This window comes from Dromaius novaehollandiae, chromosome 3 (assembly GCF_036370855.1).
Source record: "Dromaius novaehollandiae isolate bDroNov1 chromosome 3, bDroNov1.hap1, whole genome shotgun sequence".
Taxonomy (NCBI): Eukaryota; Metazoa; Chordata; class Aves; order Casuariiformes; family Dromaiidae; genus Dromaius; species Dromaius novaehollandiae.
The window spans coordinates 18,690,950-18,763,038 of record NC_088100.1 but is presented as its reverse complement, the minus strand read 5'-3'; positions in this window follow the sequence as shown (position 1 = coordinate 18,763,038).

Sequence of the window (72,089 nt, the reverse complement as noted above, 5' to 3'; positions counted from 1 at the left end):
ACAAGCCTCCAAGAGCAGGATTTCTAAGTAAATAATAAATAAAGCCCTTCAGACACCAAGGATAACCGGAGTTGCGGTGTTCTGGAATACAAGCACCTGGAGTAGGTTGCCCAAAGAGGCGGTACAGTCACCATCCTCAGGGGATGTCCAGACCTCACTGGACAAGGCCTGAGCAACCTGTTCCACTTTTGAAGCCAGTCTTCTGTCCCTGCATCTGCCATGGGAATGCAGATAGATGAGCAAACCATGCAGTAAGCACCAGAACACATGAAGCCCACAGCTCTGCGATCTTCTGCCATACGGCTGGATCCTTTGATGACAAATGAGAAGAAATAATGTTGGTCTGCTGTTTGGAGATTCACAGAATCTCTCTTGCTGTCGTGTTTTTCTCCATAGTGGCTTCTACAACATGGTGTCAGCTTATACTGCAGCCTTTCTTACATTAGAAGCACTAAGAGAGCTCCTTTACATCACCCTGCAGACTATTTTTGTGATACATAGGCTCTTAATATCTTTCAGGCTGCTACTCCACAGACAAATTTGGCTAGATCTGGTGCAGCAGTTAAAAAATGATTAGGGCAATACGGTAAGAAGAATAATCATACACACAAATGTAAGCATAGAGTATAACTGCCAAAGTGTTTCTTTAAGGGGAAAAATGCATTAATATAGTTTACTTTGTTGTTATTATTCCCCAGGATGTTTCTCTGGCTGCTTTGCTAAAGCTCATTAGTCAGGGACAGCAATGCTTCTTTTGTTCTGAGCCTTGACTCAGCCTGAAGGTGTTGCAGATGCATGATCCTCCTTCACTATGAGTCTGATGATTTCACTTGCCTACCTAATCCTCCATAGACCTAGGAATGAAGGACAAAACCCAGCTCTGATTTGCTACACAGTGCTGCTAAATTTAGTCTCTGCGTATTTACCACAATGAAGCAGAGGGATTTTTTTCCATTGTCCCCAATCACACTTCATATGTTGTGTGGATGTGGGCTTGTGTCTATAGATGGCACAGAATAATCCTGGGTGTTGAAAGCCTACAAAAATACTTAGAAAACCTTCCCCTGAGTGTGGAACAGTTTAAATTAAGTACTATAAGCATTTAATTACACAGTTTTAGATTATTTTAATGTAGTGCTTCTATTTGCAATGGTCCTCAAACTTTGTTCATCTACTTCAACTGGAAGTAAGAGGGACACCTTACCTCTGCAATGAGGCTTTTATGTCCAGCATTTTCAGGATAACCAGCTTTGGAGACTAAGTTTGGGAGCAAAGTGGCAAACTGACGTCTGTGAATGGGCTTCTGGTGCAGAAAAGCCATGAAGATTTTGTTAAATGGACCTTGAGGCTGTTCAGCAGCCTCCTCTGGGAAGTCTATAAAGGCCCTAAGCCATCCAACACAGTCAAAATGCAACTCATGAAGCAGCATGGCACATGTGCCTTGCAGCAGACAGGGATCCAGAGATTTTGCTGCTTATAGTTCAGTTTTGCCACTGCATAAGCAGGCAGGTCCCATAACCTCTCATTGTCTCCATCTAGATTGTCCCCTGCATACCTGTCTTTAATAAACAAAAACATTATCTGAGTACTTAGTTCTGTTGTGCAAGGGTGCAAGAATTTTTCCCATCAACAGTCAGATAAGCAAACTGGAGTTTTCTATGTCTGGACTAGTCAGACTAGCGCATAAGATGGATGTTTAGAACACTAAGTTAAAAAGAAAAAAAAGGACTTTAGGTAGTGTTATTTTTAACCAGTCAAGTTGCAATCTAACTTGAAAAGTGGCTTTAGAAAATCATTTCAACAGTTATGCCCATTGCAAATTACAAACAGTTCTGTGTTGGGTGGAATTATGTTTTTCTTTTCTGGATGTGTGTTCTAAATTATTTTCAAGTGTGATTAGCCCTGTATGGAATTCAAGTCTTCTTGCACAATCTAGTTTGTATAAGTTTGCTTTCGAAAGAATTGGAAACTGTTTCTGTTGTGCATTTTCTAAGCCCATATTTTCACCTGAGTTCTATATGTACTTTGAATATCTGAACTTTTCAGATTTCAAATGTTATGTCTCAAACATCACTTTTGGCTTTGGTTCTGAGCTGGGCCCAAAATATTAAGACTGCATTTTCATTGTGATGAGGTTAAAAGCTCATGCAGACAAGCCTGAGTGGATTTCACCTTATCTAAATTCAGGCACTAATCCCTTAGTCCCACTTTATAAACTTTGGAGAGAAATAGTAACTTTTAGAACCTGACTCATGTGACCAGTTTTAGATGTCTACCTTGGGAGGAGACAAATCACATCCAGGAATTGACCATTTTTCTTCTTCGGCTATAGTGGGAGACCACGTTATTAGGGTGGTAAAAGCCTCCTAGATCAGGAGCTTCATGGAAAGTTTTCAAAATCAGGGGATGATGAACCCCTATGTGGTAAGTACATTTCACAGCACTTCAGTGTTGCCAGAGTCAAAGACTAGACCCCCCCCAAACCTTGCTTAAATCATACACTAATTTGTACATGATTATCAGTCTCTATTTATTTTTCTTTATCTATGTATAAACAACCTCAGAGAGATCTGTTCTCCATTTACGTGGACCTCACAGGGAAGCCTGAGCTGTGTACCATGATTTTGATATAAGTCAAAACTGCAGTGAGATGTTTGAACAATCATGGAGTACTCTAGTAATTTGGGAGTCAGAAGTTATTAATTAGCTAAAATTAGAAACTAACCTTTATTTAACGACAGGATACATTGAGAAGAATGAATATTGCATTCTCATCTGACAATAAAGCTTGTGAAAATTATACTTGCAATCATCATTTTTAGCTGCCGCTACTGCAGAATCCCTCAAAATGCAGAGACTTAACTCCAAGGACATGGAAACTACCTGGCCTTTGCTCTTTACTCAGTAGACTTGTAAGGCAGTGACATCCCTAGCAACTGTCTAGCCAGCAAACAGCTTGTTTTTTAGTGTGTGCTCCAGAAAGCATGAGTAGAATTTCCATCAGATCTCATTAAAAGAAGATGATGTTTTTCTATTCCTTTTTTTTTTTTCCTGTATGAAATGTTTTGCATGGGGCTTATTTCCTTTGTTCCAAGTCAGTCCTGAATGACATGTTCTTGGTATCAAGCAGCCACAAACAACCTACCACAGGCTGGCAGAACATCGACTAAACTGGGCACTGTGGTTCTTAATTGTAGCAGAAATGCTAATTTTCACTGGAATGGAGAGCTATATCCATCTGGGGTGGGGGGAAAGGCTATATTCAGATACTGCTTTGCATTTAATTCTTGACTGAATGAAGGCTGCAAGAGAAGACCCTGAACTAAGTTGACAATCAAGCAAGACTTATGTACTGGGTACTCCTGAAGACTTCTCTGTCTTCGCAGTAATCATCACTGCCTTCCAAGCCTTTGAATCAAGTCAGTGCTACTTGGAGAGCATTTTCCTAAGAAAGTTTTTCCATTCTTATTTGCCTCTGTGGTCTCAATGCAGCTTTTAGAAATTAATGCAGAAGATGCATTGATGGCAATGGAAGTTCCAGAAGATAATGCCATGTATTACACAGACTTTGGTACTGGGGATCAGTGATCCTACACTACTAATCTGAATATTGTCACTAATTCCTATGTCAGAACAACAGATACACATCACAACAATTGACTAAGACTATATGAGAAAAGTGGCAGCAAGCACTGAACAACACATTGGCACATATCTTCCAGTCATCTTTTTGGAGAATTGTTTTACTTACCAGATGTATGAAAGAAGTCCAAGCACCTTTCTTGACACCTCTTGTCTCCACGTATGGAGCATCAAACAGAAGAACAAAGACACTGTTACCCACCTTTTTGAAAAAGGGGTGGGAGTGATCTAAACACTTCCACTAGGTAGAGGACAGAGACATTCTGCTATGTTTTTTGTATGAGACCTGATGAATAATCTAAGGATGCTGGATGGGAAAAGGGAAGTAACCAAATTTACCAGACCTCAATTATTCTGAGGACTAATGCTTCAGCTTTGACTGTCTTTCTGTGTTTTATATCTGTGCTGCCTCTAGTCAGCACTGTTTGTAGTCACAGATGATGCTGGAAGATTTCTGCCACTTGAACTGCTCTAGCATGTTTTAATACAATTCCATAAATGGCTGTTGCCATTTATTCTGAATATTGCTTTAAATGACTACCTGTTTTTTACATACAGTGATGGGAGACCTAGGTTCTTTTTAGTATAGTCTGTCCAGAAGCAGTGATTGGCATGCTGACTGTACCAGTAATCCCATTCTCCCAGAAGCATGCTCCTGAACTGCCACTTCTGCGCTTCTGAAAACCTGGTTCCAGTTAGCAAAACAGTGAGACTATGTAGTCAGATGAATAGAATCTGTATGTTTAATCCATGGTTAATCAGGAGTAGGAAAGAGGTAGGGGTCCAGTATACTGAGTATAAGCAGTGTCATGTGAGCTGAAAACTTGCAGGGCAGATTCATAGGAGGGGTAATGACAAAAGTGCAAGCAAAGAGTTAGGAGACAGGCATCCAGCAGAGTACAAGAGCACACTGTATTTATTTAAAAAGAAAATAAACAGCAGGGTAATTAAAATAAAAAAATGCAAATAGAAACAAAGAGAGAAAAAGTACCAAATGCAAATACAGCAGGTATAAAATGCTTGTGTGAAAAGCCATATATACTGTATTTTATAAAATATCTGTGTAAAAGTCTATTATTCCTGAATTTGCTAAACTATTTGGGTAGAAACATGCATATCGGAGTTGGTTTGCATCCACTATGCAAATTTGTTCAAACTAGGACTGCCAGCATGACACTTGAATTGCAGCAGCACTGCTGCCCAGGTGAACACAAATATATTTGCTTCACTCGACACTCCAGTCAGGATCACCGAAGAAGCTGCACTTTGGATCTAGATACAGAGCAAATTCAAGAAGCAGTGCAACACAATGAAACCACATGATATTGTAATTTTAGCATCTTGACACATAATCCTTAATAAAAGTTGTGTGGATATAAAGGAAGATAAGGCAGTTTCAAAGACATCCGTGGGAAACTTCTAAGTCACAGGGGATAAAACTGAATGAAATGAATTTGGAAATAGAGAAGAATTTGACCTTGGCAGAAGGTGGACTGAAATCAGGGACTGGCATCCCTTTGAGAATATTGTGCCAGTCAATATTTTTCTTTCACAAATTAGAGGTTAATCCTGCTGGTAGGAATTTAACATGAGCCAGAGGCCCTGCTTCTCAGCAATGTGCCACAGATGAGAGGTACAAACCCATCGGGAGTTTCCATCAGGAGCCAAGGCAGGGAACTGCTGCTTCTTGTAGGGCAATTGGGCCTTTAGATACTAGCTTATGCTGCCAGGCTGATAGGGTCCTGATGTCTTCCCAACAAAAATCTGGCTGCATGCCACCTTTGCTAATTTGCTGACTCTGATTTTTCCATCCTTCCTTTCTAAAGAGATTTTGTATTAAATATTATCAGTAAATGCTGAGGCCACTAGAGAAATGGTCTCAAAAGGCAATTAAAAACGTTTTTTTACAGCAAACTGCGATCAACTGTTTTATTATTCAGCATCTTCTCTTTTCTTTTGCTTTCTTTCTACCCAACAGGCAAATCCTTAAGTCTCTTGGAGAAACATCTGATGTAAAAAACAAAACAAAACAAAACAAAGCAAAGGAACCTGCATCAAAACAGTAGCCAGTGGCTCTAGGAGTGGTCCAATAGCAAGCAAAAAAATCTTGGGGTAACACAGCAAATTCCCATCCTACATCAGACTTGGGATTGGGATACAGGTAGCAACAGTGAAGACACATCTAAAACAGACAGATTTGCAAGGCAGTATTGCCTCTTCAAAATCTTTTTCTCTCTCCCAATCTTATGCACACACATACACTCTGAATATTCATATTTTGTGTGCTTCATTTCTTCCGCTCTGCAGACAGAGTTATTCATTTATTCTTTTTACAGAGCAGTGGTGAGGAGCTCCAGGGAGAACCTTCTCTCAAGGACACTCAGTTTCTTCCATGATTCTTGCATTTGCTCATCTCACCAAAATTAGGTGTCTATGAATTAGATAGCTAAGGCAGCAAAGGCTCCCACTAGTCAGTGGAAGGAAATAGGTCCCCTTCAAAGGGGACTTATCTCACCCTAAGTTAGTGCCTAAGAAGAATGAGATGAACTGCTCTTTCAGTCCACTGATTAAGGAGGAGCCTGAAATTGGTTTCTCAGTTCTAAGTCAGTGTGACTCCAGGCTTCCCTCCACAAGTCATTTGGGAATAACTTTTAGATGCTTAAATTGTGTGAGATATTTGGTTTTTTTTCCTGTTTTCTTTCACACGTTTGTTTTTGTGGGACTGGGGAAAAGAATATGTTCCTGACTGTTTACTATACAGGTTGGTTCTCATTCTGATTTCTGAGCTGACAAGAGGCACTTGCTGTTTTCAAGTGTTATTTCTGAAAGAAAAAAAAAAAAAAAAAAAAGTGGGCTAACCTCTTTTTTTTTTGGTAAATGAAAACAGAGAGTCCTTCACACTCTCTGTATTTCAGCAGGTGAATTCCTAAGGAAAACACCCAATACTGGTGAAAGTGGAAACAATGAAGTTGATACAGGCATACACAGAAATTTGATTGACAGGAAAAATGGCAAATGTTTAAGCATTTGTGTCTTATGTTCTGATCTCTAAATAGAAACAGTCATTTGAGCTCTCTGTGGAGCAAATTTGCCTTGCCTAAACTCACCTAAAACACACAGGACCACCTTTGCTATTCTTCTACTTATTGTTGTGTATATCCACCAGACATGCAGATGTACTTTTTTCCAGCCAACAGTTCAGAATTTCATATATCCATATGTAGCCCTATATAAAAAGGTCCATTTAGGACATTCACAGCTTAAATCATTATCAGTTTAGGTAATATTCCTTCTTTCCATTCTCTTCTAGATTCTGTGTCTCTCTTCCAGCATAACCACAGAACACTGATGTCAGAAGCCATATGTCTTCACTTTGAATATTTATAAGTAGTCTATAGTCCCCTTTGTTTTATTGTTTCTGGCAGATCTTTGTTTTTAGAGCAATTCATCACTTTAAAAGTAGACGGATGCATTACATTCAAACATCGTGATCAAGAATGAGTGCTTTGATGCTTTCTTATTCAAAAATGTACTCAATAATCATTCTTTATGTGGTGTCTGTTTGCAGAACTTGCTTGTCACTAGCATTTATCTGTTTCTGAGCATTTTGATAGGCCAAGATGGTATTTTATTAATGAATAGGGAGTTCAAAGAAAATAGGTTCTAAACTCATACTGTTACCATTAACATAGTTTTGGCAAGCCTTACTTCTCTAAAGTATTTTGGCTAAATTAAAGGTTCATGCTTATATCTTCAATTCATTTTTGTTTGAAAGTATAATCCCCTAAATCTAATATTATTTCTGGAGTAGTAAGGCCTAGGAAAAAACACCTCTTCCTTTTTTGCTTTGTACTCTAAATGCCTTTCTAATCCAAAGTTGTGAGGTTCTGGGGAAGAGGATGGAAATAAAAAAAGGCTTCTTCTTGAGTGACTTTAGTATTTTAGGGGTTCTGCAATTTGTAGCCTACCAGGAGAGAAGTGTGTGTGGCATTTGAGGATGGTTATTGCAACCCTTCGCACCAGAAGCTGAGTCCAGCAAATAAGAACTTGTTTTGAGGAGAGAATACCCCAGTTCCTGGCTGTCTGGATGGCTGTAGCCTTTTGACCCTGCTGCAGAGTGAGACTACACTGGCTATGTGACAAAAGCAAGGGATTTTCTTCATCACTCTTCAACTTGGACAGTTCTTCTAAGGACTGGCCAGGTGTTGAGTGCCTCCTCCTGCAAAATGTTCAGTCTCCAGCCAATTACTCACATCTGTAGATATTCAGCTTTTGAAAACATAAACTGCAATATTTTACCTTATGAACCAAAATTTGAAGTCACTTGAAATTAAGCACTTGCACTGGCTAAACCAATGATATCTGAAAATTAGCTTGGGAGGGCTCTGTGCTCCTTTACTCTCACTGTTTCCCACTATAGCATGCTCTTCTGCCTATCTGAGTGTCGCGGCCCGAAAGGAGTTGTTCAGGACGACCTCCCTCCTTTTGGGACAAATGACCAAGTTCGTGATGCCCTTGGACTGAATTAAGGTGAAATGACACCAGCCAATCAGTTTTAAGATTTATTTGAATACTGCAACTAGCTAGGCAAGTCCCGTGCCACACGTTTCAAACAGATCTTACCAACATTCAACAAAAGAGAGGGAAAAAGAGAGAAAAAGGGGAAAAGAGAGAGAGAAAGAGATATCACCACTCGTAGATCCAGTGGCGTCCCGTTGGTCCTCTTCCTTTGGGAGTCTCGGGGGTGGGGAGGGGGGGGTCCCGTCTGGTGGCAGGTGGGTCCTCTTCACCCTGGGTGTAAGTTTTGGCAATGCGCGTGCAGTAATTACAACTCGAGCAGGGTCCGACCCTAGGTTCCCGCTGAAAAGCTTGGAGCCAAATCAAGGCAAATAAAATAAACAAATTGTAATGGCACGTGTGCAGTGGTTACAGCTCGAGTTGGATGCCTCCGAAGAGGGACCCCGAACAAAGAGATCCCTGGGCAATTATAGCTTTTTCAAATTAAGTTCCCCCCCCACACACACATGGTAGTTCAGACCAATAGTAATTTGGGGGTCTGGGGTCTCCTGCTCCTTATTGGGTCTCATCGTTGTTCCCAGGCAGGCTGTTTTTGTCCCTTATCTTTACTGTTGCAGTTTCTTCCACAGGTGTGTCTCCATTCCTCGGGTCCCGCCATCATCTCTCAAGGTCCTGACAAAGAGATGGTAACTCCAGGAATTAGCACTGTTTCAGATGCAAATTGCTGGTAACTCCCTTATCGTTCCCACCTGCACCAGCTCTGGGGCTCTTTCTCACTGTACTAGGGAGTGTGGCCTAAGGCTTCAGAAAATTTAGCTACTCATGCTAAGCAAGTTTTATAGAAGTTGTGCTAAAAACGGCAAAAATTAACAGTCCAGGTCCCAAAGTCTCTGCCCGATCGTGGTCTCGTTCAGTGCAGGCTCGGTGTGTCCTGGGTGGTCGCAGGGAGACCATTTTGGGGGTCACAGCAGCTCAGTCCTGTTACCGCCGGGGACAGATGGCTTGTTCAGGGTTATGGTTTGCTTGCACCTTATGTACCAAGAAATGTTTAAGGCAAAAGTTCACTCATCTGTCCGCCACACTGAGGTGCTTCCTTTCCCTCAGAGAGAGACACTGCTCAGGTTACAAGGTATCTTACACATTCTGCCTGTAATTGATGGGTAAATAATGTGATTAAACTGCAGCAAGGGTGACTGTGGTTAGAAATGAAGATTTGCTAATGACTAACATAGTGGAGAGCCACACAGACTAAGGACATTGGGGTTTCCCAGTGTTAGAAGAACTGATTGGACAAACATTTGTCAGGAACGGCATTTTGGTGATGGACTGGGAGACCTCTTGAAATCTCTCCTGACTCTGCTCTACAGTGACTCAGAAAGTCCATGATGAGACCTCCTCACGTTGCAGTTGCAATAGCACCTGCTTCAAACCTTCAGGAAAATTCAGAGGTGCATTCAAACTGCCTATTGCAGACACCTAGGTGAGTCTTCATGCCTCCTACAGTGTTTTATAATTCACCAAAGCTACTGAACCCTAACTCTGGTAGCAAAGTGGCTGAACTAGGCATGTGCAGGAAAGACTGCATCAGTCACAGCAACTGCCATACATTATTTGTGTAGTCACATCATTATTAACTGGCTGTGTGTGAACAAAAGAGACATAATTTTGCTTAATAAGTGGAAGAAGAGGCTATTGCTTGCCCCTTTAATAGCACACAATAAAGACATTCAGAATGAAAGGACAGATTGCCCTTCTGCAGCCTCCCCTCCACAACTATCTTCATTGAATGCCCTGAGGGACAGCAGAGGCAGAATGGATGGACAGAGCCTGACTGAAAAAGGCTGGGAGGACCTGCTTCTTCTTTTCATTTTATGTGTGATGGGATCTGTTTTACAGAGGCTTTGAGATGAAATATCTAGAACTGAAGTAGTATCAGCAAAAGCTTGGTAGTGAAGTGAGCTCAAGAAACAGACACTGAGAAAAGGGTATTTAGGCAAAACAAAAAAAAAAAAAAGGAAAAAAAAAGTGTGACTCAATAAGGCTGGTAAGCGGAAGCCTTCAAATGCTTATGTCAAACCTACAACAGAACCACATTTACTTGGCCAGAGAGTAAGATCTGATGCAGACACATGCAATAACCTTATTCCCTTTGTGGTCACCAAACAGCAAGATGGTTTGACACACCAGCTGTGCCAGGTTGACTGGATTTAAAGCAGAGTGGGATACTTCTCTGGTTAGATCCAAGACTTGCTGTCTCTGCAGATATCAGGTGCTGTGCTTAAGGAAAGCTTTCTATGAAGGGAAAGAAGTAGCAGACAGTGTTATTTGCCAAGTCAGATTTATTTGGGAAGTCAATAGACTAAGTCTCTACTCTCTTTGTCTTGTTATTGTTTTAGTGGAATGAAATCATCTCGCAAAAGCCTCCCATACTATGGTGTTTCTGGATTCCAGAGGCCCTTTCTAAACCTACACATTCACCCTGCACAAAAATAAATTATTCCTGCTCCTACTTTGTGTAGATCAAAGTGGGGGTAACATTCACAAGGACATATTGGCAATTTAGTGTTCTCCAGGTGTGCACTGTATTATTCCTTAGTCCCTTTGGGCTAGCTATGAGCTGGATAGTTATAATGCAGAACAATACATGCACTGAGGACCAGTAGTCAGGCCCAGTAGTGCTCATGCAAACCCTACATAGATTGACCTCACACAATATTGCACATGTTTGGTGGACCAGCGGGACCTAAACTCTCCCCTACTCCCAAAGCAATGGAACAAAATCCTATTAATATGTTTTCCTATGAGGTGAAAAGCAAAAAGACAGCTGCACTTTCATTTTTTTCCTGCATATTTCTAATGTAAGATAGCAGCAGAATTCACATATGGAGGAGTGGCAGGAAAAGATGCGAATCAAACTTCCATCTCACAGGGGAAAGGAGAGGAGATGTTATTCTTCAGGTTGTCACAAACACAATACAGGATTTTGGGTTCCACCATTCTCACCTGTATTTTATTGAATGGAATGAAAAAAGAAAACTCAATAGTTGCAAAGAAATAATACAGAGTAAAACACAGTAAAAAGTCTGCCTGGTCATATTCCACGATAATGTTTCATATGTGATTGTATATGTTATTGCTGTATCTTGTGAAAGAAAAAAGAGAGAGAAACAAATAGAGGTAGGAAACAGAAAGGAGCCATGGGAAACAGATGAATGATGACATGCAAAGAATGGCATGAAAAACTGAAGAAATAATACACAAAGCCAGGAAATTGTCATTTTGCAGCAATGACATCTATCTGTGATTGTCTCCAGCACTATTTCACCACATCCATCAATGAATGAAGGACGCACAGATGTCACCATGAGAAATTCACAATTTGAGTCAAATTCCACAACAAGCAATGGAAAGACTTTGAAAGACTCCAGTGGACTTTCGATTGGGCTCTTTCCGTATCCTGGCTCATTTTGGCTCAGGCCCTGAAACTACTGTTGTTTTTTATTATAATAACACTTTCCACTTCTATAGTGACTTCCATCCAAAGAGCTTAGTGAAAGTTCAGAATATTTCCTCTTATGAGTTCTATTAATATCCAGCAAGATAAAGACCTTTCTGTTTGAAATACAGGTCTTCTTCACATGTCAGAGCTAGCTAAAGAATTGGAATGAACTTTGAATCAGAAATTTTAGCATTTTGAAATGCATTTTCATTCCAATTTAGAACACTGCATTTCTTATGAAATGGAAATTATAAAATGAAACAACCTATGAGTTATTCAGATTTAGAATTTTCAAGTCAGAGATCACTCTTCAATTTTACATTTTACTTATTAATTTCTTTATAGTTATGAGTCATCACATATCAGTAATCAGTCTAAAATACAAACTATTACTGCTTCTTTTGCATCACAATGTGACAGAAGAATGCTTGAAAAATCCAATTATTTTAGGGCTGTTTAACATTGCTGGGGGCAACTGCTCTGTAGTAACAAATAAAGCATCTTCTCAATTTTTTTGATCAGTGTCTCCTATTTGTGTTACAATGAAATTGTTTGATCCTTTAAGACAGAAATAAAAACAGTAGAGTCAAAAATATCTCCCCTGAGCACAAAAGGAGTATGGAAGTTGCTCTGCTACATGTTTAAGGAATGAACAAAGTGTTTGTGCAGAGAAATATGACAGTGGACTCTTCTGGGAAATCTGCCCTAGATTATAAATAAGTAAAAATTTTATTTTGAATAGGCAACTCATGACTTGTAGACAATGAAGATAAAATACCTCTGCAGAAATACAGACACCAGTGTGCACATAGGCAGGTGTGTCTGTGTATGTATGTGCAGGTTGCCCTTCCCTCCACTGGAATGGATTTCTAAATCCCAAAAGACGAGACCACTAAAAGCAAACAATAGTACTGCTATTTTAGCAACAAGAAGAGGGAAAAAGGCAGCTCCTGCAGGAGCAGCTTGATTCAAGAAAAGGCTTTTATCTCCCCTTCCATCCTGATGTCATAGGCAGGCATCATGATGAGAATTTCTGTTCCAGTGCAACAGTACATTCCATTTTTTAAGGCCAAAACGGATTCTGATGAGGCAGTCCTGATTCATTAAAAATAGCCTTGTGCTGAAGTGGAAGAGGGCTTGTTCCAAAGCCCGCTGCAGTCAATAGGAGTTGACTTCAATTGCCTTTGGATTTAGGCCATAGTAATGACAGAGGCATCATGAGGTCATAGTTTAACAACTTTGTTCTAAAGGACAAAGTCTAAAATGTTCCACGCCTCATGAGTTCCTTAGTTAGCTGCAGCAGGCTTGAATGGACAGTTTGCATTATAAATTGAATCCACTATCCATTTATTGAGAGGATGCTACTGAGTGCTCAAGTTAGAAAAGCTTGTGGTTGCAGTGGTTAAGGCTGCCTTTAGAACAGTGAGAGCTCTCAGGGAGCTGTGAAGCTTTCTCCATAAATTACAACAGCGCATCTCAACTCCCTTCTTCAGCTGCCACCACAGATGGCCTGGATGGGCTCGGTAACTGCATGCCACTGTAGCTATGATCGGAGAGATCATCCTCACAGCTTACATCAGGAGTTTAGCATTCAGCCTTCTGCAGCAGCTTCGTACATGAATGCTTTTTTCTTATTTTACTTATTAAAATAAATAAGTAAACATGATAAATCTATTGAACGCTATTTTCTCCATACATCTCATATGTAGATCCCTTCCTCTTTGTATCTCCCCTGCCTCCTGGCACTGCTACGGTCCTTTGTACCAGCAAGGCAGAGACAGCATATCACATGCCTTCACACACAAGCGGAGCTCACATTAGTGTGCTATGGAGTCCTGGGCAGAGGCTAAGGTGTTGCTTTGCTCTCCTACAGCTGTGTTACAGCTTGTGAGTGGGCTTCAAGACTGTCTGAATGGGAATGGTTTCCTGACTCCAAGGACAGGGTTTAGCTGAGAAAAATAGGAGCCTTACTCCCTAGGGGGGGAGCCACAACCATGTTGTGTAGTAATGCCACAAAGCTGGAGCGGAGCAATGCCAAGGCACAAGCTGCTTTCAGGTGACCACCCCTGCAAGGGCAGCTCAGACGTTTGGAAGGCTGGTGACAGGGTTGGCATAAGGCTTGTCAAGTTCAAGAATGGGACCTCCTCTGGAAAGAAATTAAGTCTGCTTTTGATCAAATCTGGACCAACTCACAGTTGCACGTATAAATCGTGTAAAACCTGTGTCTTCTCCCTGAGCTTTTGCTTCAAGTTTTGGTTAATTCAAATCTCAGACTCAAAACATAGGTTCAAACATAAAAAAACCCCTATGATGCAGCATTACAAATGAAACCATTAACAGCAAATGGATCCCAGCTGCCCCTCTGAAAGAAAATACTATTTGCCTGTGCAAAACAGTCTCGTACAACTAGCAGTACAGTTCTGTGGAGTTGCGGCTTAGATGGTCTGGCTCATCATAAGCATCATTATCGGAAATATCTTAAATAAAGCTTTAGAAAAGCAAAAGATTTTGAGGTATATGTAGCATTTTATAATGAGAGACGCAAAATAAGAACAGGTTTATTCCTGGGAAAGGGTATCATGAGACTTTAGTATGTTCAGAAATTTATGAGCTCAGTTTCCCAGCAAAAACAAACTATCTGTCTTAGGCTTGTGCATTTCCCAGCATAATTATTTGCTATCTGTCAGACTCTATGGATATCGTCTTCTATCTGGTTCCTGTAGTTCAAGCTCTGGTATCTCTGATGAGTTCTACCGCTAAAGATGCTGCAGATTCACATCCTTAGTCAAAACTTATGTCAGTAAGTATTTTACATCAGTATTATTAAAAAGGTAGCTGGAATATTAATATTAGCTAAATAAATCATGCAATTTTTATATTCTGTACATGAAGTGATTCTTTTTCATGTACAGTAAAGTTTTTGTCCATTCTCACTGAATAAACAGTATTTTTAGTCTATTATCTCCCATCATTATTGTAATTTTACTCAATAAAACTAAATGCTTTATTTGTTCAGCAGGGTGACAGTGTATTTCCTTAACAACACAACATCATTGTGTGCTTTAGGAAACAGCTGCACAAGCCAGTAAAGTGATGACACATACTTGGAATTTTCTCCATCTCTCAACCACATTTTGATGAATATCCCATGAAATGAATAAAAGCTATCTGCTGTAAATGTCAGGCAGGTGCTATGCAGCTGCACACCAAACACGGAAAGTCTATTTCATGAGAATCTAACTATCTGCTGTATCTATCTCTTCATCTCTCCATCTCTGCACTGTGTCTACCCATCTATGTCTTTTCCGTCCAATCTGTCTAAATCTCATCTCTAAATCTATTTCAGTCTAATCATCCTTTTGCTTCTATATAAACCCAAGTTTTACCTCCTGCTTCATGGTTGTTGTTCAAACCCTTTTACTAAGGGCCTTAAATATAGCTTATTTTGTAGATTTGATGTTGATTGGAATGACTTATTAAGGAATATTCAAGAAAGCCCATATCACATTTAGGTACCATTTAATTAAAAGTGCTCATCAAAGTGGGGCTGACTTCTGACCCTAAAGACGTGTAGAATTCTTGTGATGTAAAGAATTTTTAAAAGGAGGTTTGCTTTCACATTGCACTGGGTAGGGGCAAAGAGGCATTTTAATACCATCTTCACTACAGTTTACTGTCAAAGTATGTGTGCTTAGCTCAGCTAGCTGCCAAACAATATGTGTTTGCTTCATTGAACATTGTTGCTATGTATGGCAATCTCAAGGCTTTCTCAAGAACTGATAGGACTAGAAGATTAGTGGTGAGCTGTTGCTGCTGTGGCTGTCCTTCGCACTCACTGGTGATCAGATCTGTGTGAGAGGACTCAGCATCTGTAAACATATTTCTTTCTCTCCAGTGTCTGTGGAATATGGATGGTACTGACACTTTCTAAAATGTGCTTAAAATGAGACCCAAGTCCCAAATGAGATTCAAGTCTCATGTACTTATCTACTTTAACACATGTATATTTATGCATATATGGACACCAATGTACATAAATATGCATATATTCTCTATAATCTAATACACAGTACATATGTTTATGTACGTGTGTACATTGAGGAGAACCACCAATACTGAACATAAATCCACAGAGTCAGCCTGCGTCCATGTGGATGCAAAACTGAGAGGAGTGGTTGATGCACCAGATGGTTGTGCCGGAGAAATGGACTGACAGCAATCTCAGGAAGTTCAGCGAAAGGAAGTGTAAAGTTCTGCACCTGGGGAGGAATAACCCCATGAACCACTACAGGATGGGGGCTGGCCAGCTGGAAAGCAGCTTTATGTAGAGCGTCCTGGGTATCCTGGTGGACAAATTGACCATGAACTCAGCAATGAGTTCACTTTAAAGAAGGCCAACAGTATCCTGGGCTGCATTAGGAAGAGCATAGCCAGCAGGTTGAGGGAGGTGATCCTTCCTCTCTACCCAGGCCTGGTAAGACCACACCTGGAGTGCTGGGTTCCCCAGTGCAAGAGAGACATGGAGCTACTGGGGCGAGTCCAGCAAAGGGCCACAAAGACAATGAAGGGACTGGAGCATCTGTTGTACAAGGAGAAGGTGAGGGAGCTGGGACTGTTCGGCCTGGAGAAGAGAAGGCCCCAGGGGAATCTCATCAGTGTGTATAAATACCTGGTGGAGGGAAGTGAAGAAGATGGGGCCAGCCTCTTCTCAGTGGTGCCGAGTAACAGGACAAGAGGCAATGGGCACAAACTGAATCACAGGAAATTCCATTTAAACATAAGAAAAAAAAAAAAAAAACCAACCCTTTCTTACTGTGAGGGTTGTCAAACAGTTGGCCCAGAGAGGTTGCAGACCCACATCCTTGGAGGCATTGAAAACCTGACTGGACCCAGCACTGAGCAACCTGCTCTAGTTGACTCTGCTTTAAGCAGGGGATAATTAGACTAGGTGATCTCCAGAGGCCCCTTCCAACCTCAGCTATTCTATGATTCTGTGGCTGGAGGTGCTCAGCACTGTTACTCGCTCAGCATTTTGACCTAATACGTGCTCAAGCATACTAACTACTAGATACCTAGATCAGCTGTCTGCCTTCAAGGCACTGGACAGTCTTCTAGAATCACTGAAGTTGCCTGAGAGACCCGGAGGCATGGAGCAGCTTCCAGGCTGGACAGGGCTCTCTCTGAAGTGCCCCAGTAGTACTTACCTTCTTCAGGTTTTGGTATAGACAATTTTATTAAGTTGTGTTATACAGACTGTATTATCCCAATGCTTTCCCTGCAATATTATTGACATAGTGCAAGAAATGTGGTCTGTATTCCAGACCTGCATGTATTACTAAGCAGTATTAGTTTATCCAGTCAAACAAACTAATCCATAGTCTTTTCCTGTTGCAATGGTCCATGAGTAATAAAAAATCTGGGCAAATTTTAAGCTTAACTAGCATACTTTGGTTTTACTGGCATTGTTTACTTACACTGAACAGTTTTGCCATGGAGAACAGTAGCTGAGGTCTGCTTTTCCATGTTTCCAAAGGAAGAGCCAACATTTAACTGAATCACAGTTCAGTTCTTGTACATACCACACTCAAAAAGCAAGACATTCCCAGCTGAAATGAATAATAAAGGAATGGGTCATTTTCTCTCTGAGATGGTAAAAGTTGGATGAATATAGCAGTCTGTCATTGACTGCCTTTTCCTAGACTAAGCCTCACGTAATTTTAAAAGACAGAGAGAAAATCTTTTTTTCCCCTGAAAATATTCCTAAAATCAATTTCTTTAAAATTCCAATGCACATAATAAAACATCTACATAATAAAAAAAATCCTCTTTTTGCTCTATCTTTAATCTGTCAGGTTTTCTTTTTAATTAGTTCATAAATTTTAAATTTTTCATTAAGTAGAATTTGTAATAAATGCTCCCCAAAAAGGCATACATGTTTCACATTAAATTAGAAAGAAGCATTCTGCTACCTACCTGGACTGCTGAAGACTTATTTTTATTTGAATGTTCCCTCCACATCTACTATGTAAATGTAAATGAATCAGGGCAGTTAGGTGTCAGCAATAATTTTATATAATAATAGATTCTTAAGACACATAAAATATGTCCTTGGTGTTTTTTATGTTGATTATTTTTTTAATTCCTTTTACTTGGAGTACATAAATAAAATCAGTGAAACCCTCTCTGGACTACAAATTCTTCCCATATGTGCATGATAAAACTTAAAATGGCCCTTACCCATAGGATTAAAATACATATGCAAGAGGCAAGGCAGTTCCACAGAAATTAGAACTGAAATTTATTTTTTTATTTATTTGTTATTATAAAACCAGGGGAGGACCTCTGTATTTATTTGATTTTCACCTAAGCAAAATATCAACCTTTTTTTTAAAAAAAATCAGGGAAGCAGTATAATTTCTTTTTGTCTACAGCATATAAACTGTAGCTAAACATTGCATTTTCAGGAGCTTGTTATATAAATTTATCAGTTGGGTTTATGAGTTAAAAATCAACTAAACACAGACCTTAAGGAAAATGCTTTCTTGTTATATGTCTCCTCTTCTCTCCTCTCCTTTCCTCCTTACTGCTCCTGCTCCTCCTGCTCCTTCTCTTTCTTCTCCTTCTTGTGTTTTGTACATACTTAAAACTTAGTGTAGCCATCTACTTTTATTCTACCAGATGAAAAGGATTTTTTACCTATGTGCAAAGATTTCAAGCAGGAGTCTGTGTGTGTAAAACTTTCAGTCATTTCCTGATGGCAAAAGAATGTCCTACCTGACAGATGAGGAAAAGATGTAGTTATTTATGCCTTTTTCACTTCCCAAATGGCCTCATTTCATATGATATTCCAGAATATGAATCTGTCCACAACTTGTCTTCCAAGCTCTACACTGTTTTCAAAACCAAGATAGGCTAAACTAAACCCAGGATATCTAAAAATAACTCTTAAATGCATCTCAAAGATAGTTCAGCTTCTTTGGACTAACTATATGCTTTACAGTAATGTGAAGTCTTATCTGCAAGTGAGATTAAAATTTCTGAAGGAGCAGTAATAATGTCCATCATAGATCTTACAACCTTCCAGAGCAGACTGTAATCCCAATATCATGACTAATTCTCATATTCTTTCCTCCACATTTCTGTTTCTCCAAATGGATATCATTTCCAGCAACTGACAGGACTGAAACAACAAAAAGAGATCAAAATTGCTCTGTATTTTTGTTCCCTAGAGAGGAGAGAAAATAAAATCCAGTAAAGTTTATGGAATCACAGAAAGCATGTTGGAAAAAACTGAAAAGCCATCTCATCCCCGTAACAGTGACGCAAAAATTTGTCTAGCTACCTACATACTTACTACATATAATATTTATAACTGTTTCTACAACCTGCCCTAAAAACTTTTAGGATACTGTAGTTATCACTGGTAAGCCAGTCTAGCACTTCCCTTTCCTTACAGTAAGAAAACTATACAAAACTCCACTGCTGCAATTTAAACTCACAATTCTTGCTCTATCTCCAGTGTGTATGGAAGAAGAAACCCCCCCAAAATAGCACCAAACATTTCTTTCCACTTTTCAATAAACTTTTATGCAGTCAAAAACTGTTTTTAAGTCTCTTCTCAATTTCTTTTATTTGAGTAAACAAATACAATGATTTCATTTTTTCTGGCTAGGTCTTTATCTTCAAATTTAAGATCAGGCTTGCTGCTGACCTCTAGATCCTCCCCAAATGTGCCCTGTCTTTCCTATGTGTGTGTAGAACTGAACTCTAGCTGAAGTCACATTTTCTTCAGAGTGGAAGGTATTCCCTCATTTGGCTTTCATACAATATGCCTGCTTATTATTACCAATGTGATGTTATTTTTCTTGCAGTGTATGATAGCCTTTGCTTATGTTTAGTGTGTATTCTACTACAGCTTCAAGATCTTTTTCGGTGTAATTTCTCCAGACAGTTGTTTTCCTGTTGTATTTGTATTTCAGCTTTATTTATTTCTTACAGAGCAGTGTTTTGCACACATCCTTGTTGAATTAAATGCTAACATTTCATGTTATTCATTCAACTTCTCAACATCATTCTTGACATCAAGAATGCATTGAATTTATCAAGATCATTTTAAGTTCAAATGCTATCATCTAATATACTTGCAGTTCCAGATTGGTGCAACCTCATATTTCATAAATATATTTCTCTTCTGTTTCCCAAATTACTTAATGTGGATACTGGAGCACACCAGATCCACCACAAAATCTTGTAGACTCAGTCTTCATGCATCTTCCTGGCTTGAGATTGCATGATAATGGGATTAATTTCTCAACTATCTGCATGCACATTGCAGAAGTTTTATTTAAACCACACCTTCCTAACCTGCTTCTGACACTGGAATGTAAAACAAAATCAAAAACTTAAAAAACAAAGGTATATCATACCCATTTCTTCTTTCTTATTTCCTATTCAGTTTTCTTCTGTCAAAGGGCATCCAATTGAATTGGCAGGGTTTTTTCTTTACAAATCCATGTGACAAATACTTATAATCTTTTTTATTTACTCCAGTGTCATTCTGGAGTTGAAGTCAAGCTCCACTGGTGCATAGATGACTGGGATCTCCTTTTTCTCTTCTCTTCTCTTCTCTTCTCTTCTCTTCTTTCCTTTCCTTTCCTTTCCTTTCCTTTCCTTTCCTTTCCTTTCCTTTCCTTTCCTTTCCTTTCCTTTCCTTTCCTTTCCTTTCCTTTCCTTTCCTTTCCTTTCCTTTCCTTTCCTTTCCTTTCCTTTCCTTTCCTTTCCTTTCCTTTCCTTTCCTTTCCTTTCCTTTCCTTTCCTTTCCTTTCCTTTCTTTTTTCCTTTCTTTTCTTTTTTCTTTTCTTTTCTTTTCTTTTCTTTTCTTTTCTTTTCTTTCTTTTCTTTTCTTTTCTTTTCTTTTCTTTTTCTTTTCTTTGTTACACTCTATTTTCTCTTTTCAGTCTTTTGGGACTCAGCTATCCTCCATAATCACTAGATTTTCTAATATTGCCCTAGACGATGTCCTAAGTACTCTGAGGAAAATTTAAACAAGGTATCAAATGATTTGAAAACATTTAATTTATTCAGGTAGCCTCTGAGTTGCCCTTTTTCTATGCCAGCTGACTTAATACCTCTTTGACGTTAATGTTGATTGTGTTAGCTATCTAATCACAGATGGTGAAGACTAAAGCCAAAAAAACATAAAACATTTCAGATTTGTTGGCAACATCTGTCATTAGCTTTCCCTCTCCACTGAGCAGAAGACTAGATCTTACTACTCAGAAAATTACAGAATGCTTACTTGTTACTCCTTCTCTTATTACAATTTTGCTTGCTGTATTTCATTTTGTGCTTTGATCTTTCTGACACTGCCCCTCCATGTATGTCCTATTTATTCTTGTCATTAACAAATGGACGAGTTTGTACTTCATGCTTATTTCTTTCTTAAGAGTAGAGCATTGAAGAGCTCACCAAGCTTGGCCTCTCACTGTTAAATTCATATATTAATTACTAAAGAAAATTTGAGGTGGAGTTTATAACTAAGATGAATTTTCATTTTAACTAAAAGGAAACTAAGATGGAAAGAAGGAAAAAGTTTGCGAGAGAGTGAAAGGCGTCTCTTCTGCTCTGTTTTGCAAAAGTGCTGGATACAGCATGGGCTCCTTCAAACTAGAGTATTAAAATCAATCTCTTTAATGGCCACTCTTCCTCATACTTATTCTACTGTTCATCTTTCTTGTGCCTTTATTTAAGAAACTGCCAACTCCCTTGGACTCTCTTTCGTATAAGTGACACCTATAGGTCTCACCTGTCAGTTCTCTGAGTGATGAAAGTCTGCTTTCTTGTAAGTCACTGTCCTTTCTCCACTGCTCTCCTCTCCTCCATTTCAAAGATGCATCAGTTTTATCACTCCACTGATCATCTCCTTTAAGTTGCCTGTCCCTTCCCATTTTCAGTCATTTCATCGTTTTTCGGTCAAAATCATATGCAGAAAAGATTTGATTTCCACTTGGCACATTTTAAAAACTTGTACAGTAGAATCTGACTTGTACAGTCAGATTTCATCTGACTTTAAACATCTTACCCACCTTGTTATCTAGATTTCATCCAAAGTTAACGTGGGGAGACAGACCCCTCCAGAGGCAATTCTTCCTATCCTATAATAGTAGTCTAAGACAGGTGGAAGAGACAGATTATAATGTGAGCCTACATGACTAGGTTAAATTGGATGACTAACTGTGAAGTGTCTAAAATTAAAGAAAACATACCCAGCTTTGCATTTTCTGCATCCTGCTGTATTTCTTTCCTGAAGATGCCCTTTTCTCCTTCTATTATTACCTTGGAGACTTTGAACAGGTCTGTCTCCCACCAGATTCCAGATCTCAGAGTGAACATGTGCTTCCTGCATCATATAAGGCAAAATACTTTACACATATCTACAACTGATTCAGTCATTTCCTTCTTGTCCCTCTTATGGCCCTATTGTGAATACCTCCTCCCCCCTTCAGGAAACTCAAGTCCTCTAAGCTGCACCATCTGTATAGCCATATATTTATCTCCAGGATGTGTCTGTCCCTGTTCAGGCTTTTACCCTCACTGACAGCATTGATAAGAGCACCAGCTGAGGCTCTCATTCTTTCATCGTTGTTCCAGGAGCCTGGCTGTTACAACTTTCTCTAGCTTGTTCCTAGAGCAATAGCATTAGCTCCTACGTGAATGAGCTGCATGGAGGAGGTGTCAGATGGCTGAATGAGCCTTGGCAAACTTGTACAATAGCTCTGATTTGGGCAACACCTCTTCATAAATGTTAGGTCATATCAACAAATAGATGTTTCTGTTACTGACAGAAGTGAGTCACCAACCACTACCACCTTTCATTTTCTCTTGTGAGCAGGGGTCATGAACCACTCAGCCCTCAGAGCATGTGGTTTTTCTTCCTTCAGTATTGCAGTTGGTTTCTCAGTCATTGCCAAGGCAGTTTACTACTTTTTTTTAAAGCTTGATAGATTGCCAGCTGAGACTGAAGTTCCATCTGCCAGCAGCAGCAGATCACAGCCAGCCCTCTCCCAGCAGAGAAATGTGTTCCTGTTCCTTCTGTGGGGCTTCTGCAGCCCTTAGCTTCTTTGTTCCTGGAATCTCTATGTCCAGGACATCTATGAAGTCTTTGCATTCCCTCATGCTTCTCAGCCCATCCACGCTCCCTGTAATTCTTTCATATCATTTTGAGGAAGTTAAGCTTCCTGGCTCTGGATTTTTCTATAAACCACATTCTCCGAAAATCCAGACTGTGACCCAGATAAAAGCATCTATGGTTGGGATCCTGGTCTGGACATAACTCCCCTGAGGGCAGGTGGAGGAAGAGGTGGTTGTTGAGGCAGCTCTAGCTAGGAGATATTTCTCAGCCTTAATACCCTGTTTTCCAAAGCCCTCTGAACCCTGGTTTATTCCAGTTTCCTTATCAAGTTCTCTTTTGCTGCCATCTGTTGCTGGTTAACCAATCCCAAACGTTCCACAGGAAAGGGGTTTTCTAAGTCCCTGAATTAATTCTTCAAAGTAGAAACTGAATTTTAAATCAAGCTGTGATACACTCTCAGCTGATGGACCGAAAAGATTTCTACTGTCATCTTCCACCTGTGGTTACTAACCCTCACCAAGGCTGTCTGAGCTACCACAGTTAAGATCAGATGCACGCTCTGTTCTTAAACACACAGGGCTGTTTGTGAATCCCCACTCATTTCTGGGACTGACTTCTCCATTGAGCTCAACAGCAGCCAGCCCTGTGTATCTTAAGGGCTGAACCTAATCCCCCTACCTGTTCTTTGTCTGCTCCCAGATTGTGCAGGAAACCTTTAATTAGGCAAATGAAGATACACAAGGCCAATCATTTTTGGTAAGGAATGGGAAGAGGAATCTAAAGGAAAGTTGTAGTTTGGCCTGACCTATGTCATTGGAATGAATGGCATTGGGATCCTTTTTACTGATTTCAGTAGTGTTTGGAGTAGGCTGATTGTTAGTTAATTACTATTATAACCAGGTTTTAAAAAGGAGAACCACCTGTGAGCCAAGTGTTTCTTATCTATTGATAGAAAAAAAAATATACAGACCTATTCTAGAAAATCCTCTGAGAGTTATGGCTAAACAGCACGATATGAGACAGGTACTATTATTAGTACTTCAGTTTGAAACTTCAGCAAGGTACAATGTGTCAAGGCACTTCAGCAAGTTTCCTAAAAGATCAAATTCTAAAAAATCCACCCAAGACTTTCATCCATCACTTAAATGGTGGAGATGTGATGACAGAGGAAGATGTGGTGAGATTGCAAGAAAAAATAGGAGAGTGGGAAGGCTTATTTTTTCCAGCTTGCTGTGCAGTTATTTTCCTACACCAGATCAGAATTGTGCCCGTGCTGTGATAGGTTTTCCAGAATAAGAAGCAGTATACTCTCCTACTTTTGCAATAATCTTTCTTTCCTTCCTGTTGTCATATTTTTCTTATTGATGAGCTTTAACTTTTTTCATCTGCTTAAGTCTGACAGAACTTTTTAAATGCTTTGGTTACTGCAGAGCTATCAGTGGTCTCAGTATATGTTTGGGCAAAGGACCAGAATAGCTGTTGCTAAATGTTATTCATAAACAGCAGGCAGAGACTAAAAGAACAGTATGCTATTTTAATTCCAGAAAAATAGTTACTGTCTTGTTTTGTTTTATTTTTAACTTTAGAGTATTGCTGTATCCTCAATCTAATTCCACTCAGTTCTTCTTCAAAGCATGCATGTGTATGGTTGTAGTCTAAATAACAAGAAAAAAACCTCACTTTTCTTGTGCCCATCTATCAGATTCCTGTTTTTTTTAATCAGGAGGAAGAAGGGATCAGGAGTTTACGTGGATCCTGGTAAAACTGCAGCATTAACTTCACTTTTAAAAGCAGCTGCTCCTATGCCTGCTTGTTTCAGTGCCTATTTTTTACATGCTTTTCTACTAACCTTCTCCCAAATCTTTAATCTGTCTTTAATTTAATTTACTCTGTCCCCTTTGCATCACTGAAACTCTTCTTCAGGTTCTGTGAAACTCCCACCAGCGCTAGAAATTCTGCTGTTTTCAGTACAAATGCATGATCCTGTTTGGAATTTCACAATTCTGTCCTCTTCTGGTTTCTCTTCAGTTACTTTGACCCTTAATTTGTAATTTCCTTTAACAAGTCTTTTTCTTCCCCACTTTTCCTGTCATTTGACTACATGCAGTTTTCGCCTCCACCTTTCCTTGTTTTGCTTTCTTTCCTTAGATGGTCAAGTCTGTTCACCCACATATCTGAGGCCAGTGACTCAAAACCGACCTTCCCCCTCATTCAGCCTGGATTTAGCATTTATAAAAATGACAACTCCTCTTCGTTATCATCACCTTCAGTATAATGGGAGTTAACAAGCTCTTTGTTTTCCTCTTGAATCAAACTGTGTGTCTTTGTCTCAGTAGTGACAAACCTAATGCTTTTCCAATCCCACGGAAGAATGCGGAGAGCTGGATTAGCTGGCCAGGAAGGGAGACAGGAGGGAGATGCCAGCATGGAGCACCTGCTCCAGGATCTCGCGTTTTGCAGAGCTCAGCTTTCCAGCATCTCCGCTCCACTTTGGGGCCTATAGCCTGTCTGTAGGGTGAGATATTCAGGCTCTTTCCAAACTCCACAACCTCATTCTGGACAACCTCTCCTTTTGGTTTTGATGTCAATAATCTTTATTACTTTTCCCTTCAGTAACTGCAGTGTCCTTTCCTCAGCACCCTTTTCCCTTTCCCCTCTTCCGACCTGATCCTTCAGCTCAATGCAGCCAGCGACTCTGCCGAGGATCAATCCGCAGCCCTGCTGCTTGGTGCAGTGATCTCCAGGACCTTTAGCAAATCGCCTCTGCGCACCACAAGTATAAGAGGGCCAACATTTCCCTGAACTGCCCAGACAGTGCAGAGGGACGCTGCACCGCTGGGGGGGCTGCCTCCCGCCCCAGGGCCAGCCGTGCTCACCACGCCTGTCCTCATGGCTGCAGGAAATCCATTTACTAAGAATTTCAGGGCAAAGAGCAAAGGGGGAAATAAGCTATACTTCTACTAATATCACTTATTTATTTTAATATTGTCCATCAAAATGTGTCCACCTGACATTCTTCCCAGTACCTTATATAATATATCCCATACCTCTTCTCTTTGCCAGTCCTGTTTTTCCTAAATCTGGTAAATAATGGGCTGTAAAGGAAAAGGTAATAATGAACAAGTGTGTCTCTTAGCTGTAAACTTCATAGTAAGGTTTGTTAAGTGAAAGTCTTTGTTTTTAGTACTATCCTGACTGCCTAGATGTGAATATAAAAGCTATATGTTTCCAGGTCCCTTATATATTTACAATTAGGAAGAGATTTCAACCTATATTTAAAAGTACGTCTGTTTTAAAAAATCAGAAAGAATTAGAGAATGAGAAACTCAGCAATCAAAATGACTTAAAAGTAAAATATTAACATTGGCAGATGTAACCGAGTTATAAATCAAGGTCATCATCATACCTCCATGCACTTTACTGAGAGTTTAATAGAAGTGCTGCGGCTAAGTACCACATGTCTGAGTCTGAGGGAGCAATGCTACCTTATGTATCTTACACTTCAGTGTTATCCACATTTGAAAATAATTCATGACCTTCATGAAGGGTATTAGAGAGATTTATGGAATGCTGTTTTGGTTGTCATGATGTAATGTCAATAGCTGAAGCAAAATCTGTCCAGCTGTTTTTGCTTTGTAAAATGTGTAGTGTTTCAAAATTCTTTCCCTTGGAATTTCACAAAAATCATATAAAATGTAATCTACAGCTGAGGCAGGCATGAATACATTGCATCTTCAGCTTAGAAATCTTTTGAGCCAGGTCTGATGGATAGAAACACAGGCCAATTGCATTTTACCATTGTTTTAAATGGAACTAAGTTCTCAGCCCATTTGGCTTCTAGCTTCTTGTTAAACAGTAACATTCATCACACAGGCAGCCTTTCATACACTTAACATGCACTGAGACAATCCGTTTCAAGGAGAACGGTTTGACTTTGAAGAGCTCAAATGCAAAATTGCAGACTACAGTTTTCACACTGCTGGGTATGCTTTTATTTATTCTGGAATTTTGAATAATAATTATAATAAAATACATTGTGCATTTGATGACAGAATATCAGAACCCTATGTAAGGTAGCAGGCATGCACACATCTGCAAAAAAGGCAGACACAAGAATCAATAACTTAAGTTTTCTGCTTTGCTGGTAGGGGCTCAGCTGTAGCCAGTTCTGAGTGCCACACTTCAAGAAAAACGTGAACCAACTGGAGAGTCCAGAGGCTGAAAGAGATGTCTAAAAAAAGATCAGGTATGAAGAAATATTGAAATAAATAGTGAAAGGGGAAGGGAAGGTAACCTAAATAAGAGAAACCCAAAGAAAGACAAAATAACAGGCTTCAAGTATGTAGAGAGCTGATGCAGAGAGGAAAGGGATAATCTATTTTTCACATCTGGTAGGGACAGACCGAGAAGGAAGGGAAGTGAAAAAAGGCAAGGGGCATGAATATGTCAGACCTGGGGAAAACTTGCTAAAATAAAGTTAGTGAACCAGTGGACTAGGTTGCTTGTTAGGAGGTATAACTGATCTCATCTCGCAGCAGGTATAACTGATCTCATCCCACAGCAGGACAACAGACTAGATGAGTTCTGAGGTCACTTCTAACCCTATTTTCCTATGGACCGTATCTTCAAACAAAACTGGACTTCAGTGTTTGGCTGTAATTTACTGCTACTGAAATCATTTTGGAAAAGCCCATTGCTAAATGGATTAAATGAAATGTGGTTTTTTTTCATGTTTTGTCTAAGCAGAAATTTTCCTTCAATGTTGAATGAACTGTTGTATTTTCCCTCTGTGTGCGCACTTCAAATACTGCTCTTGGTGGAACGAGTTGGGATCGGAAACACTCAGAAGAGCAAAATTTGAAGCCCTTGCCTCCACTGTGGTGTCTCTCGTGTTGTTCAAGGGCCTGTTCCTGGGCAGGAAGGAGATGCAGCCAAACGCTCTTCCAGACTGGCACAACAACATGAGCCTTTATAGAGCGGCAAGTGTTACAAGAGTGCTCCACAAAGGCAATGTGCTGCCTTTACAGTGCCAGTGGCACTAAGGAGTACACAGCATTACACCCATATTTTGTAGACCCAACGAAACACGCTGCCATGTATTATGCATGGGTCCTGGCTTCTGCGCCTTCGCACAGAGCGCTCTCCTGCTCTTTGCATGGGAGCCTGGAGCGGCTGCAAGGAACCGTGTTGCCACAGGATGGAGCGATCTGCCTGCAACTGCTGAAGTCTGACTGGTACATTTCACACTGTAAATTTAAAACAGAAGTCTGGATACAGCAAAAACATAAGCTGTTTAAGCATGTGTCTCAACAAGACATGGCTTCTTGCAGAGAGCAGGTGGAAAAGAGGGAAGAATTCAGTCTAAAACAACAAATATGCCAAATCAGTGGAAGATGAGGGCAAACTGTGTTAAAACCTGTTATGTCTGATGTCCGTTATTCTCTATAACATTGTTGTACCTAGTTGTAGCAAAAGGAAGTCCTTTTCTGGACTCTCCTCTGCATTATTTCATGCAGAGCATCACCTAAATCATACTTCCCAAACTGAATATTTGCCACCCTTTGTACAAAGTGGGGTCCAGCCAGCTGTGGATAAAATGAATGTTAAACAAAAATAGAGCAAGAGATGGTTTGTTGTCCCCATACAAAATATTTGAGCAGGAAAACCGGGCTGAACTACCAAATCCTGCTTGTCAGTTGTGTCACTTGGTGTCTCCAGAAGGTGGCTTGGGCTCTGCTAGCCCACCCCTCACATGGTGCGGGTCAAAGCTATTTCAGGGATATACTCCAACAGCAGTGGCCTGAAAAAGCTATGGACAATTTATAAAGCGGGTATAGTCTGAGCTGGAATGGCAGATGAGTGGGGCATGTTTAATTGCAAGTCATGTCCTCAGCAGGACTGGGAAGTGGCTCTCTTCATGAAGACTGAAGATAACCTTTGATTTCAGGAAAACACTTGCATGGACTGATACTAAGAAAGGCTCAAAGAATTTCGGTAGGTATTTGGGAGGAAATCACCAAATCCCTCAGGGCAGAATAATATTATATTACTTGTGGTTTGTTTTAGAGAGACATATTTACATTTGAACTATTACATCTTAAAAATACCAATTTATACTTTCAGGTTATAAAGAAGACTCCAGGCCAGCAGGACTTAATAATTTAAAGAACCTAAAAAGCTAAAGACTACTTTTTACCCTTTGCACAGTTAATTAGGTTTCTTTTTTCTTTCATTTATCTCACCACAGGTAATTAAAAACTAACTAAGTTCATTCTGTTGAAGGGCAGTTTCTAACCATGTTTACCATCAGATTTTATGACTTTCCATTTTCCTGTGAATTAGCATCAAAGGCTAAAAGTTAAAGAGTAACTAGTGCCTAACAATGATAATTTCCTATTTGGAAAAAAACCATATATTTGTAAAGGTCAAGAGAACGGTTTTTACTGGCCCCATGTTTTGTAGAAGTATTTTATTTTTTAAAAAAAGTATTAAATCACACAAAGTTTTGACCCATTACGTTTCATCTATGTGACCACTAGTTTGTTGAAAGTGCCCAGCTTCCAGCAGATGGTGCTCTGGCACTTTAGCTGTCTGCTGCCTTCCAGCTAGCACATATGTGCAGATTTCTATTTCTGATTAAACTCTGCTTTTACACCGTGATTCTTCAGAAATGCAGCAGTCCCCTCTCCCCTCCCCTCGTCCACTTCTCTTCTGTCCCATGAAAACCTTGGATTTTTCTGAAGCAAGAAAACTTCAAAATCAAAAGGGAGCACAAATACTGCTTTTATGTTAACATCAGGCTCGACAAAAACAAATACCAAGTAATGAGCAGTAGGATCAAGCCACTTATTTGGTGTTTTTGATTTCAGTTCTGCAGTTTTGGTTCATTTGCTTCTGAAGGTACAGGTATATATCTGAGGTTGAGGTTTTGTCTGAGCTGGTCACAGTTCAGCAATATTTAAATCCAGAAATCTGAATTTAATTCTGGCCCATCTTTGCTTCTAGATAATTCTCAACTGTTAAATAAAGTGTGAGCTCTAAAGCAAGCGCACCCTGCAACTCCAGCTGGTCACATGCTCACTTAGCTTTATTTAACAAAAATAATAAGCAAGAGGAAAGAAAAAAGAAAAACAGCAGAAAGATTGAAAGGTTGATTAGAATAACACTTTCCAAAGCTCTGGCCTTGGCCTCTCTCCTTTTACATCCATCATCGACTTCAGCAGGCTGATGGGTATCAAGTGTGTAAATCAGGTGCAAAGGAGGCCTCTAAGCGAGCTGCAGCAGAGGTGGTAGGTAAGTGTTGGGCTGGCTGGGAGTGCTTTGCTTTCCCCTCCCTGTTGTCAGGGGACAGCACCACAGCCTTGATTTATGGCCTTGCAAATCTGGTCAGGACAGTCTGAGGTACAGATAATTTGTGTCTGACAGCTAATTCTGCAGTTGTGCCATTGCAGCCATGGAAAGTCTATCAGTGCTGGAAAGGTTTGGTATCTTTTTGCAGCATGCTGCCCTAACTTTTGTCTTGTAAGTGTCGCAGGAAACCAGGAGTCCTGGAGAGAATCCAGTATCTACATTTCTGTTTGCTTTATGTAGATAATTCAGAGCTGTGCTTTTTTTTTTTTTTATTTTTTTTTATTTTTAATGTTTCTGAAATATTGTAGCATAAAATGAAATACTTAGAGCAAGCGTCTGGAAATCAGTACTTCCAGATTCCATTACTGGCACTGAATACAGCTAAGAAGGAAGCAGTATTGTCCACACAAAACACTGGAAAGACATGAAAAATGCAGGGCCTTAAAAAAATGACAATAATTTTCTCAATTAAAAATCAAACATTTGTTTATGCTGTTTATTGAAAAAATGGAAAAAAATTAAATGAAACTATTCTCTGGGAAAATTTGCATTTTAAAAGGAGAAAAAGAGCCTTTTCTTTTTTGTAGGAAGCTTTTAATGTATTTCTTTTCACCAGTTTTAACAGTGACTTTGACAGACTCTGCTTGACCTTGAGCAAACCCTTCAACTGCTGTATACGTAAGTGACTGCCACCTGCATACTGGTTAGAAAAATGTCTATAGAAAGATAATGAAGCTTATCTCATTGTTTTCTACAGACATGTTTATTGGGGAGAGGATAGCTGTGTCCCCTACAGCTACATTTGCAACATTTAGTACCTCTTCTTTATGTGTCTCTTTTAATGCAGAAGTGACTTGGAATTTCATGTTTCGCCCCCTTTTACAAAGGCAATAGTTGGTAGCATGTGCAAGCACGAGGCATGGCAGTGCTTTTCTGTAGCATAGCATAGGTGTTTTGCAAGCCACGTTTCCTTTACCTGTAGGCTATCCAGACCCTCTCTCAGAGGCCAGCCCATACCAGCTAGGTATGCCTACCAGTCTTATGAACGGCACACGGAAAGACATGTTGCCTGAGGACAAATACTGCCAAATACTCCTGTGTTTTCCAGGGTGTTTGTAAAAGCTGTAAACCATCATTAAGAAAGCTGGGTTTATGGATATAAATGCATACATGTATCTATTTATGCAAGCACTTTAGAGGGAGTGGCTGATCTCTGAATTGTTGTAAATCTCTTCTGAACATTGTGGAAAGAAAGGACAGATCCATTTTGGAGAAAACCATCAGGGTCACAGAAAGATAAAGCAATGCAAGGTCTCTGAGAGTCTGGGGCAGAGGAAGGGCTTGGGGCCAGGTCTTCCCTACATCTGGCTGCTGCGGGCACTGATGGAGGCCAGTTGGTCTTACCTCCAAAGTAGGTGAGACTGTAGAACAAACTGTAGAAGAAAGGGTTACGCATAGAAAGGAAACTGAACAAAAAGCTATATGAGTTTAACTAAGGTAGATTACTATACTGTACTAGCCTCTTATCTCTTTTTGAGAAGACATCTGTTTTCTGAGACAAAACAGAATAGATCTTTCAGATTTAGTTGGCCTCTGTAAAGCATCTGAATCAATAGAAGCATCTTATTCAAGGAATACCTAGGGGAAATTTTTAGTTACATCACAAAAAATTGAATTAAGACAGGAATTAAGAGGGACGTATTTACATAGTAGTAGTGAAAAGGAGTTGTATTATGTTCCTGGAAAAATCTTAAATCGATAGTTCTTGAGGAACTGGAGTTTTTTAGCAGGCTAAAAACAATTTTTAGTGATATGAAGAAGTTTTACAAAGGTTCCCCCTCCGTTTTTATCTATGTATCTTTCTTCTCTATCTTTTATGATTGTGCAGAGTAAATTTGGGACTGAAAGTAACATTGATCATTCTGGTCTCTCCTTACCTGACCTTGCATTGTTATAGACACATTGCAAGGTGGAGAACTGTGGACTCCAGCATATGGTATGGATAAATAAGGGAACAAACTGTATTCCCAGCTTTAGCCTATAGAATCGTAAATAGGAGACATTTTGCTGTGGCTATCACTAAGTAATTAATGTTTTTCCACTAGCTTCACAGTACCCAGACCTCATCAAAACCTCATATTAAATGCTTCCTTATTCACAAAGAAAAACTTGTTCTTATCGCATACGGTAGCCACAGCCTTTCAAAAATTTGGCCTGGGTGGTTTTGTTTTGGCTTGGGTTTTGATGTGCCAGGTAATGGGCAAACAATAAAGCTGTATATGCTGTAGCTGTTAAGTAGTTTAAGTGGGAGATTAATCTTGTGGATTACAAAAATCCAAGAACAAAGGAGAAACTGACATTGAATATGGGTTTGTGAGATTTGTCATTTTTAGTTCAGCAGAGCCAACATGCTTTAACTGAGCTACTATCCATATTGCAATGCACAGGAGAGTAATTGTCATAGTGATAATAAGCTCTCTTCCCAGCATGGATACTGAATGATAGAGAAAAGTGACAATTTAGCTCCTTTCTCAAACAGCTGTATCAACACTAGTAAGTCTCTCTCTTCCACCTGTCAGCAGAGGTAAATTCATTCCAAGCTGTGTTCATACACGGCACTTCAATAGTGAAGAACATTGATTCTTGCCTGACTTCTCAGCTTTGGTTCACCTTCACTGAGAGTCATATAACTCCCTCGCAGTGAGTGAGCAGCATGTGAGGAGTCATGTATCCCCTGTATGGCAGAAGGGAGAAGAGTCTTATTCTAATGTACAAGAGAATTGCATGGGAAAAAGAATGAGCAGCTCTTTCAAAGCGTAACTCTTTTGGTTGTCCCCTCAGGTGCGTGGGCGAGAGGAACTGCCTACTGCCACATGGAGATAGCTGCCCCGTGCACAGGACTGGATGAGGCGTAGCCGTCTGCCTCACTGCCCCGAAACACTGCACTGCTAAAATGGCCGTGCGGTTCTTGGGACCAGAAAGCACCGTGGGATTGCCCTAATCTGTACCAAGTACACGCTCTAGCTGTTCAGGGCTACTTCTAACATGAAATGCATTGGGAGCGGAGGAAACTCAGCCCTTGGAAGGCTGAGACCTTGCTTGCTTCTGTTTAAATAGTAACAATAGTAAGCTTAGCAAAAACAAAACAAAACAAAAAAACAAAACACAAAACCTTTGAAACCTTCTAGTGTTAAGCAAAACAGCTACTCAGGAGTGAGCTCTATGTACAAGTTCTTCATTCCCTGTTTTTCACAGTCAGCAGCATCTTCTCTGAAATGATTAACTGAGCCAAGCAGCAGAAATGAAATGTTAAATGACAGCCTTGATGCTAGCTAGCACTACAACTGACTCTCTGAAAAATAAGCAGCAATATGCCAAGTATCTGGGAACTGTAACCTATAGCCTGAAAACTACCTTTCACCAGAAATGGGCCTTAGATACCTCCGTCTTTACCTTGCTGAAATTCAGTGATGAATTTTGCTCATCACCTCTCCTCCAGAAGAAAACATCAAAGCCAAATTCACCAAAAGACAAAGAATGGTATCCTGATACCACTCAAGATACTGTTTAGGAAGGAAGGCAGATTTCCCGATTCTAGTTAATCTCAAGTTTAAATACAGAATGATTTTGCTTTCTGTTATAGTTTCAGAATGACTTGTGCATTTGATTCTCAGTACACAGGTAGTCTAAAAGGGCCTTAGAATAGGCAATAATTTATTCTTATTTTATAGTCTGAAGTCTCTTTATATTGCTAGACTTGGCTAAAAGGGTTCTAAGGTGAGGAAGAAAAGAGTTTTGTGCCAAGGGGATTAGCACAATGCTGCAAGCATGAAAATATGTGGATTCAATACACTGCTCTGTTACAGATTCATTCTTTGACCTGGATAATGTGCCAAGTGCTCAGCCAGTGAGGGTTTCTTTAACTTAGGACAGTCACTCACACCAGTGCTGGAAATAGTCTGTTCTGTGAAGTCTATCCACAGCTCAAGGATGTGCAGTTATGTCCTCATTTCTCCATTTTATTTTGGCCAGAAATGTCATCCGGGCTTGAGAAACCTCTTCCTAAAGATTTGTCAAGTCTGGAATATTCTTACAAAAATGCTAAGTATCTACAAACTGACAATACAATAATAAGTAAATACTGAAGTGAAATATTCTTGATGAGCTTGACTAAAAAACTTAGTTACTACACTAGTAACCCCTCCTCTTTCTGACATCCATTGGAAGTAAGACTAGATCTGGACTCCTCAACTGGAAAAAGGCATATTGAAAGGAATATGATCAGTCATTTAGAATCCTGAATTGTTCTGAGGAAAGCATATAGGGTAGATTCATCACAATATCTCAGAACGAAAGAACTAGAAGCAACCAATGAGAGACCAAGATTTGCAGGGAAAGAAACTGTATCTTTAATTAGAGCAACTGGTATAACTGCAAGAATAGTTGTGTTTATACCTGTGGACTATGGTCAAGACCAAAGTACAAGTAGGGAAAACAGTGAAATTATCTTGCAACAAATTGAAAACAAGCAAGCAAACAAAAAACCCAAAATTAAAGGCAGTACTTTTTTTGAATCAAAATATAATTCAATTGTATATTTCTTTAAACAAAATGGAGTAGAGCTAGATCATCAGAAGCTGGCACTTTGCACATGACCTAACTCTTCTGTTCTTTCCTGAGCATCCTCTGCTGCTCCATGGAATAGGCAAGTTACTAAGCTGGTTGAACCCTTTGATCTGACTCAGTCTGACAGGGGATGTCAAAATCATGCAGATAGATTTCCCTTGAGAGGAAAGGTGTTGGTTTCCTATAGGACAATAAGAGAGAGGGTGGAGGTGTGGTTCTTTATATAGCTTTGATAGCAATGGCAATAATTTTAGCATTTCTGTATGACTTTGCTGCTCATCTCTAGGAATGGTATCATTGGGTTGAATCCCTGCTGGGTTACTGCACTTCTACTTTACTGTCACCTCTTGACTTCATGTAAGAATTATAATGTTCATGTAAAATTATAACAGCTGTTATTCTTACTGTTATTCTTACTGTTATTCTTACTTCTTCATTATCATACTCTTCCTTTCTAGTGACAACTGAGTCACAGACAGAGAATTAAGACCCTCCTGAAGCCTTGATTACCATAAAAGAATCACTTCATTCAGGCCATAAAGTCTTTTATTTTAAGACAAAAAACTCCTAGGTTAATCGCCTGGTTTATGCCAGTAAAATGGGCTCCAATACCTTCAGAGATGTCCTTGCAGCTTGCTTTGCTACCTTCCAATGTCAATTATATTTCTAAGGTGACTTATTCCCCATGAAAATATTCTGCACAGAAGTTTTAACTTGTGTTCCCCATTCGTGCAGTGATTGCCTCTCACATTTCACATCTATTATTAACCTTATGCGTTAAGCACTTACTCCACTCAGCCAAGAACTGCCATTTACTCTGGAAGTTTCAGAAGCTGTTTCTCTCTGAAAAATTGTTTTAATGATGCCATTTTTCCTCACTATAGGATGAAATAATTAAACTGCACTGGTGATGAAGTGATATTTATTCCTCCTCACCTTGCTGTGAAATTTTGAAGCAAGAGAAATGTTCTGGCCTCTTATTAAGCGTAAAAATTTTCATATGCCTCCGGGGGACAACCAAATGTGTGAGCAGTTGCATTCTGGGATCTGCAGCTCTCAGTTGTCCTGCTTTCATTTGGTCAGAGGTTATGCTCACTGGCATGTTTGCCAAGGGTTGTTGTTTTGCTTTTCCAAATGTATTCTGGGTAATTCGATAAACAGCATACAAATACATGGATTATATGGTAAATACCTTTGTCTGGTACATAAGGCCCGAATTTGAGAAAGGTCAGACAATGCAGTATGAGGATGCATAAACCTTTTTCATTAAACACAGAAAACAACATCTGTTTTTCCTTAATTCGGTTTTACTTTAACAGATATAGGTTTGTTAATGATTATACAGCAATCTACCATTGTTAAGCAGGTGAGCCACTATGGCACAAAAAGGCATTCTTCGGAGCCGATGGAGAAAGACACTGCCCCACAGCGTCGGTGCACACGCTGGTCAGGAGCTGCTGGAGGGCAGGGTCAGAAATGCCACAACACTAATGGGCCTTCCCCTGGCAACATTCGCTGTTCGCGCGCCTCTGAATTTAAACTCAAGACCAAAAGTGCTTTACAGAAAGTGATGTTGGGGTGCTAACTGTCGGCGTTTTAGCACTCAGGACATCCCATCTGGCAGCACATGAAACTTCAGGGGAAAAGTCACTGAGTTTGAACTAGCTTGTCCAAAAAAAAAATAAACAACAAATAAACAAAAAAAAACCCAGGCATGTTGTATTTGGAGACAGATGTGTATCGCTGCTTCAGAGCCCCAAGGCCAAGCATGCAGGGGCAAACTGTAAAAGTTCGATCATATTTTAGATTTCACTTGTATCTTGGAAGTGTTTGAAACGGCTTTTAGAAATATATTTTGGCCCAGTAACTGTTTTTGTTGGAAATATAATTGAACTTGCCAACTATCAGGGAAAGGATATCTATATCTGTGTGTTTTATAGCCCCATAAGACCACATTGAGTTATCAGTGGTACCTGACTGACATCAAAGAACATGTTTTACATAAGTGCTTTTCCATCATCCTTGGAAAGTGCATGGCACGGGACAGGCTTTACTCTCAATTGAACTGGTGCAACAGTGAAAAGTAGCTCCATCGTGAGTTAGTCCTTGGCTGTCTGACATGATCACTAAAAGCTTCATAAAATAGACCCTTCCTACCGTTGCTTGCACTAAAACCATCTCCTTTTTCCTTCTGCTTGTGCTGTAGCATGTTGTGAGGGGCAAAGGTTGCAGAATGCAACAACCTTGTGAAATTAGCTCTTTTCTGCCCAGCTACCCATGCTAAGGGAATTCCAGGCTAGGAGAGTTTTAAACCTCTTGTGTTTCCCATGTTACTGCATAGGATAGACCTCACTGATAAAGTGCTAATGTAATGAGGGAGTAAGCAAAGATCAGGGGAGAAATTCACTCTAGGCTCCTCTAAAGCAGTGCATACCCTCACTTGCTCCATGACAAGTTAGGACCTGGGAGGGTCACAGTTTGGACTTTGGTCCTGAACCCCCTTCAGTCTCTATGAATACAAGCCTCTGATATCAAGTATTGTTTAACTAATTATTTTATATATGGTCATTCTTAATTTCTTCTGGGATTGCATTCATATTAGAGTTCTTCAAAAAAGAAGTCAAAGTCAATGAGGAGAGTTTCTGAGCACAGAAGAGAAAATGCTCATCTGGGAATAATCTCAGAGAAGTTGAAAGGATGGTTCTTCAGTCCAGATTTCATTACTTCCATTAGCTTGACTTGTTGTAAATATATTAGCCTTGTTACACAATTCAAATTCCCATTGGCATTAATAGAAGTTAGAAATAGAAAAAAACTATTAGATAATGCAGCCGTCTCCCAGCTGATCCAGGAAAAATTCGTTTAATTACTTATGCCCACTGAAGAAAAGACCTAAAGGGTTGAACCTGCCTTTTCAAAGGTAATTCACATCAAATAAAATCAGCCACAGTTGTAAGATTTTTAAGCTTGAAGATCAGTGACTGATTTTCCAAGAGAAATTGGTAGTAGAGAACATAAATAATACTAGTTAATATTGCATCAGTAATAACAAACAAACATTATAGGTGTGGTTGGGTTCTTTGGAGTTGTGAGCATAATTCTTACCCGTACTAAATAATACTAAGAAAGGTCAAATAATATTGAGCCTCTGAAAAGTATGGTGGGGAAGACAAATGTCATATAAATCTTGTTGCAAAGACGTGCCTTATGCCTCTACACTTCGGGCGTTATTTCTAGTCTTTGCCCAATGTGTGATGTGTTGATTTCCTGAGGACTGACTGCACTTAACCAGCAGATCAAACTGGGTAGGTAACTACAGTTATCGCCTTTTGGAGACTATGGTCACTGATGAATGCAAGCTGCATCTGTCTTTACTTGCTGGGGAGCACCATAATGCACCTCTGGGACATGAAATGTTCAGATCAAGCACCTGCTTAAATAATGCAGTGGGTTTTTTCTGTGTTGTTCTTGGGTTTCCCTCTACATTGAAACTCTACCAAGAGTACTAAGGGCAGAACAGTGGTTACACCGATGTGATGCCTTAGCAAAGTATCAGGATATAGCTGGGAGATAAACTATTCAAGAACTTAAAAGTGCCCCAATTCTGGTAGCCACAGTGACTAAACAGTTTTCTTAAAACAACTGTTAAAACTGGAATCAAAATATCTAGAGGAAAATAATTTTAGAAACAACAAGCTCCTCCTCTGTGTGCCATCTTAACCAAAAAAATCCCATCATTTCAAGCTGGTGGAGCAGATAGGTTTATTTTGCAAACATCTCACAGAAAGCATCTCTCTGTCCAAACAGCTCCCCAGCAATTCCTGTCTTCCCTCTGGAGCAAGTATTTCTATTTGGCCAAGAATTCTTGCTCCCCTATACCCAGGCTAGTATAAAATAACATTCTGTGCCCAGAGTCAGGAGTTTGGATCTTCATGGCTCATAGGCTGTCCATTGTTTCTGAATGGTCTGTTAGTATTTATTACAGGCTCCATATCTTATCTTGCACCATTCTTCATTCTTCTTGCATGTTTCTTTTATACTTACAGTAAAAATAGGCTGGTATATTCACACAGTAATTACTGAATAGCCAGGTCACATGAAATATTCATAAATCATTGCAGAACAGCCCCACCAACCATCAAAAGAGTGAATTTAAAAAAAAATGTGTCCTGAGAAATTATTACCAACTTTTATGTTGCTGTCTCCCTACAGAGGTGTATTTCCTTCTTTCCTTGCTCTACTGTATTTGCTTCCCATTTAACCAGTTATGTAAAAAAAGTTTTAACAATTCATCTGATGGCTGAGCTGCAGTTATTTATAATTATGGAATATTCTTGGGTGTTTGTTTAAAGTGTGCTGGAGAGCTGCTGGTTTTGTTTTTTTCTGGTAGGCGGCTCATTACTTCATAAATCTGTGACTGAATGGGAATTGTGGCTGGGGAGCAACTGTGCTGCTTCATGCATCATGACCAAGTGTGTGTGGGAGTCAGGAACAGCACCTCTCTGGACCAGCTGCTCCATCCATCTGCAGCTGGGTCTAGGTACAGTGATCTACGGTCAAGATCTGCACTGGGAGTATTTTTATAGCTGTTTTATAGCAGCTGGTGTGAATGGCAGTAGAAAAATGAACGATCAACTTCCTAACCATCAGGAACAAACTAAGAAAGAAAAATAAGCATAAAAATTAGCACATTTTTGTTAGTATTATAAGGACACCCTTTGAAGTTCAGTTTCTCAGAAGAGCTACTGTAAGCCCACATATTTATTGGTTTGTCACTCAGCTGAAAATTTGCTTTATACCAAAACTTGGCACAAAAATATATTTGAGTGGCAAATGCTGTTCATAATTTCAGATGCTTTTATATCCTCTTAAAACTGAAAAATACGTATTTAAAAATGAAATGTTACTCAAGACTCTAGTCTTTGTCATTATTTTGGAGAAAAATAAAGGTAAATTTTCAAATTGAATTATTATTAAAATTCAGGTACAGTGGTATTGGTTGTGGAATACTTAGTTTATATTTTCAATTCACGTGAAATCCAGGCTATGTTAGCAACAGCTAATAGATGTACTAAAAAAAGGGCCAAATTCAGCTTGCTAAACATTTGATAGAGTGGATGATTTTTCTTTATTTTCCTAGTTTCGACAAAACATAGGGGAAAATATTTTTCGTGCAGCTCTGGCATTTAATTTTGGATTTAAATAATCATGAGGACTCTCAGCACATTTTAGATGATAGCTGGAGCTTTAGTAGAGGAGGCTTGGTATGATGTGGCTCTGCAGCTCCTGCCAGAGGAGGCAGTGCCATCAAATGCAAGTGCCCCTTGTAAAACATCCACCATGGCATCCATCATGCCACAGAAAGTGAGATTGGCGGCTTTTTCTCAGAGAACTTTTTAAAATTAGGTCAGTGATTATTTAAACTTTCAATATAGAAAACAGAGGATGGGCAAAGAAGTGAGAGTGTTGAGGACTGGTGCTCCCGGAAATGGTGTCTTGGAAGAGGATTCTCAGCACCTCCTGGCTAGAGTTCCCTGAAGGAAGGGGAGAAGCATTTCCCCATTTTTCAGAGTCTACCCTCTCTTTGAAAATGTTTATAAACATTCCTTGGAAGAACAACATGTTCCAAATTGAGCAGCTTGCACCAAAATTTTGAGACATATTTGTGGGGAAGACGGTCTTGGAGTGCAAGGTCTTCTTCAGTCCATTGTGTTTCCCTTGAAATGGCACACGCTGAACACAGTGTTTTGGAGCGCTATTGCTGTGCTCAGTATCTTTCATGAGTAGAGAACCCCCAGCCTGTAAACAATACTGAAGTAATTGCCAAGTGCTGTTTTGTCCTTTTTTTGTTTTACATTGTTTCAATGGAGAATTAGCAGTTCTCACGGCACTGACAATGCCCACATCGTTGCAGTGTTTCTATCATGCTGGACTCAGCACAGGTCACTCCGTGGAAAGCTCTTTTTAAAATGTTGACAATATTTTACTGTTTCTCTATCTCCCATGTATATATACCTGTTCCATTACTCCTTCTCCACTCTGGTTTAGAGAAACAAAGACATTTTGACTGGGCAGGTCAAGCACTAGAAACATTTTGTTCACATAGGAAACAAATTCAAAACTGTTGACTTATTGGCCAGAATTTTTCCCCACAAAACTGCAGAAACGTCATAAACACTATTATGTGTCACCCAAAACAAGGGTGAGAAGAAAGTACCAAACTAGGAAATGCCTTGGAGAAGGCTCTAGGAGTCTGTGAGGATGTCTGAATCTGCCTTACCTGAGCCTTTTGCATGGTTTTGGTTTATGCCAGTCTTAGAAGATTTCTAAGCTCACTTGAAACTTTGATGCTTTTTAAAAGAATACGGATTTTGCTAACATTTATATCACTTGTGTCTGCCCTGTTTCTTCAGGAAGTGCTTTATCCAAAGTACAGCTTCTCTTTTCCCATTCATAAAAAAGGGCTTCTTCGAATTACACTTACAGCACTTAGAAATAGATTATTAGCCACACGTTTCATACTGAATATCAGTCTAAGGAAACAACACTATAACTAAGATGGAATAGCATAAAATATTCCAAAAAGCTTATTAAAGGCTTACTACAGTAATACCAAGTATAGGCAACCAACATAGTATGTAGTACATGGGAAAGAGGGTTATTCTGCGAACATGCGTGGGTTAGTCTTGAGAATTCAGGCCTGATCATGAACTGCTCTGGGCAGGTTTCATTCCTGTGAAGTCAGCTGAGCTGAATTCTTTTGCATCATGTGAAGGTGTAGTCCTTTCTTTTCAGAGTATTCTAATCACCAGATGATGGTGTTACAGTTCCTAAAATTACCAACACGCAGGAAGGGGGTGGGGGAGGAGGAAGAGGCAGGACATATTCAACCCTTAATCACAGCCCCTCTCAGGCACTGATAAGAAAATGGTAGAATAAAAATTATATCCCAAAATTCAGACCAATCATTACCCATTTCAACAGGAAAGTAAGAGAAGAGAATTCCTGAGATATGAGATAGTCTAATCTGATAAAATCAGCTGCTCTTTCATGGCCATGCACAGCTTAGAGCTAAAGAATTAGAAAATGCTACTGTATATTCGATGGGAAAACAGGTCTCTTTAGTGTTTCCCAGTCAGCAGTGACAGTCTGTCTTCCCTGAGCTTGGTGCAGAGGGTCAATTTGAATCCTCTGAAGTGCCAAGAGCTCCATCTGCTCTTCCATCTGAAATGGGAATATTTTTGCTCTTTTTTTTTTATCTTGATTTGGTCTTTCAGTGTTTGTGTTAGAACACACAGCCCAGATGCCAATAATGAGGAAAATATATTAAGTGATAAGGGAGAAAACAGAGAAATTAAAATGAACAGGGTAGGAAAAATGTAAATGGAAAATGGGAGCTGATTGCAATATCCAGCCCAGGTGTGGCTGTGAATTAAAGTGCTTTCCTGAGAGATTCCAACAGATATATCCCATAATCCTACACATCTGGGAAAGTGCTGGTCAAGACAGTCCTGGAAGTTGTGCCAAAAACACCTTAAAGATATTCCACACAAAGATCCAGCTTGCTATATACTCCAGCTGCTGTTTATTAGTGATGCTCATATTTTATGTATGCTAGCACACAGGAATTCTGTTACACTCAAAACTGTATATATAGATTAAATCCATTGGTTGTATATTCTACTTACACAAGGTTTATTGAAGCATTTTTCTATATGCAACCATGCAGCTATAGTTCTTTAGCTGGAATGGAAACATATATAGGTACCATGTATATGTATATATATAAAGAAATGCTTTAATTTTCCTTTAAAGAAGTTGAAAAAGTCAATGATTCTCCTCAAGAAAAAAATAACATAGGGATCTTTCACTTCTCTGTTCACTGTTTTCATAGATATGTTGAACTTTTCTAAATCCAGTGAATTTGAAAAATCACTATTCTGAGGTTGAGAAATTAACCTTAGCAATTGTGCCAATGCATGAAGCAAAGTCTAGTGCAGAAGAACTATTTCTGTATTTCTGATCTATGTAGGAAGGCCGTGGCCAAGGAACATTGGAAAACATGTTCATATTCAACCAAGTCCTTTTTCAAAAAATTACTTAGCCATACATGAACTCATATGTAACCTTTAAAACCTGCAAAAATGATTTCCTGTCTTCCTTCCATCCTTCCCTTCTTTCTTTCTCTCTCCATCTTCCTCCCCTTTTTCCTTCCCTTCCCTTCCCTTCCCTTTCCTTTCCTTCCCTTCCCTTCCCTTCCCTTTCCTTCCCTTTCCCTTTCCTTTTTTTTATTTCTCTTTATCTTGTTTTCTTTTTTCTTTCTCTCTCTCTCTCCCTTGCCTTTCCTTGCCTTCCCCTTCCCTCCCCTTTCCTTCCCTTCCCTTTCCCCCTTTTCCCCTTCCCTGCCCTCCCTCTCCCTCTCCAGGTTAGCATGTGAGGAAGACTCCCTGATGTTCATGGTCTTAAGGCAATCTTTGCTAAGAAAAGGATTCTCTTACACCTTTGAGCTATTAACAAAGTTGCTTTCAACAGCAGGTGTCACTGCAGTGATAGAAAACCTTACTTATTTTGTAGAATTGGTGAACAAAGCAAGTTTTGCTAATGAATATAAGAAAAGAATTTCAGACATAAGGTGACAATGGAAATAAAAAAAGTCTGTGGAACTCCGTATAATAGCGTAGCTGGCATAAGCATATAACTTTGAAAACAAACTTGGAGATAATACAGCTTGAACCATAATATACTATTGGTATGGCACTCAGCAGCTAAATGCAGCTAAATTGATCCATTTCTATATTGTGTAATTGCCTATAACATAACAAGGCTACTTTAAACAGTATCAATTGGCAAATTATGTAAGCTCGGGTTATTTAATCAAACTAAAAAAAATATCAGTACTTACATGAAATTGAAGTTGCTATGAAACTAAAATAATGTCACTGAACTTGTTTCTGTTTATTGGGGTATGAAATAAATTCACCAGTCGGTATTGAAAGCATTCTGAATAGCTGTGGCAAGCAATATTACGCATCGATGTTTCACATTGAATTTATTTGCTATTTTTATCACTTTTTTAGAATTTAAAATTACAAAATCTTTAAAAAACAGAATAATATTCAGCAGTATTTTTGATGGAAATTATTTCTTTTTTACAAATAAAAAATATTCATAGAAAAAAATACTTGTTTGCTTTCTCAGTACTGGTAATTCTGATGGCTGAAGGGAAATGAGGATGTTATAAAATGACTGTCTAAAATGCTTGCTGAAGTAGGGTTGCATTGCTGCCTACTTAAAAATATAATAGGTGTTTCAAGTTAGCAAGTAAGAAATAAAAAGATGATTTTTTTTAATAAAAAGATGTATTAACGTCCATGGTCCATTCCCTTTGCATACTGCTATGGCACTTTGATCTTTCCTTCCTCGACACATGTCAGAGAACTGTGTTCAGTAAAAGGATTTACCTTCGTACACTTGCCTTGGCATAACATGGTCATGGCACTGAAACTGTCTGGCAATATGCTAACATAATTTGATTAGCTGTTCTTTGGTCTTTCATGAGAGGAACACTCTAGGGTACTTCCATCATAATAAATGCAATATATTGAAATGTTAACATTAGTTGAATGGCATATATATTAAAGCAAGTTGAAAAGTTTTGAAGTTGCTCTGCTAATTGTTCTGAAAGTCATCCAATAAAGCACAGCTCAGGAAATACAATGTGACAGTTTATGCTGGGGTCTTGAATAACTGTGTTCTCTCCAATCACCTTTATTCTTCCCTTTTCAGAAAAGGGCTGTGAAAGTGAATGCATCCTTGATTCCCCATGCATAAGCCCCCCTGATTTTTAACATCTCTCCAAACACAAAAAGAGGGACCCTCAGTGTCATTATGCGGTAAAAACTTCAAAGCAAACAGATGGAAATAATTTTTGCACCACACATTTTAAAATGATGGAACTTGCAGCCACAGACTGTAATAGAGGCTAAAGGTATGAATGGGGATCCTAAAGATACTAGACAAATTCGTGCAGGAGAAATCCAGTCATGGTCAGGAAACACTGTGTCTGAAATATAAACTTTGGCTCAGGAAGTTTATAGTCTCAAGATTATGCCAAGGGAAGTATAACTGAGTCCATGCCTTGGTGTCTTATCCTCTCTAGATGTCCATAAATAGCTCCTGATGGAAGCAGAATATTAGCTTAATTGGGTTTTGGTCTGAACCGGTGGGGTCTTTCTTCATCTTCCCGTGTCATAAACTCTCAATCCCCAGTAAACAGAAGTCTTCCTTCCCACCATCTGCAGGATGCACCATGGTAATTTTGTGAAAGTAGAAACTATAGGAGCAGAAATAAAGGGTACGAGTCCATGATCAAATGTGACTCACAGTGTCTTACCTAGTTACTGTCGATTAGCTCAGTCACCCTAGCTGTTCCTGCGTATGTTTTCGGCTGAGTCAATTGCATAATCGTGCTACCAAGCTTAAACCATAATAAGCCATCATATTTTGCTTCAAAGTGGGTAAGAGTAAGAACACACACTGCAACGGTTTAATGACTCAACTGATGGGTAATAACTACTGTTATTACAATTAAGCATGAGTGACTAAATACCTATACTATAGCGGGCAAAGCACTCATTAGTTAATGTGGTACCTCTCTATAAACACCTAATCTAGTCATTGCTTTCACTTTAAAACCCAAGTATGACAGGATGGTATGTCATCAGAGAAGTACTTCAGTGATCTGGACTGCAACTTCACGTGTCCGCAGGGATATGCTTTGTATCCCTGATCCCCTAGATGCACAGCATGGGCATGACAGCCGCTTAATGCTGCTGCTGTCTGGGGCAGTCACCAAAACCAGGCCCTGCCAGAGGGCTGGTAGGTGGGGTGCAGACCTGGGATCTTGACAACACACATGTTTTTCAGAGACAAAGCCCAGCCTTGATTTACTATTTCTGGAGTCTTATTTTAGGGCCCAAATATGTTTTTCTTCAGTGTGGTATGCTTGTAACATATGCTTCTTTCTAATTAATTTTGAAATAAATTTTCTGATAAATTATAGAAGCTTTGCCAGATCTTCTATGTGTATGTTGTTGCATTAATATGTAGTCAAAGCTGTAGTTAGAAAGGAATAGAATTTCAGATTTTCATAGAGATGGTATCTAATTCGAGCTAACATTGTGTTCTCATTTAATACTATGAATATTTATCCAAGTTTGGGAAAAACATTTCTTTTCTACATTGTATATAATAATGAGTGAAAGCTGATGCATCATCCTGACATATCAGACTCCCTTCCTCCCCATGCTTGAAAATGCTTAAAAACTTGGAAGCCTCTTAGTCAAAAGCCTTGTCAAAAAATGCATTTTTGCTCGGAATTTGAACAGAAAAGTGTTTCTGTTTCCAGAAAAAAAGCTCTGTGTACTTAAGGTACCTGAGAAACTCAACTTTTTCAATAAATATATATACACAAAACACTCCTATCAAGTAGGAAAATACTATGATCTACATTTCTTAGATAATATATGAAGGTGAAAGGAGGTAGAAAGTCTGTCTTTCAAGCAAATGTTGACCTAATGACTTTGGAAAAGCTATGCAAACCAAATCTTGGAGGCATGCTCATTTTCACATGAAAATGTTTACAAATTAAGGGAAGGTCTGTATTTGTAAAGCTTCCTAGTATCAAATCTGGTACATCCCCTATACTCAAAAACCATGTGAAGCTATATACTTTAGACTGGCAAAACTGTGATTTTGGTGGCCCATTTTATGCCTTTTTCTCTAAATTACAGAAACCTTCCCAACACATGAAAAACATTTCTAGACAATCATGTCTTTGCTAGCAGTTTATGTTGCCATAGTTATGACAATCACGCTTTGTGACAACACCTAACCGACTCTGGCAAGCCAGAATTTGTTGTGCAGGCCTGGCCTCTACCTTCAGTGCAATGAGTCAATGTCTAGACCTCATATACCACAATATGGCCAGGTAAATGTCTGACTGAATTCCCGATCGACGGTAATTTCTGCAGTGGGCTAAGTGCATATCAAATTGTGAAAATTGCTCTGTACCCATATTGGAACACCGGTTTTGCAAATGCATTCATTTGAACACGCCAAGGATACATTAGGCTGTATTCCAGACAAATGCCTTTGATGGGAAGCTCGAAAAGTCATTGAAAGACCAGCACCAAGAACTAGCAAGGCTTCAGGCACTGATGGGTCAAAAATGTATTTGAGTCCTAACCACTGACCTTCTGCACAGAAGTAAAGCTTTTCTAACTGGGAACCCACAACAGATTAAGCATGAAGGGTGGGTATGTAATTTCATTATCTAGGTATCCAGTGTAAAGTGCTCTGTTTAGGGTTTTTTTCTATACCTGGGATTTGAGCACAGGTGTCTAGAAGAAGGACTTGCAAGTGCATTTTGGTCAACTGAAAAATGTCTACGAATGTTGGACAGAAACAGGGCATGGAGCCTCTATGATGAGATGAGATGTAGTTTTGAGGTAATCTGAAGATCTTCTGCTGTTTCACAGATGGGGATTGTTGTATACCAATATTTCATCACTTAATGAAATATATCAAGAAAAAAAAAACGCCTAGAAACATGCAATAAAGTACTTAGAAAGTCCAGTTAGACACTACCAGAATCAGCTGGCTTGAAATCATGTCCGATCCAACAAGAGACTCTGGGACAATTTGTAACAATAACCTTTCCTTTCATAAGGTTTAGACTTTCCGAACAATATTGCTTCTGGAAAGGCACTGAACTGTATTGCATTTTTGAAGTATACTAACTGTAATATATTTTTAGCATATTTACTTCAAAAACCCCTTCATTCAGCTACAGCCTTAGCAGTGTGCATAACACAGTGACACCAGATGCATACTCACGCATCTGCAACAAAACCCATTTCTCCCTAAAATACGCATACCAGTTTTTAAGTATTTGACTTATATCTTTGCTTTTTGATGGCTGCCATGTAAATGTGCAAAATCACCTATAACAAACTGATCTGCCTTTAAAAGGCAGATTCTACTGTTGCTTTACTCCATGTATTTTTTATCATGAAGAAAGAGCTTTGGTGTGAGTCACCAAGATAAATTCTTTGCATCAATTCTCAGACACAGTTGTACCCTCAGGCTGTACCTATACTAGTAAATAGATTAGGCCTGGGACTGCCTCCTAGCTCTGGGACCCATAGCACTTCTCATGCTTGTATAGCTAAACTCTCTTACCTTCCAAAAACAAAACAGCCACATACAATCTTCCCATTGCCTGGCCCCTGCTACCTATGCTGTTAGCGGGGTGCTATGTGGCTCACACCAAAGGTGGGCCAGGGTTGATACTAGCAGCTTAGCAGTATGGACAGGTCAGTATGTGAGCCCATGTCCTGGCCCTAGTTTTGGTAGGTGTAGCCACAAAACCCCATGTCCTTCAGACAGGCACGTGCCATAATACAGAACTTTGTCCTATTGAACTTGTAAATACAAGTAGGGGTTCCTAATTAGGGGATTAGGTGTGTTAGGGAGCTCTGGTTCTTTGCTAAACTAACACTACCCTGCAGGGGTACCTTGCAGGGAGGGTTGCAGAAAACGTCCACAATGCTGCACACGTGCTGGGTCCCTTCCTCAGGAACAGCAGTCACCACAGCATTACCTGATCTTGCATCTAGTGGGACCATTTCAGCAGCACTCCCAGTTTCTGCTGAGAAAGAACCACTTGATGTACTTGCTTTCTTAAAGAATGAGTCTGCTTAGAAAAGAAGACAAATGTTACTATCCCTTTTCTCACTTTCCCTCCTTCCTAAAGGCCTAAAAAGCAAGAGTGGACAAGGATTGACTCTGGAAATCATGGTGCATGGCACAATGAAATCTGTGTTTGTAGCACCTAGTCCTTTCTGGGTATATTTAAAGCAATAGAAGAGTACCACCAGGAAAGGATACAGCACCATATACTTATGTGCCCCACTCCACCAAGGAAATAACCACAGCTATTTTAAATTTTATTGTTCGGTGCCATTTGATACAGGTTTTTTGGTTGTTTGCATGTGTTTAAATATTGGTGGGTTTGTTTCCTATCTTACCTGGCTTATGCATAGGCAAAGAAGGCAGTTACCTAGGATAACAGATTGCAAAATACTGGGGTCCTGCTGCTTATTTTGCTTCAGGTGTAACCTCGGAAAGCCAGGTTAGCAACATCTCCAGCAGTTGCTCTATTTTACACAACAACCTCTGCCATCCCTTGGAGGAATTTCAGAATTAGTTCTACTTCCCAATTCTCCCATTCCTTTTATCTTTCTTTCCCATAGCAGGACTGGGGTGCCTACATCACCTCTCACCCTTTAGGTAGGACATTTAATTTTGACTACATTTCTAACTTTCTTTCCTGAAACCAAATATATTATTAGATATTGGTTCAATTTCAATCGATTGATTCAGTAAATGAAAGTTCTTAGCTTGCTTATTTATTTTGTCTTCCTTTGCTTTGCCGTGAGGATTGCTACAAAAGCACACTGATAAACAAATTAAAAGACAAATAAAAAAACAGACTCATGCTCATGTACTTTGCAGGAGAATTCATATCTACCACTCTAGAGAGAATTATCTCAGATTAGGAGAGAAGTGATATGTTGCCAGCAGTATTTTACACTGTTCACCCATCTACACTGCCCAGAGATTTGTGTTTTATAGGAACAATAAAACAAATAGAATAGTGAAAGATGAGGCAAATGATCTGGTTAATGTATATTTTTCAACCTTTTATAAATGCTGTAAATATCAAGAGACCTTGAATCATCCATAAAAGAAACATCCTATTTAAAATATTTATTTAGCATACAATAGTGCTTGATTTTAGTGCGAGTAGAATGTAGTCTTTACTTATTGTTATGCTTTCATAATCTTTAAAGGTTCATCATGTTAATAAGAATCATGTATGCAAGACTCAGGCACAGGCTATCTTTTCCCATTATTTACTTTGCAAGCTCACCCTTAATATTGATGAAACAGAGGTTGAAAGCACACAAAGTTGGGGATAACATGTTCCTTACTGCCGCATATAGAAGTGTGCAGTACACATTTGCTCCTTTCTTCCTGATACTCCTGGTATTATTTGCATTCAGATAGTTGGTTTCAGTCATCAGAAGCTCTGGACATTATGGATATGGTTTTAGTCCACTTCTGTTGAAAGTGTGGAAACCTTCTCCAGGATGGTCCCATTTTGGGTCACAGGTCCATGAGCTTTCAAACTGCCCTAGGAGCACAGTGCCCTAGAGGCAATGGCTGAGGGAATTATTATCTTGCCTATCATCCTTTTTGACTGACTTTTGATCTTCTGTCATCTCCATACTACGTACCATTGATATTTCTCACTAGTACATAGGCGGACTCCTTTGAAATGGAGGCTTCCTTCTCTCCAAATCTGGCTGCCATCCACCAGGACAAAATAATCTCATTGCGCAAAAACTGGAAGACCAGCCCACTGGATCTGAATTTTAATTAATTCTGGAGACTGTACTGTGACAGCATACATAATGATTATTAAATAAATCCAGATACCAAGTAGGTGCTTATATTTTTCACATTAGGTGTTTCACAGGAATTAACACTTCCATAACTCAGAAGACACTGGGTATCATTCACTGAAGGCCTGATATTATGTAAATAGATAGAATTGGTCAGAAATTTTCTGCCTCAAAGTTTTGCTGAAAATGCCAGTTGGTTGAGCATGAAATATTTCATTCAAAACAGTTTGGGTTTGATAAAGTTTTGCTGAATCCAAGGCAAGATACCAAGAAAAACTGTCTGCATTTCTAGAAGGCCTACCCCAGGCCTAGGAACTCTGTAAGCTACAGTATGGCCAGCCTGAAGGTAGCAGTCCCAAATGGGTCTGCATCATGGCTGGGGATGCTGGAAAATTTCTGGGTCCCCCAGTAGAAATGAGCCTCCAGACAGAGATGATCCTGGATTTGTCCCAGCTGGGGAACTTTCTAAAGCTACTAGAATTAGTTACAGGATGTGAGGAGTCTCAGTAAGTTTGAATTTAGAAAATTTTCACTATGGATTATAATGAAAATAAGGGTAAGATTCCTTCTTTCCAAATACTCCTACTAATAGGTTGTCATAAATAACTAGAAAAAGCAAGGAGTTTAAGATTGCTGGTCAAATCTCCACTAGTCCTTACTGAGCAGAAGACTGAGCTCTAAACATTGCAAAAACTAAGTCAGCATAGTTCAAAATACGGCCCATGGGTCAGATCTGGCAGAGAAATTGCTTCCATCTGGCCCCATCACTGGTCCCTGGAGTGGAGGGGGAGCGGGTGTTCAAGCAGCTGATACAGCTCCATCAGCCAAACAACTTATCCTGACCCTGCACATAGCTCTATACAGCTGTGGACCCTTTGGGTCCTCATGAGAGATGGGAGTGATGCCAGAAGCAGTGGGATCCCTGAAGCACCCTGTGGCCTCCAAGTTGCCCCTCTTGGACCATTCTGCTCTCAGCTCGTGGTCAGCTTTTAAACAAATGCTTTCAAGTTGGCATGACATGAAGTGACTCACCGTCGTACCTTCCGATCTAACAGCTGAAAGCAAGGTACAACGGAAATTGCCACTTTTTACCTTATTTTGAAATAAAATTACCCGTGTCAGATTGTTTCCATGTGAATTTTCGGTCACTGAATTCACTTAAAAATGATCCTAGTCTTGCTTTAATATGTTAAGATATCTTTCCAACTACAGGACTTACAAGTTTGTAACCAAAACTGTAAGTGGACAAGTTTCATATGGCTTTTTGATTACAAGTATTATTACTGTCAGTGTTTGTCTCAGCAACAACACAATTGTTCCATTAAAAATCTTATGTGGTAAAACACTACTTGGGTGCTACACTGATTTTAGGGACAGTTTCTCCCCTGCCTTGGAGGCACAACTCCTTACTTCATCCTTGTATTATCCCTGTTTGTGGAGGATGGAGCAGCCCAGTATGCAGTCACTGTTTAGATAATTCAGTGTTGTTTAGAGTGTCTCAATGAGGTGGGATAAGGGAGGTGGGTAGGGACAGTTCCTTATGCAACCTTCTGCCTCCTTTTGACCTCTTGGTGGTAGGGTAAGAAGTTGCTCTGTGGAGCCCCAGGTCTTTACCCTACATGAAGAGCTGGTCAATCAGGTTTAAAGAAATAAGTGAGCACCACCCTTTTGTCTAGAAGTAGCCCTTAACTTTTTCATTTCTTGGATAAGAGGTTGAAGATGGTGACTGAATTTGTCAAAGTCCTGGGGGGAAGGCAGGAGGTGACAGATGATCTAGGCAGAAACAAATCCAGTAGTGCTTTGAGATGAACCAGACTCAAAAGGAAAAACTACAGAAGGGACAAGTGTGTGCATGCTGGAGCTGATACACACATGGAGGGAGAGAGGATGATGCAGTTAGCTTAAAGGGAGTATCAAGGGAGTAGTTGATGAGGTAGAGGGTGAAAGAGCAGGCCATGCAGAGGGAGTTATTTGGATTCTTGGTCATAGAGTATAAGAAAGAATACTACTCATAAAATCAGGGCTACCAAGAGTCAGAAGGACTGCCATTTGAGTCATTGCTTGCTGTCATTTTTTTTCATCCATGATAATGGCATTAAGAGTGGAAATATTCACTGAGAGTTCACTGAGCTGCTTGGGGAATATGTTTCTCTTTTCTTTCTACAGGAATACAAAACCACAAATGATATGCTTTAATACGCACCACTTGCTAAGGGCAAGGCAGAGCAGCTCAACCTCAGGAGACCTTTGGAGAAACTGGTCATCTGTTAACTTCACAGAATGGGAAAGGTCAGCCTTTTCTTGCTGGCATCTCCATACCTGGCTGTCTGCACAGGGGCAATACATAATCTGGCTTCTGTGCATTCATTTTTATATCCCTGATTCCTTCTTGTCTTCTTTTTTGGTTTTATTCTGCAATACTAATTTTTCTGGAACTGCAGAATGCCAAGCTTGTTTCTTGAAAGGGTTCCTTTAGTGAAAGGTCTCTTGAAACATCTATTGTCCATCCCTCACAATTACACCAGGAGAATTATACTGTGGTTATTAACTGCTTCCCAGAAATGTGATTGTTCATTTTGTCATTTTTCTCCTCCACTGCTCAGAGCTTTTAAAGCAAAGTTCCTAAGATATTGAGAAAAGTACACAAAACAGTGTATATAATTAAGTAGAAAGAATTTGAAAGTTAATACCATGAATCATTTACACCTCTAAAAGCCAGCTAATATATATGGCCTTTGGAATGTGTTAATGGACTGGGTATTAACCATCTATTTGCCTGTTTAAATAGGGAATATCTTAGATGAAGAAAATGCCCAATTCCAGCATCAAAAATATTAAAAGTTTTCTGAAAACTTAGAAAGGGTGCAGAAGAGTTCATACGCAAGATTAAATGACTGAAAAGAATACCCTACAATAATAGGCCTAGTCTGGGATCTGATCCATTTAAGAAAATAAGATCAGCTTAGGAGGTTGACTACATGGGGAAAATATGCATTCGCTTTAGGAAGATTGCTTCACTGGATCCCTATGTCCAGGTGAGGCACACAGTATCTCATGGGAATGATTTGTGGTACAGTAGAAGTTCTCATGGTTCCTGCTGGCTTGAAGCAATAAGAATCTGTGAATGGCAGCATAGGAATGTATACAGCCCAAGTTCATGAGCCCATGAACAGCCCATAGGATAGTGGAAGGGACCTCAGGAAGTTCATATGACGATGGCCTTCTCTTTAAAACATTGCAGACTTTGCTCCTTATTGGGCAAGTACCTGATAGTGAAAAGTGGATTTCTCTGCAGTGTAAGACATGAAGTGCAGCTGAAGGATGAGAATCAGCGCACGCAAGTTGCAACATGATATATAGAGCAAAAAAATTAATTCTGAGGGTGGTCAAATATTGGAACAGGGGACCAGAGAAGCTGAGGAATCTTAGTTCTTGAAGATACTCAAAATCTGGCTGGATAAGGCCCTGAGCAACCTGGTCCAGTTGGTCCTGCTTTGAACAGAAGATTGAACTAGAGACTTCTGGAGGCCCCTTCCTTCTTACTGAAATTCCACAATTCTAAGACTGCTTGGAGACATAGTCCCCCAAATCAACAATATTTACTTAAACAGTAATTATTTAAAAGATATGTACACAAAAATAACATTACCTGAAGACTGATGTTGGCAGATTGCAGCACATTGGTGAGCAATGCCTAACTAGGAGTAGAAAATATGATTAAGAAGTGTTTGCACTGGAACAACTTGGTGACAAGGAGAAAAGCAGTCAAGATCTTTGGTCTGTCATAGGCTGTCATTCAAGAATATGAGAATCATAGAAAAAGACTCGTAGCCCCTGTTAGCACCTGTATGAGGAAGGGTACACTATTAACTACAAAATTTAATTGTTGCCATAATAATTAAGCAGATAGCAGTAGCAAAAATTAACTTTTTTTGACAAAGTCAGTGGAACTGCTCAGTCACTTTGGAGTCAAAACAGAAATGCAGGAGAAAGTCATAGCAGAATAGTTAAACTATTTTGTTATATCAATTCACCACAAAGAATGATAGGGAAATATTTACCACAGATCTACTTCTTACTGATAAGAAAGATGACATGTCTTCAGAGAACAAGGTGACAAAGGCAGAAGTTAGAGCAGGATGACAATTTATCTCAGTAGGTCATTAAGAGATCTTCAGATATTTAAGAATGTAGGAGTAGCTGAACTACTACTAACACACATTTAATCTCTCATTACAGGAGATGCTATACTGGAGAACTAGAAGGGAGAAAGTGTTTTACCTATCTTGTAAGAAGGCATTATGGGTGAGCCTCAGATTTATGTACCAGTCAGGTTTTTTTTCATGGCCAATAAAATAATCCAGAAAGAATATTGTAGATCATTAACAAAGCATAAGACGTCTGTAATATGAAATAGATGAGAAAAGTTTTAGCTAGTTTTCTGGTGAACAATTCTACTGAAAGGAATGTGGATTCTAATGACAATTCTGTTATCAGAATTGTAGAGTACGTAAGGTATTTGTATTATATATTAGATATTTTCATGGTAGAATAAGGGCAATATTCTATGTCAAAACTCATGAAATAAATAAGAACATTAATATTTGGGTTTTGTTTGAAATGGCTTAGTGTTAACTATTAACAGAAGGCAAGTATGTCAGTTTTTAGCAGCAAAGTTGCCTCTTGAGTAAGGAAGAGTATTTCCTATTTCATATATGCATCTTTATATGATATTAAATACAAATCCAGCATGCCAAACAAATTCCTTTCTCATCTACTATTTGTTCATGAGATTTCTTTAAAGAAAACCAAAGGGGCTTGAGAATGGCACTTTAATTACTAGTGAAATAAGTGCATTTAGACACAGAACCACATGATGGAGAAGGGAGGGAGAAGCCCTACTCATAATTTACAGTTACATAATCCTGTATGAAGCAGTTTCCTCTTTGGGCAGAGTCAATGCACTCATCTAGACCAGCTCAATATGAATCCATAATTCAAGGACATTGTTCACTCCAGAGTGAATTCCTGTATGACTAAGTAGGGAGTGTTAAAGAATAATAGAGAGGTGGTGCAGCACTACATAACACCAGTAAAAGCCTACAGGGATACTCAGTTTTGGTGTCCATAATGCTGAGATGTAAAGTAAAGGAAGTCAAAGAGATAAGACCTGGAAAAAACTGCTTATGATAAGAAATTGAAAGTATCAATCTGTTGAGTTTTTTCAAGAGGAGGTTCAAAGATAATTTGATTTCACTGTATAAGTCCCGCTGTAAGGAAGATATTCCTAACAGTAGATTGCTCTTTACTGTTTGCAGAAAAAAGTGTAACAGTGCAGTGGGTAACAGCTGAAATTTAGATTAAAATGTTATATTTTGAAATATTCCTATTGGAACAACTTACTTCAAAGTAGGTTTGTTTTCAGTTATTTGAAGGTTTTAAATCAAAATTGGTTATCTTTCTAAAATGCACAGTATAGATCAGACAGAGAATATGGGCTCAGGGCAAAAAATATTCCATCAAGCTCAGTGAGTTGTTATTCCATTTGAACTAATGAGGTAACCAGCAAAAGTAGTAGACTGATTTAGGTAAATCAGCTCTTAAGTGAAGGGGGCATTAGAGAGTGGTTTCAGAGCAACTGCTGACAAATGACTCACTGCTCCAGGGGTCTGATCTCATTCTCTTTTGGGCTAACATCTCCCGTCCTTAGCACCCACTCCAGTTCTGTCCCTTCTCGGTTTTGTCTCTTTTCTATCTTTGGGTTCATTTCTCACCTGTATATTGAGTTTCTTAAGCTTCTCCTTCAGGCCTCCAGGCCCCCCAAACTCTACTTTGCTTCCTAGTTGTCTGCTTCACTATGAAATATTCCCATGTGCTATGTCTTTCTCTTGCTCTAATCTTATGCTCCACTCCACAGACACTTACTCTCTTTATATCCCCCAAGTCCCTCAACTAATCTCACTCCTTACCATCTAGTCCTTGTCTTTGTTTCTTCGTCCATCCAATATTGTGTGCTCCCTCCAGCTTCACCCTATGTCATGCTTGTCAGATTAGTCTCCATCTCAGGCAGCCCCTTTCCACCCTCTGTCCAGTTGAGTCCCGGTTACCTTCCAACAACTTTGGCCAGCCTGTTCCCAACTTCCATTCCCTGACTCATATTCTTGACCCAAAGCACTCCCTCTTGTCCTCTTTGTATTCAGATGACCTAGAACCACTGCCCAGGCCTAGCAAAGAAGACCATGAAGGCTACCATTAAATTAGTCAGGGCCAGACCATGGGCTTAGGCACCAGCATACAATTCTTCATATTGCTTAAGAGTTAGCACACTCACTGGCATAATATTAGCTCATAGAAACTAACATTTTGTAAGAGAGTAACCATGGTTTAGGGCATAACATGTTCCCAGGGTTAAAGACGTAGACAAGGCCACCATACTTTGGGGTGAAAAGGGTTTGGCCATATGGATGCAAGCTACACTTAGCCATTTGTTCTCAGAGACAGAGAACGTATCTGGAACATTTTAATTATTATTATAGGTGTAGCTGAAAAGCATGGGAGAGAGGAAACTCCCTGCTCTCAGTTTATATCTGCAGCCCTGGACCTGATCTGTCTCATCCTGTGGCAGTCCAGAACTGCAGCATTAAGGAAAACCTGGGATGATGCCTACTTAGTTAAGGAAGAGCTAAACTGAATTTAGATGCTTAATCAAAATTCTCCACAGAGCGTGAGTGAACTGCAACTTTGCAAAGTCACTGCCAGAATGTGGCATATTAACTGTGTTTTCTCAGATGTGGCACAAAAGCTTACCCCTGCCTAAATACTGCTGTCTACTAAATGGTGATTTTCCAATCAAAGGCATTGTAGAAAAATTAACCAAATCTTGACTGGATTTCCTTTATTTCTCTCCAAAAATCTTCCTGAGGCAATGCATACATTTAGAAAATGTCATCCCCAAAGGCTAAGCAGCTTGAAAAGGGTTCTTGGTATGAGAAATATTAGCAAATATTGGTAAAATGTAGTGATATCAATGATACAAGTATTGCAGCAGTCCACTGGGAAAGCTAAAAAAGCACAGGACATGGGTCCTCTGCGACTTCATTCTTTATAGTATGAGCTGGATGATGTCTAGTGAGTTTGTTTCAGGTTCTTTAGTTTTGTAATGTAATTATGTTACTAGGTTACCAGGGTCATTTAAAACTGGTTTCAGAGTGAAGTGCAGGTATTGGAGATTTGCGTAAGCCATCTTGTGGGTATTCAGATAGCCTGGCTTAGTTATCCTAGCCTCTCTCACTTCTTCCTGGAGAAAGAGAAGTTTCTTCCTCCAGAAGATTGTCTAAACTTTCCAGCTGGAAACTAGCTTTAGGTGCTCTGAATTGCCCCAACTGTACCTTTCTCTAGTAGCTAAAGATTCATATTCTCAGGTTAAATGAGGCTTTTATGAATATCCTCTCCCCACATCACCGTTCCACATTCCTATCCATCAGTTTGCTATTTCCATACCTTCACTAGTACGTATATTACCTTATACTTCATAATGGGAAATATGAAGGACACAGATTTCCAGTCTTAAATATGAATATCCTTTGCAGATTTCAGTGTAGACCTTTCACACTGTCCATTAATAGCCCATTTCTCTTTCTCTCTTTTTTTTTTTAAATTAGAGGTGTTTTTCTGAGCCTGATGGTGTGTGAAATGACATGCCATCCTGCACCATCAGCACATAAATAATTCACATCTCTGCTGTACATACCACAGTAAATGTAGTTACAAGAATCAGGGTTTTCAAGCCTTATTGACCTCCGTGCTCATTTCAGTGGAGGAAGGTTTTTTTTTTTCCTTTTATTTATAGAGCATATAGGATCCTCAGATATTACTGTAATGGGTGGGGCATCAACAGAAGATAAAGGGTTGACAATGGAACATTAGCATTGCTCTACAGCATTTTAAAGAACGATCGGAGTTTCATTTCATTACCCCTCTTATTAAGCACAGTAAGTTCCTGCCATGTCCTATGCCCCATAGGAAATGTCAGTAGGGCAAATATGTCCTCCTATAGTCTCACAAAGGCTGGTCTTTACACTGCACCCGAACCATGAGATCTAAAATGTAAACCCCAGTAATAGTTTTAAATTCCATCTTTATAAATCACATTTGCATAAGTCAAGAAAACTTATTTCATAGCCAGGATGACATACAAAGGAAGTAAAAATAAAAGTAATTTATTTTGCTTTCTATTAATTGCCCTTATGCCAATTTCTGTGCACCTTCTATGCTTAGAATTTACTACAATGTCTTGCATGCTGGTGAGTAGGCCTCTGATAAGGTCTATGGAAAACACATTCAAGCAGGATCCATGAGAGACTACTTACTATACATAGCCAGTGATAAAAATCTGCATGATTATTTAGCTGAAGTCATTGAGATTTTCACCATAGACTTATCAGAGTCCTTCTATCATTTAAAGTCATTTATTTTATGAAATACACTAAAATCAATGTGGGATGATGGGAAGGTAACTAAAAAGGAATTCATTAGTTAGCTACCCCATACTGCCCTTTTACCAAGAAGGTACGTGGCTTGCTGGTTATCAGGGGAAAAAACTAGTGCTACGCATCTACTGCTGTTCAGAAAACCGTTTCACTCCTTGCAAACACCACAAGATATTGACAGTTCAGCTCATTTCTTTTTTCTTTTAAACAGTGTGCTCAGTTTTGTCCAGTTGCCTCATTCATTATTCATGGCTAATGAAGTGTTTGCTCAAGCTGTGTCCTTCTCATCCTCCATCCTCAGCACAAATCCTCACTATGGGACTCCTGGGCTTATCTCCACATGCACTGAGCCTCCTTATAGACAGTTTTTCCATAGGTCGATTTGTTACTGCTTACAAAACCACTCTCACATTCCTTGTCCATTTTGTTAAACAGAGGGTGACTCACAGAAAAGAAAAAAAATCTAGTTTCAAATATAGATGCAGTAACAGATTAATTTGATAATTTATCTTAGTAAGAGCCAGATGGGTGCACTTTTAATCATGTCTATTTGACAGTGATGGCAAAGATTGTATTATGGAAAACGAAATACTGTGGCTTAATAATTTGGCAGGCAGTGAATTGAAATTCCACCTTGGACCTGGCCATGCCTGAGAAACTGCATGATAAGTCTTGGACCTCTTTGAGACTCAGCATTGTAGCCCCTTGTGCCTGTGTGTGATACTGCTTTGCAGATTTGAAGGCATAGCTGGCTTTTGCTTTAGTTTGGGTTTAATCAGTGATAAAGTGCATTAAAATTTATTTTTAGGGTCATAAGGAACAGATAAATGCTGGTGAAAAGGAGAAAAAGTTGCAGCTTCAAATATTCACAGACCAAGCTTTGCTGTGACATGATTCTATACTATTACAAGCAGGTATTTAGTGTTCACTATACAGCTGAATTGAGCCATCAGAGAGCTCAGAAGATGCCTATCAATAAGTTTTCCTTCCCTTCTGCCATTTCAGTAAAGCTAAAGAGGCCACATGATGCATAAATCAGGGTGAGAATTAGTCTGTGATTTCCGGTGACATCAGAAGTCTTTGATAATGAATGAGAACTACCTGTGGGGCATATCTGAATAAGCTAAAGGGGTACTACAGGAACAAACACAGCCAGTTCTGAATTCTTACAAGTGTCACAGTGTTTGAAATATAGCTCTGAATACATTTTTACTGTGCAGACTAATTTCTAGTTAATATGAAATTGTTTATGTGGTGTCCTGCGAGAAACACTCAAAAAGCAAAATGAAAAATTTACTTTGTCTTAAAGTTTTTATTGCACTACACTTACTAAAGCCATATTGTCCTTTTTTCCTTTGACTGAGTCTCTTTCAGTTGTTCAATAAAAGGCCTTTTGAAAACCTCTTGAGAAGTCCGTGCTTCTTCCAGCTCTACTTGTTTCAAAGAAAACCAGGAGTGCTCAGGACTAGTCTGCTCCCTTCTGTGTGAACTGAGCTCCCTGTTCAGACTTGCTGGGTTGCAAATACAGGCCGCAGTAACCATCACTCATGTATCCATAGGACCAGCGAAAATTTCAGAACTGATTGTAAACTGGAGAACTTATTAAGTGGGAAAACACACTAACTTACGGAGGTTCCAGTAGAAAACACGATGTACAATTATGCGGAAAAAAATAAAACAGTACTGCGTTGTCTGATGTTTGTGAAATATAACATACAATTAACTGTTGTTGCTATAGTGTTGATGAGGCGTTTGATGTGTAAAGCTTCTGAACTTGAACAATTTAATTTTACATTTAATTTCTTGAGCTAAAGAGATAGTTGTACAAATGCACTGTTTGCATTACATCTGAAGATGTATTATTGCAGTGTTGATGCTGTTTGTGCATTTTGTAGAGCAATTTTGAGTATTTTATATATAGTGTTTTCCTGTGTAAATTAGATTCATCTGCTGCTTGCATAACTTCAGTCCAGTGCTGACGACAACAATTACACATTTTCAGATATTTTTAAAGAATCTACACTGCTCTCCTAAACCTCAAACTCTGATTTTGAACTGGGACATAGGCTCAGTAAACAGCTTTTGATTTTCACACGAAAAGCATACCAAGAGCTCCTACACCACAGCAATTCAATATACGCTGTAGCACAGAAGTATGTCTCACTGAGCACTTGAAGCTTTGCACTGAGCTGGGGTACCTATTCCATTCCTTTCCCATGCAGGTACGTATCTCCACCCACTGATTTCAAGTGGAGCTCCTTCTAAGCTACAACAAAATAATGTCAGGAATATTTCCTGTCAGCGGAACAAAAGGTGGTTAAAATGAGGATCAGCATTTCATTCTTGTCCCATGCTAAGGAGAGAGCATCAGACGAGTCTCCCAAACATCTATTATTTAAAATGTATTGTGCTTTTGGGGATCTGTCAATAAGAAGGGGTCAGACAAGAAGTTTCTTACTCTACAGTTCCAATTCCAGACATATTCCAGAGCTTCAGTTTTGTTTTTTTTTTAAACTCATGCTTTATAATACTCACATAATTGTTATTAAGATAGAGCAGCACTAAACATGCATATGTATATATATGTTTCAGGTTATTTCCCCTTTTTTCAGCATTTTTCTCTTTTTACTTTAGGAGGTAGAAAAATCATTTTCCTTTTCTTCATGGAAAGTACTGTGTTCAGAAGGGGTTCTCTCATTAGGAAAAAAATGCACAAGTAATCAGGACTCCAGCACTCTACAAGGAGCCAACAACCTTAGTAGATCTGACCAAGGAGCTCTGGCTCTCCAGCTGTCTCAGACTTCTGCAAGTCTGTGCCTAAGGACTTTGATGTTGACAAGTGAGCTCCATATTCCTAGTGTTAGAATAAACAATGCCATAACGAAAGCTGTATAAGTGTGGGCTCTCAGTATCCTGAGAAGGTCTAAACCTATGGCTAGCTATGGTAGGCTAATACTGGAGCCACTAGTAAGAGGCAAATGCACCCTTCAGGGCTGGCCTGTTAAATAATGTTGTTGCCTCAATAGTTTTTGTGTTAGAAACACCTTACAGAAGCAATTGACCCTCAGACCTTGTCACGGCCTGAAAGGAGTCGTTCAGGACAACCTCCCTCCCCTTGGGACCAACGACCAAGTTCGTGATGCCCTTGGACTGAATTAAGGTGAAACGACACCAGCCAACCAGTTTTAAGATTTATTAATACAAAGATAAGGCATGTGGTCAAACAGGATCAACTAGATAGACAAGTCCCGTGTCACACGTTTCAAACAGATTCAACAAAGGAGAGGGAAAAAGAGAGGGGAGAGAGAGAGAGAGAGAGGGAAAGAGAGAGAAAAGATACCACCACCTGTGGATCCAGCGTTGTCCCATTGGTCCTCTTCCTTTGGGAGTCTCGGCGGTGGGGGGGGGCTTCCATCTGGTGGAAGGTAGGTCCTCTTCACACAGCTCGAGTTGGGTACCTCCGAAGAGGGACCCCGAACAAAGAAATCCCTGGACAATTATACCTTCCAATCTAAGCTCTCCACCCCTCACGTGGTAGTTTGGACCAATAGTAATTTTCTGGGTCTGGGATCTCCTGCTCCTTATTGGGTCTCATCGTTCCTAGGCAGGCTGTTTTCTGCTGCAGTTTCTTCCACAGGTGTGTCTCCATTCCTCGGGTTCTGCTGTTATCTCTCAAGGTCCTGACAAAGAGATGGTAACTCCAGGAATTAGCACTGTTTCAGATGCAAATTGCTGGTAACTCCCTTATCATTCCCGCCTGCACCAGCTCTGGGGCCCTTTCTCACCAAACTAGGGAGTGCGGCCTAAGGCTTCAGCAAATTTAGCCACTCATGCCAAGCATGTTTTGTAGAAGTTGTGCTAAAAACGGACAATAATTTACAGTCCAGGTCCCAAAGTCTCTGCCCGATTGTGGTCTCGTTCAGTGCAGGCTCGGTGTGTCCCGGGTGGTCGCAGGGAAACCATTTTGGGGATCGCAGCAGCCCAGTCCTGTTTCTGCCAGGGACAGATGGCTTGTTTGGGGTTATGGCCTGCCTGCACCCCATGCACCAAGAAATGTTTAAGGCAAAAAGATTCATTCATCTGTCCGTCACAGACCTCCATGAAATGACACCTGTACCATTATGTTAACTCTAATGTAATGTATAAATTCCACTACACAGACTGAACTGTTGCTTTAAGTAAATAAGAGCAGTGACAAGTTGATTGTCAGTATTTCTTTGTCCAGACAGCAGTAACACTCCTTCTCCCCTGCCTCCTGGCTCAGTCAGGACCAGCTTTCTGCCATTCCGGGTCTCTGTCTCTGTTTCTTCATGATCTTTATGCACACTTCAAAAAGTCTGTAAAACCTCCACTTTTTTTAATGTCCCATGATAAATTACTGCTTTTTTGAAAAATCACTCCAGAAGTGCACTATGTACATGATATTATTAATTTCCCATTACTTATTACTTTCCAATTCCAAAATGAATTACCCAGTCAAGGGCCCAAGCCAACATGATTCTAGCGGGCAAAGCCAAATAACAGTAAAGAGAACTTGAACCAAAGGAGGAGTAAAGCCTGGGTACAGAAAAAAAGAATTCAGCAAATACCTTAGACTAACATATGTATTTCAGTGTGTGTACATATATATGTGTATATATATACATACATACATCTATAAGTTGTATACTGAATTGAGAATTCAGTCATGGACCACTTGTTAAGTAGAAATCCATGATCATTTTGTAATGTATGCAATAATGTAATGTAATAATTCATCTATCTCTGCCTCAGACCAAGATATAGAACTGAGCCTGTTACCAAGCTTAGTTTCCCTCGTTTTCCAGTCCAGTGAGAAATCATTGCCATCACTGCCATGGGAATCAACATATGATGTTTCTAGTTAAAATGAATAATACAGCATATGTCACCTGCTTCTGACTGAGGCTGCTGTCTCCACTGGGTCAAGGTAGCACAGATATTCCATTTAGGTGGCGAGGATTCAGTCCCACTCAAGGTATTTGACAGAGAATAGAGATTTTGCTTAAGCCTATTAACTACACAGCCAGTAACACAGATGTTTGCACATTGCGCAGACTATTACTTGAGGGAGCGAGGGTGCTGGCACTTCAGTCTTTAAATTCTCTGCATAGAAGGAAACACCACCTGGAGCAGCAAATTATCCAGGGACAAGCAACCAAAGAGAAAGGGTGGGTGGAGAGGAAGCAGGAGGAGATCTATTGAAGGAAGAAATGTCTGTCATGTTCTTGCCAGCTGCTTTTTCTTTCTATTGAAATGCAGGTTTGTCTCTGTTCCTGTTTGAGTTGGGGGGTGGTTATATGTGTGTGCAGGCTCTTCAGTTTGCTGCTTTTGCCCCACAGAAGGTAGGAGTCAGCCCATGAAGCTCAGCAGTTCCCAAAACCATATGGGAGGCTCGGGAGAGGATGTGAGAAAAGTACGTGGGGGCTCAACCTGAACAGGAGGTTGAGCAGTGGTATATCTATTGTAACACAGCAGCACGCGTATCATGAGTCTTTATCAATGTGCCAGAAGGCTTTTTCAGTCAGGATTACACCATCAAAGCATCTCAGTATCACTCAGTAGTGTTGATTTTGAAAAAAAAATTGTGAAAATAAAACATCTGCCAGAGCAGCACATACATTATTACAAAAAAAAAAAAAAAAAAAAAAAAGCAAAAACCAAAAAAACTCCTTGCATTGCATGAAAATCTGGCCATGAAGTCAAAGTCTAATCCAAATCACTCAGGAGACCATCTTTGGAATAAAGCCATCTCAGAGTTACTAGACAAAATGGATGCTATTGGTTTCTGCTGTAGCAATAACAAGGTTTGTGGCTGCAACAGCCATTTTGCTTTTCAGGATTCTTTTTTCTTTCACCAAAGCCCTTCTGTAATTATAAAGACTAAATATTCATTGTGTCCTGTGATGAAAAGCCATCTATTGTTTCCTGCCTCTTATACAGCTTAATGAGAGTTTCTGGGGTGGATATAGCTGTATGTTTAGAGTTTATATGGTAATAAAAGAGTCCAATTTCCATCATAATGTTAAATGTAAATGAAGGCTGTGGAGGACTACACAAAAGCTACAAAAATAGCCTCAAGGCCGGGTCAGTCTGTCCCAGTACCCAAAGGTGAGCCTGCTGAGACACCCCAGCCAGCTGTGGGGATCCCTCGCAGGGGTCTCCAAGCCAGACCCATCCACTGAAGTGAAGCTGGGCTGAGGGCACAGCCCAGCCCACAGTGCAGAAACGAGAACAGCAAACAGACCCTGACACTGTACAATACCCACACTGTCTCTACATAGCTTGTGTGGTGTGAAACGACCATGATGGCACAGCATTGCGCTAACGCTGGTTTTGCCGCACTTGTACTCAGAAAGTGCTGCATTCGAAAAGACAAATACAGGCCCTCAGTTCAGAGCACTCAGAAGCCAAGGAACTGTATGTCTGGTTTTAGAGATGCACCTATTTTTAATTTATTCCCCTGTATATTTCCTGTTCCTTTAACCTTGTCAAACAACAGCAGTCTCTCTCCCACACCTCTGAACAGGTTTAAATTTGCCCAAATCATTTTCCTCTCAGCTATTAATCCAGCCACCACCTACTCCACTCCCTTTGCTGCCTTTTATTAGAATTACCAGTGATAGGAGAACCAAGGTGGGATGAGGCTGAATGACCTCTCAGGGCTACTAAATTAATGAGAAAGACCCTCAACAAGGTGCAAGGTGTAAGGTAACTGTAAGCCTTATTTCTACTGCCCTGAACCTGAATTTAGTGGCCGTATGTCCATGTTTCCTCAGATATTTCTTTTTTTTCTCCCGGAAGTGTTGTTCAGATATTCTTAGATTTGGACATTTGTCTGGAATGTCCTGAGTCTGGCAGCCCAAGAGATGTAACAAATCTAACAAGACACCCCCATTGCTCATCCCCTGCAGAGTCAGAGTCACTCTTTTGGATGTAAGGAGTTAGCCAGACACACTTGGGAAGCACTGGTCTCACCTGATTCCTTTTCATAAGTTAGAGCAACCTATTTGGGAATTTTCTGGAGACAGACATTTGAAGTTCTGCACATGAGAACTTGATCTAAAGCTCATTAAAGTAGGTCTGAATCCCCTGGTTGAGTGGTTTTCATATCAAGCTGACAAATACACACTAGGACATCACTGGGGCTGATAACACATGTACAGAGTGAAAGGCTGAATTTTGCCTACATACATTCACATTTGAAAGAGTATTACCAGACGAATTTGTTCTCAGTGAAGGGACATCCAGTTGATTCACAGGTGAGAACCTGGGGACTTGCTCTGTGTAGTGAGCAAAGACCTGGTATCTAGTCAGGCATTTCTGAAAACAGTGCTGTCCAAGAGCAGAAAGACAATTTGAGTACCCTGTATTTTGCTGTTCTACCCAAGCCATCATTGGTGTGGTCTAGTGATAGCCTGTGCTAGGATATAAAATATGCAGGAATACTGTCTGCTTCAAGACCTGCCAGAAGTTTGTTGCTATACCATCTGGGCTGTTTTTATTTATCCAGCTGTGATTTCTTTGGGTTTTACATTTTTAATTAACACAATTTTGAAAGAGGGGCAATTTTTGTTTAACCTCTTCAGTGCTGCACCAAGTAGGTGAGGCAAAATATAATTAAACCACAAAGACTCTCAAATTCAAGGTACCATTTGTTGGACTGTTTGTACTTCTAGGACATTTTCATGGGTCATTCTCCCACAGGCTGCAATGAATTCCAAAATCAGCTAAGGTTTTTGTTTTTGTTTTTTACAGTGGAAAGAAGGCAGATGCAGGTGGTAAGACATAGGCTTCAGAAACCAAGACTCAGCCATCCTGTCCTTGAGTTATGGACTACATCCAGATTTTTCTGTCTGATTCTATTGTTTTTTCCTTGCCATGAACACTCTCTTCTCAGCTTTAGGACCACCTCATAAGAAGTCTGGCATCACAGGTAAGCTCACAATTGTGTGTGTGCCCACCAGATTTTCCTAAATGTCCATTACTGCCCTGAGAATATTGTGAACAGAGATTTGGTAATTACACTCTTTATTATCCCCTTATGCTTGCAGCAATTGGTTGGTATACGCAAGTGACATGCTGCTGTCATCAGTTACAGCAGATTAAATCAATGTGTTTGGCAATCTCTGTGCATGGGCTTAACTTGAGGAGACGATGACTCAAAATGGGCTTAAAATTTAAGCATAAGAGTGTCTGTATTAATTAAACCTAGTGCCTTGATCATTTGCATTGCAGGATTTCACACAGGTGTTGGCTGAACTTTTCATTTTTCATAACTCAAGCACAGAAAATATAACTTTTTGTTGCTATTTTTCATGTTTTCCTTCACTGCAAGTTTACGCTGGTCTCAAACTTTTCTTTCAACAGATAAGAATGAACAATGCAATTCAGTTTCCTAAACAGAAGCATCTACTGCAGCTTCAGTACCTCTGTAGATCTTGTGTCATATCTGCTGGTCCGTGCGGATGCCTCAGACATCCTGTGGTATATCAAATGGTCCTGCACAGGTATGTTTAGGAACAGAATTGCACCCCACGTATTTTTGCTTCCCTTTTCAGCTAGATCTCCATCAGACCAGTGGTGCATGCCGGTAACTAAAATGGCACGCCATGACTCCAACTTTCTACACACATCTACTAGAATATAAATCAATATTTAATTCAGTAAGGTATCAACTCTGCCCACACAAACAGTAAAATTCAATAGGAATGTAATACTTACCATCACCCTCAATCCTGAAGCTAAAATAAATAATATAGTAAGCAATTATAAGTTCTGTGGCAAATCGGAAACATAAAATTATAAAGAATAACAGATATGTTAGCTGGCAATTACTCATTAAGGTATAAATCCTTGCCTCTATTAAGCTTAATTCTGCAGCTCCTTTCCAGTTGCGTGAACTGTCTACAGAGTCCTCCAGTTTCCAGAATCCAATTCTGGTAGAAATTTCTGCTCTGGGCTAAGTATATAATGCAGAGTATTGCAGACTGCAGTCCTACACATGACACTTGGAGGACTGGCATCCAGGTGATACTGGAATCTGTGCCATTAGGCCTTCAGCTTTCCAAAGAGGCACTCCACCAGTCTGCAACTCCTGACAGCACAACTGGATGCTCTTTGCACAGCCCCATGCTTTTAGCAGTCATGACAGGAGACAGGTTGACACTCATGCTCTGGTGATGATCACCTCTTTGAGAAGGAATTCACTTCCAGCCTGCCCAGCAATGCTCTCCGCAGAACCCTGCTGTCATCAGGAATAACATTCATGAGCCAGCCCAAGGGAAAACCCTAGCCCAGCAGAACAAGAAAGCTGTATCCATTGGAGTTAGCACATCTACATCCCACAAACACATATTTGTGTAAAGGCCTGGGGAAGGTTTTAAACAAATATGGATGCAATCTGTTCGTTTTAAGTACCTCATCTAAGCTTAAATTTTAGGTGCTTGCTGAAATAGCTCCAAAATAAGAGCTTGAGTCCCTTATGGAGAGAGATAAAGGCTTTTAAAGGTTTCCAGAAGGAAATCTTACCAGCATAAGATTTAGAAAGGATCTCTTTCTCTTTTTTTATGCTACTTTAGAGAAGTTTGGTGAAATGTTCCCTCAAAACCCAGATTGAGACTGGTACCCAGAATTCCCATGACAAGGGTTTACGTGGAAACCAGCATGGTAGTAAGGTGGAGTGCTAAGAACATCATTGTTTAAGGCTGACTACTAGAACTACCTAAAACAATATTAAAAGTCAGCCAGAAGCCATAGGCAAACCTGGCCTCAGACATCAGCCACAGCCAATGAGAACCATCACAGCACGTGACATGGCTTTAGTACTGTCTTTTCACATTCTCAGGATGCATGGGCTTAAACTTCCGGGTTCTCCAGAAAGAAAATCTTGTAGAGATCTCACAGTGATTTCTTCACTCTCCCTGTTGGTGAGTGATGATCTGACTCACCAGGAGCTGTTTTTAATATACCCAAGGTTTGTCAGCCTTGAAAATACAGAATAAGGACTAGTCCTTATGTACCTTGAAAAGACAGTCCTCTGGCAAGATAGGACAGAACTCTGGTTACCAGCATTTTTCTCTCTCTTCATTTTGTCTTAACATTTTTTTGAACGTAGGTTTAAACCATTTTATTGCTAACCGTGAATAATGTGTTTACTCTGAGAAGCCTCAACAAGTTCATTCAGATGCATATTTGTACAGTCCAAAATTTAAAAATTAATTTTATTAATGTTTCAGATTTTCTAAAATATTTTATAGAAAATTCATTCTAATGCATCTAAAAAGGCTTTTTTGGCACTATCATTACGTTTCTTGAAAGCATTTCCAATAAGAACACTTCAAATTATGTCCCCTTAGCTAGTTCATCTGTTCAGTCAATAAGCAACATTTTATTGCTTTTATGAATTAAGCCCACTTTACATCCAATCATTTTGCAAACATCTGTAGCCAAATCAGTCTAGGGAGCTTTTGGAAAATCAATCAGTAGGAAACAGCTTTCACTTTTTTAAAAAAAAAATTCAGTAAAGTATTTACACGTTTGCTCCACATGAAACAGAAAAAGCACTAAGCTTGGTTGTCATATGTGAACATTGCAGTGAAACACGCCTTATAGATATAAATAACTTTTTCATATTTAAGAAGGAGAAATGCAATGATGGCATTAGAATGATAAACTATTGACGCTTTTTTCCTGGCCACGAGCAACTAAACCAGAGGTATTATAGCAACCCAGCCTATGATGGGACACTTTCTTAGTAACAGAGCATAATGTAATTACTAAGGTGCATAAGAAAGCCACAGTATTTGCATCTACTTTCTTCTATTACCTTTTGTTGACTTGAGGGTAGAAAGAAAGAATGGTTTGGAAATAATGTGATATATTTCATAACAGACAGTACTGTGAATTTCTTATCTGTTTTTTCCTTTGAAAAATGCTGATTCATTAAAGCTCAAACTTCAATGTGCAAGGTAATTTTGACAAGAATGAAATTGCTGCTCCAAAAGAGAAAGAATCCTACCCCAAATTAACACTAAGAATAGGCTTCTAAAAGAAAAAATATCAAATTCTTTCATTCAACCTAAGGACCCAACCCCTGTTCTTACTTCCTAGTATGTCAGCTGAAAATTTGGAATGTTCCCAGGTGAAAATTCATGCTTTTTCACATGGGAAGGGCTTGGTTTTGTCCTATTATAGAATGAGAAAATTGTCCAAATTTTGAAACCTCTTTTGGTATGAGACAAATACCTTTCCTTGCCCAGCTATCCTTGGAACCAAGAGGCTCAGTTTTAACTACCAGTTTGGTGAGTCTGGAGCCAAGTTGATTTCATTGTGTCTTTCTGCAAAACAGGGATAATCTCTTTCCTCCCACCTCTGCTTGTTTTGTCTATTTGAGCTGGAAATAGTTTGGGCTGCTTTGTTATGTTTTTGTACAATGCAGTACAAATTAATAACAGTAAGTTGTGCCTGTCTGTTGTTTCCTCTGGTTGACATGGGAGCAAATAGAGGGACATATTTCTATCTGAATAACCTTAGAAGAAAAGCATATCAATTATGAAGAGCCAGAAAAAACTGAAAAACTGAAGCAAAGTTTCAGAGTGATAATTTTTAAAAGTTTACCAGTTTTATCAAAGATAATTTTACTTATCTAAGGTAATTACATCAATGGCCACAGTACTTCCTGATATCAAATACTGCTGAGCCTGTGAATTCAATAATGAGGGACTGTAATGAGAATGAAAATATTTGGAACGAGCTTCTTAGTTATCTAAAGAAACTAGCAAATTCTTGGGGTTTTACTATCCCTATCTCTTCCGTGAAATTGTGAAGGCGACTCCTTTGATATCATAGGTTTGCAAATTGACAGAATTTGCGTAGAAAATACCAAAGTTTACAGTTTTAAGCTTAGCAAAGGATAGATAAAATGTTTCACCTTGTGAATGTTATTCTCGATATCATGTTAGCAGAATTCAACTGAAAATTTGTATCTGCTGCATACCTTGTAGAGGTACTTGTGCCCATGCAAAATAAACCAGAACTGGCTTATTAAATGTTGGTGCTTGTACGGAATATTTTTGGCTGCCTTCATTCAGGAGAAGGTGGGAAAGCTTCCACAGTAAGGAAGCTGTGGATTTCTGCCTCCCTGCAGTGTAACTGGTGCAGAATTGCTCTAGCCCAGTCCCTGAACCCTCTTTCAACCTTTTGGGGGAAAAAGGTCTGTGGGAGCAATAAAAGTCATTTCCTGAAACTCAGACCTGCTGGAACCATCAACAGCGAGTGATCATGCAGATAAGGGGTGAAATACCCTTTCCTGCTGGTGGCTGGTTTGTTCGGTGGGACAGAGCTGTCATGCCACCACTTTTTATGTCTCCTGACCATGTCAGGATGCTGCCAAAAGGGGCCACCACTCCCTGGACTTGACTAGAGCTCTTTGTCTCCTGCCCTTTCTATGCACTAGCTCCTTGCAGCCCGAGTTTCATGTCACACAGAAGCAGGGTCTAGTAAAATGAAGCAGCTTGATTCCATTCAGTCTTCTTTCCATGTTATTAGTGTCTTCCTTACTGTGCTTGGCTTCTTTTCCTAGGTTTGCTGCTTGTATTCTTTTAACATATTCTTTTGCTCTGTGATCCATGGGAATAACCTTGCTGTGCAATTAACATGGGTACCCAGTCTACTTGAATGCATTTGGCATGTTAACTGTCTAAAAAAAAGATTCTTACAGGTGCTTAATATACATTGTTGGCATTTTATTTGGGAAGGTCATTTGAATATTGTCTCAGAACTGCTGAATTGTTTATTGATGTCATAATTAATTGTGTTACTTCTGATGTTTGCCTTTCTGGGCACTGTTTCATGTTATTAAAAAAAATAAAATATTATAAAATGAATGAGTTGATTTTTTTCATTCTTGCTTTCTTTTTTCTTAAGAACATTTCTTTACAATTCCTTTGGAAAGAAAGAATTAAACCTGAATAAGAGAAGTAACTAAATTATTTTTTTCTCAAAGGGAAGTTTTAGATTATTTTTAGTATTTATTTAGAGCTGAAGATAATGTATTTGAACTGCTATATTGCTAGCTTCTATGGGCTTCACCTGGTGTAGAGAACCGGTACTAAATACGGTTTTGTCTCGACATTGATGCTGCTGCTGCAGAGCCACCACTGCCAAGGCGTGTCGGGCAATGCCGCGCCGGCGCCCCTGGGTTGTTACCGCAAGGTAAACAACCTCGTGCACCTGCACGGGGGAAAAAGGGCGCGAAAAGGGCAGAAGGCCGCCTCTAGGGGAAC